The sequence below is a fragment of the Piliocolobus tephrosceles genome, chromosome 1 (genome assembly GCF_002776525.5).
Source record: "Piliocolobus tephrosceles isolate RC106 chromosome 1, ASM277652v3, whole genome shotgun sequence".
Lineage (NCBI taxonomy): Eukaryota > Metazoa > Chordata > Mammalia > Primates > Cercopithecidae > Piliocolobus > Piliocolobus tephrosceles.
The window spans coordinates 80,798,064-80,863,865 of record NC_045434.1 but is presented as its reverse complement, the minus strand read 5'-3'; the positions used below and the strand labels follow the sequence as shown (position 1 = coordinate 80,863,865).

General features: G+C 41.4%; 1 protein-coding gene across 1 annotated transcript; it reads right to left on the bottom strand.

The window, feature by feature from the left end:
* Nucleotides 1-5,725: 5,725 nt before the first annotated feature.
* On the bottom strand, nucleotides 5,726-49,160 carry FBXO28 (F-box protein 28). The gene is made up of 5 exons (XM_023203664.2): nucleotides 48,857-49,160; nucleotides 37,344-37,453; nucleotides 33,127-33,265; nucleotides 14,203-14,398; nucleotides 5,726-10,315 (listed from the first exon to the last, which is right to left on the bottom strand). Exons 1-5 carry the CDS (start codon nucleotides 49,121-49,123, stop codon nucleotides 9,921-9,923), a joined length of 1,107 nt encoding a protein of 368 aa, XP_023059432.1. The 5' UTR covers nucleotides 49,124-49,160; the 3' UTR covers nucleotides 5,726-9,920.
* Between the last annotated feature and the right edge of the window lie 16,642 nt (nucleotides 49,161-65,802).

Here is a 65,802-nt window from a genome sequence, read left to right as displayed (position 1 = left end):
TTCCTTCCTTCCTTCCTTCCTTCCTTCCTTCCTTCCTTCCTTCCTTCCTTCCTTCCTTCTTTCTTTCTTTCTTTTTCTTTCTTTCTTTTTCTTTCTTTCTTTCCTTCTTTCTTTCTTTCTCCTTCCTTCCTTCCTTCCTTCTTTCCTTCCTTCCTTCCTTCCTTCCTTCCTTCCTTCCTTCCTTCCTTCCTTCCTTCTCTCTCTCTCTTTCTGTCTCCTTCCTTCCTTCCTTTTTTTTTTTGAGATGGAGTCTCTCTCTGTCTCCCAGCCTGGAGTGCGTGCAGTGGTGTAATCTCAGCTCACTGCAACCTCCAACTCCCAGATTCAAGTGATTCTCCTGCCTCAGCCTCCTGAGTATCTGGGACTACAGGCGCAGACCACCATGCCTGCCTAATTTTTGTATTTTTAGTAGAGGTGGGATTTCGCCATGTTGGCCAGGCTGGTCTCAAACTCCTGACCTCAAGTGATCCGCCCCCCTCAGCCTCCCAAATTGCTGGGATTACAGGCATGAGCCACCGTGCCGGCCTAGAGTTTCTTTATGCATATGCATGCCACTACTTAGCACTACAGTCATGAACTGCTTAAATATGGGGATGTGCTCTCAGAAATGCATCGTTAAGTCATTTTGTTGTATGAATATCATAGAGTTTACTTACACAAACCTAGATGGTTTAGCCTACTGTACACCTAGGCTATATGGTATAGCTTATTGATCCTAGACTACAAAATTATATGGCACGTTCCTGTTCTGAATACTGTAGGCACTTATAGCACAGTGATATTTGTGTATCTAAACACATGAACATAGAAAAGAAGCAGTAAAAATATGGTAGTATAAGCTGGGCGTGGTGGCTCACGCCTGTAATCCCAGCACTTTGGGAGGCTGAGGCAGGTGGATTACTTGAGGTCGGGTGTTCGAGACCAGCCTGACCAACATGGAGAAACCCCGTCTCTACTAAAAAATATAAAATTAGCCTGGCATGGTGGCACATGCCTCTAATCCCAGCTACTTGGGAAGCTGAGGCAGGAGTATCACTTGAACCTGGGAGGCAGGGGTTGTGGTAAACTGAGATTGCACCATTGCACACTAGCCTGGGCAACAAGAGTGAAACTCCGTCTAAAAATATATATATATATATATTTATATACTTTATAAATACAAAATACAGAATATGCTATTCTGTATTTTGTTATTTCCCTTAGCAGTCTTGGAAATATATATATATTTTTTCTTTTTGAGACAGAGTCTCACTTTGTCTTCCAGACTGGGGTGCAGTGGCACAATCTCAGCTCACCGCAACCTCCACCTCTTGGGTTCAAGTGATTCTCCTGCATAGCTGGGATTACAGACATATGCCACCGTGCCTGGCTACTTTTTGGATTTTTTTTAGTAGAGACAGGGTTTCACCACATTGGCCAGGCTGGTCTCGAACTCCTCATCTCAGGTGATCCACCCACCTTGGCCTCCCAGAGTGCTGGGATTACAGACATGAGGCACCACGCCGGCCTTTTTGTTTTTTCTTTTTCTCTGTTTGAGACGTAGTCTCACTCTGTCTCCCAGGCTGGAGTGCAGTGGCACGATCTCAGCTCACTGCAACCTTTGCCTCCCAGGTTCAAGTGATTCTCCTGCATCAGCCTCCCAAGTAGCTGGAATTACAGGTGCCCACCACCATGCCCAGCTACTTTTTGTATTTTTAGTAGAGATGGGGTTTCACCATGTTGGTCAGGCTGGTCTTGAACTCTTGACCTCAAGTGATCTGCCTATGCTGGCCTCCCAAAGTGCTGGGATTGCAGGCATGAGCCACTGCACCCGGCCAGAAATATTTCTGAGCATATAGATAATTTTCTTATTTTTACAGGTGGCTAGTATTCTATTGTAAGGATATATCCCAATTTATGAAACCTGTCTCCTATTGATGGATATCTTACTATTATTTTTTGAGACAAGGTCTTGCTGTCACTCAGGCTGAGTGCAGTGGCAGCTCACTGCAGACTTGACCTCCTGGGCTCAAGCCATCCTCCTGTCTCAGCCTCCCAAGTAGTTGGGACTACAGGTGTATGCCACCAAGCCTGGCTAATTTTTTTTTTTTTTTAATTTAAAATTTAAAATTTTTGTTTTTGGTAGAGACAAAGTCTTGGTATGTTGCCCAGGCTGGTCATGAACTCCTAGATGCAAGCAATCCTCCCACCCTGGCCTCCCAAAGTGTATTTTTTAAAATAGTTTCTTTATTCTCAAATGGTAGTGACTGGTTTGATATTGGTGGGAATTTTAATATAAATTTCTTTTATGACACCAAAGGTGATGAAACTGTTTTCTGTTTGGGATGGCTGATGGTCATGACCCCTACTGGTTTCAAGAACTGTCCCTGAACAATACTAACTTTCGTATTTTCTTCCTACTTTCTCCTCCCTTTTACTCTTCTTCCTCTCTTCTCTCCCTCCATTTTCTTTGTTACTGCTAAATATGGGGAGCTAAGGGTTGTTTAGCATTTAGATTCAAAATGACAAATGTGCTTTACAGTGGTATTTCTCAAATTTTAATGTGCAAACTAATCACCAGGTGATCTTGTTAAAATGCAGATTTGATTCTGGAGTGGGGCCTGAGATTCTACATTTCACAGAAGCTCCTATGTGATTCAGAGGCTGTTGATCCATGGACCACACTGTAAGAGGTAGTGTCCTCTTACAGTAGGGTTACAGGAACTGTTTATCTAAAGAGCACTTTCTTGTAAGCTTGCTCCAACTCTCCAAAGAAAGAACAAGCAGTTTAGCCCTCTTTTCTCTCTCTCTCTCTTTTTTTTTGAGACGGAGTCTTGCTCTATTGCCAGGCTGGAGTGCAGTGGCGCGATCTCGGCTCACTGCAGCCTCTGCCTCCTGGGTTCGAGCTATTCTCCTGCCTCAGCCTCCCAAGTAGCTGGGACTACAGGCTCACGCCACCATGCCCAGCTAATTTTTGTATATTTAGTAGAGACGGGGTTTCACCATGTTGGCCAGGATGGTCTCAATCTCTTGACCTCGTGATCTGCCTGCCTCGGCATCCCAAAGTGCTGGGATTACAGGCGTGAGCCAACACGCCTGGCCTAGCCCTCTGTTCTCTACCCTAGCTCAAGTAATTCTCTTTGGCTTGGCCTTGAGAAGGGAGGGGTGTACCCCTTGTCTTATCACAGAAAAGTACATCTTAGATATTGCATTCTGGAGTCAGTTTTGCTATTTACATCGCTGCTTCACAGATTCTTAACAAATCAGTTAATTTGAATTCGACTTTTGTTCAAACCAAAGGAGGAAAAAGGTTTAAAAACACAAAAGCTGCGAAAGTTGACTTATTATTGAATTAGGGGAAGTATGTCCTTGATTTGTATTTCCTTTATAATTATCAGTTGTACATTTTGCTCAAACACCCAACTGCTCACATTTCTTGTGCGTATGATTTACTTTAATTTTGCTTTGAAGAAATGATCAATCAGAAAGCAGAGGGATGTAGGCCGGGTGCGGTGGCTCATGCCTGTAATCCCAGCACTTTGGGAGGCCGAGACGGGCATATCACCTGAGGTCGGGAGTTCAAGACCAGCCTGGCCAACATAGTGAAACCCCCCCATCTCTACCAAAAATACAAAAATTAGGTGGCTGTGGTGGTGCACGCCTGTAATACCAGCTACTTAGGAAGCTGAGGCGGGAAAATCCCTTGCACCCAGGAGGCGGAGGTTGCAGTGAGCCGAGATCGCACCACTGCACTCCAGCCTGGGCAACAGAGAATCCATACAAACAAACAAACAAACAAACAAACAAAAAAACAGAGGAATGTATACCAGCGAGTTGAGATACATCTTTTTGGAAAGAACATCATCTTTAATGAATTCTGTAAGAACTGGTTCAGCAATTAACATGGGGAAGTTCATACAGGTGAGATCTTTTAAAAAGTTTTTTAAAGAAAAGCAAAAAAGCAAGAATACTGGTGAAGAGCCTTGGTTTCTAACAATGTCAATCTATTACACAGCAATTGAGCCACCTGGAGAATATGAAAATTCAAATTTCCACCCTCATCTGCCTTCTGAAGACTGGGGATACACAGCGGCCACCTTTATCTTTCTAGGCTATCTGGATGACTAGAATGCAGTAATGGTGCTAGGACAATTGACACCACTGCCGTCACCCTCACCCACAGTATAAAGTTATCTGTTATCTCTTTTCTGAAAATCTAAGCTGTCTACAGGCTGGGGTTAAAGCACTTAGAGAAGTGTTATCTTCTTCAGAGAACTGTTTTCAGCAATTCCCTACCAGTTATACCTTTAAGAAACAGGTTAAACTGATTTATATGATTTTATTTTGTTGAAATTCTGAGCATTTAGTTTTGGAACTGGAAGTAGTCTTGAAAAGAGAACTAGTACTCTGCCCTTGCAGGGCAAAAGAATTGGTAGTTGCTACTTTTCTACTGACCAGCAGCATATATTATAGGAATGTGACATTTTTGGAAACAGAGTCTTGCTCTATTGCCCAGGCTGGAGTGCAGTGGCGTGACCTCGGCTCACTGTAACCTCCACCTCCCCAGCTCAAGCAGTTCTCATGCCTCGGCCTCCCTAGTAGGTGAGACTACAGATGTGTGTCACCATGCCTGGCTAAATTTTGTATTTTTAGTAGAGATGGGGTTTTGCCACATGGGCCAATCTGGTCTCAAACTCCTGGCCTCAGATGACCCACCCGTCTTGGCCTCCCAAAATGCTGGGGTAGCAGGTGTGAGCCACCGCACCGGGCCAGAAGGGGACTTTACACGTCAGTAGCCTCAGAGCACATCTACTGCCAGGACTTCCTCTGAGTTTAGATTACAGGTTCCGGAAGCCTTAAAAACATTCTCTTTCACTTGCACACCTAGGTGCAAGTTTAAGGTTACTTGCATAACCTTAAAAGTTGCCTCCACCAAGCCCAATTTTTTTTTTTTTTTTTGAGATGGAGTTTCGCTCTGTCACCCAGGCTGGAGTACAATGGCATGATCTTGGCTCACAGCAACCTCTGCTTCCTGGGTTCAAGCAATTCTCCTGCCTCAGCCTCCCGAGAAGCTGGGATTAGAGGCACCTGCCACCACGCCTGGCTAATTTTTGTATTTTTAGTAGAGATGAGGTTTCACCATGTTGGCCAGGCTGGTCTCTAACTCCTGACCTCGTGATCTGCCCACCTTGGCCTCCCAAAGTGCTAGGATTATAGGTGTGAGCCACTGTGCCCGGCCTAGCCCAGCTTTTTCTTGATCTCAGTTCTACATACTACTGTTAGCATTAGTGATTTGGGCACTGACTGTTTCTAGTGGATGTGTGGGATGGTCTTGCTTATATTAAGTTCAGAGTCTCACTGTTCTCAGGTTTCTAGGATGTAGTATAGTGTAGTAGGAAGTTTATAAACTTCAGAGCTTATGGGTCAAATCCCACTTATGCCACTTACTTGCATACACTGTGGACACGTTGTTTAGCACGAGTTCAACTTCCCCATGTAGAGTAAGACCTACTTTATAAGGTAGCTGTGAGAACCACTGTAACATATGTAAAACACACAGTACAGTGCTCCAAAAAACAGTAGCTATTAATATGGTATGTTAGCAATAGAGCTCCATATTCTTTTGTGGATGAAATACAAAGAAAACAAGTAGCACTGGTAACAACACATTTATTTATGTACCCTGTTGTGTGACCGGGAGGTGTTTTTCACTTTCCAATAATTGATTCAGTTATAACAATTAAAATTCCAGAAGGTAAACTAGTAATTTATTGTTGCCCATAAGCATAGGTAAACAGACATGGTACCACAGTAAAGGAATCTTAAACACTTCTAACCTTTTGGAATAGGTTTGAATATGGACCAATATACTTTGCCAATGGACCTAACAGATTGCCAATGTACTTCTAAAATGTCATAGTTCTCTTCAGACACAACAGAAGAAATCTGGATCTAATTTTTAAACCTCAGAAATTTAACCAAGATGATTAGGAAGATGTGAAAGGCCGGCAGTACTTAAGCCTGTCATATTTATCACCAATATAACTGTATTGCTATTAAAAGTAAAATCATGGTAGGGAGCAGCCAACTAATTGCTAGTCTCAGTTCATAGATTTAGTATTTTTTGAAAATAATTCACCTCAGATGGCAGGCTATACAAATTTAAAGTAGTCGTAACTTAACCTTTTGTGTACTAGTTAAAGCAATTCAGATAGATCCCAAGTCAAAGAACTGAATGGTGTTATCAAATTGGGTTTCATATCAGAAATCAGCCATTTCCAAACAACTGCATCATATAGGACGTTTTCTTTCAGACTGCCTTTTATTCCTGGCTTCAAATATTACTCACAGTATATGTTTTTAGAGAGTTTGGTAACTGTAACAAATGGGTACTCATTGGTAGAGCAGGATATAAGAATGTGCTGATCACCAAGTAGGAGATTTATATTACATTAAATTAAAATTATATAATGTTGGAAATAGACAATATAGGGAGTTCCCAGATCCTAGAAATTATTATGGCTAAGGAAACAGAGAACTCAAGAAAGGAATCTACCTCCAAGAAACTAATTCAGTATAGTAAAATAGAATTAAGTGCCCTGTCTTAGGAAAAATTTATTAAGAATAAGGAACAACTGGGACATCATACATTGTTTCTTTGGAGATTAAAGTGCAGGCTATGAAATGGCATATAAAATAATGCATAAAATAGTGCAATCTTAAGGTGCCATTATTTTTATTACACATAGCCTAGTTTTATGTCCATTTTCTCTCAAAAATCCAGCTGTAGTGACACCTTTTAGCTTATTAATTTAGGCATTACTTACACTGTTTTACCCACCTTTGGGGCTACATAGAATATTTTAACATTTTTAACACGTAGAATAATTGCGCATACATCTTGAAACTACTAAATAGAGATTAAGGCAAGCCCCTGTAAAGTTCAGTACTCCAAAAAACGTGTTTTACAAAAAAATTGCTTCCCAAATCAGTGGCTTCTGACTGGATGATACCCCAATAGTCTTTAAAACTAAGTATAATGACTCTCAATACATTTGCATTTGCTCCATTATTTCCAGGTTCTGTACAGGAGTTTGAAAAACAACAGGTTCTATAACCTCAGAATCTGTGAAAACCAGGTAAGCCAAGTGCATGTGGGAGATAAGCAGGGGATCCAGCTGGGGTGGGGATAAGGCCAGCCCTTTTCATTTCTTAGGCACGCCTTTTCACATTGTTATCCATGTGTGTAGCGCTGTACCATAACACCTCCCTATGTGGGAATGACCCATTGACATGGAGATGTCTCCTCTGAAAAACAGCCAAGGAAGATGATGGGAATACTTCAAGAAATGTTGCACTAAGACAACGCAGTATTAACAACACACAGCATTTAAATACCTGACTTAAAACGCAGGGCAGAATGGTTCTCTCAGGAGGTTAATTTACAGTTTTTCTGTAACATATGTCAGTTTCAGCTGATCAAAAAAATCTGCAGTTTGTTGAACCTTAAATACCATTATGCTATCCATAAATAAGCATAACGGCTAATAACTGTCCTAATAGCTGGTGAAGGCAACATCCTAACATGTTTTAGCTAAATAGCCTAAGATTTAAGATTTGAACAACCGAATGAACTGTAGTGCTTTATGTTCCTACTGCATGGAACATTCATGCATTAACAAGTACAACGAATGAGCTTTATGAATAGATGATTATAAGTGTATGCAATAGAAATTTGGATTTTGTAATAGAAAATTTACCTTCTAACAGTGTGACTACTTATTACGAAAGCCATATACACATGTTAACTAATGGAAGACTACACAGATGTTTAGGCTATCTAGATGTAGTTTAAAAAGAAATTCAGGAAACTTAGTAGTTCATGAACGACCATTAAAGAAATAGTCTGGGGCTGTATCCCTTTGATGCATACGGATCACACTCTGTAAATCTGTAAACACATACTTTGATACGTAAAAAAAAAGTCTTCCTGTGACCAGAAAAGCAGACTAGTAGAGGCCCAGGGTATTCCACCAGGCCTCCTCTAAAGATATGATAATATGGCTAAATACTCTGATTATAAAAATGAGAAGTGCTGAGAAAATAAGTTCCAGACGGGGACTTTTATGGATGACCTTGGCTGACAAATGTTTTTTGGAAATTGTTTTATTTTAAAATTACCTTCCCAACAAACCATGAAACACTTGGATGTTACTTTATGGTTTTTCATTGAAAACATACTACATTGTAAATGGAATTTCAAAGTCAGACATAGAATTGATGAAAATCTAAGGACAATATTATGTAAGGACAATATTAAAAATGGATAGAAAAAGCTTCATCTGGTGAGGTTAATTTAAAGGACGCACAGCCATGTCACGGTGGACGGATAAAAGGCGATATAGCCTTGTGCTCTTATTCGACTAAGGCGTCTACCAAACCTTAGGGTTATACAGGCGCCAACCCCTGCCTGGAAAGGGACAGTTTTCTATATTACACCCAAATTTACTTTAAATAACTGAAGCCCAAGGCAACAGTTGTTTAACAGAACAGTCAGACAGCTACATAATTTAGTAAATTAAAATACAACTAAGACAGTGATAATTGAATGTCTCAAAAATATACAACTGGGGAAAATCACCACTGTACATAATTTGGAGGTTGTAAAAGTGACCACTTAGGAGGTTGAACAGTGCAAGACATGCTTTTCCAGTTACAAGCTCAAAACAGGAGTGCAAACAAAATTAAAGCTTTTGTTTAAAGTTGTAGAATAAGGAAAGCTTGAAACGAATATTAAAAAGCTTCCCTCAAGGTCATCCCCCAGAAATGAAATAATGAAAATGCTTTTTCATGGTACAATTTTCCTCAATGAACTTTGCTGCAATGGCAAAACTGCATCCCACAAGTCGAGTCCCCTACTCACTCACATCTGATCAACTGAGCACATGGTGGTGAGCAAAGAGGAGTACTAACTCCCAGAGGTCCAATATTGATAGAAAGAGCCTTGGAATTTGGGGTTCTGCCTTAGCCAGTGTACCTGAACCCTACAGAGAACAGATAAAGCAATGGGCTTTAATAGTCTCTTATTCCTATAAAACTGGAGGACAAATGGATGAATAATTCCCCCTCTAGAGGCAAGCTCTTGCGGTGGAAGATGTTAAGCGCTTAAACTAAGACGCCGCTCTAAAAAGTGGAGAAGTATAGAGGTTTAAGATCAATACCAGTGCAAGAGCTTTTTAAGTGAGTTGATTAGGCAATGCATGCATCCATCCATGCAAATGTAGGACATGGCCCCCAAAGAGAACTGAAAACATGTATAACAGCTGGGTAAGTTTCTTGCCAGTAGTTTATAAAAATATATAGTCAATACTGTAGAGCCTCCTTCTACAGTCAATACTATGGAAGTCCATTTTAGTTACCCATTACTTCAATACCAAAAAGCATTAACTACTTTTCAGACATTCCAGATAAAGGTCACTTGTAACAAAAAGACGACTTAAAAAAAAAAAAAAAAAAAACCAAGATAGTGTCCATTTAAAAAGTAGGTCTTTTCTTTCAAGTGAACAGGACATTTTCTGTATTAAACTTAACTTCTGTTTAGTCTGTCAAGACTGGGTTTAAGATCCTTATGTATGTGCATATATGCAGAAACAAATTAACTTACTTTCAACATTATCTGCACAGAAAAAAGTTAACTCCTCAAAACATGATAGAACAGGTCTGGTTAGTACAAATCTATTGCAAAGTAAAAAGATTCTGTGCATCAGTTCAATCAGGAGAAGCGGGAAAAGAATGTCCCAACCATAAGAGTTCAAGTTTAAGTTGTGTTCTGAAAGCCTAGAAGCTTAAGGGACACCGTGTTGCTCACAGTATCCTGATATACGTTAACTGCTTAAGCTACTAAGCTGCGTCTTCCTCTGGAACTAGAACCACATTCCAATTTACTTTCTATTCCGAAGACGTTTAGATTTCCTAAGAGAGTCTATGGCTTCTGTGGCCTTTTTTCGTTTCCGAGGAGACTCCTCATTCTGCCCAGACCCTGAGGAATTTCCTACAGCACTTTCCATTACTTCTCGTAGTTTGCGTTCTAGCTCTGCCAACCGTGCATTTTGTTCACCTATGATCTGGGTCTGCTCTAGCAGTTTCTGGTCCTGGTCTTGAAGCTGTTTTTGCTGTTCTTGCACTTTGGTGCGAAGCTCAGAAATTTCACGCCTGAGAACAGTCACGCCAGCACCATTTGTTTTAACCTGCTGCTGGAGTTTGGTAACCTCTTGTCTTGAAGGGTTTTGCTTGGAGAAGAGCTGCATTGTTGTTAGGGCTGCAGACGGTCCTGGAACTGTGGAGGAATAATTTAAAAGGGTCAGTCACTTAAAATGTTTCTCTACCAGTCTTACACTTATTTAAAAATGGAATACCCTTATTATGTCACTTCTGAGAATTTCTTCTTCTTTGCAATCCAGTTGGTCAATTGGGTTAATCATCATAATTTAACATCTTATTTTAACTACAAATGAGTTTAAATTCTGATTCTCCTGCTCATGTGGCAGTATGTAGACTGCCAGGAAATGAAGAAGGGCATTTAATGGCATAAACTTGAGTTTAAAATATTGTAAAATATTTTCAGAATCTAGTAACAAAATACAAGCAGTAAAATTAGAAAATAATAATTTTTTTTTTTTTTTTTTGAGATGGAGTCTCGCTCTGTCGCCCAGGCTGGAGTGCAGTGGCGCGATCTCGGCTCACTGCAAGCTCCTCCTCCCAGGTACACGCCATTCTCCTGCCTCAGCCTCCCGAGTAGCTGGGACTACAGGCGCCCGCCACCACACCCGGCTAATTTCTTTTTGTATTTTTCATAGAGATGGGGTTTCACTGTGTAAGCCAGGATGGTTTGGATCTCCTGACCTCGTGATCCACCCACCTCAGCCTCCCAAAGTGCTGGGATTACAGATGTATTGAAGCACTGTGCCCGGCCAGAAAATAATTATTTTCTATCTAATTCACATAACAAATACACTTTCAAGTTAGAAGTACAGACCTACAGGTTGCAAGTTTCTAATCCAGAAATCTGAAATCCAAAATCTGAAACTTCTTCAGCACCAACATGATGCTCAAGGAAATGGCTCATTGGAGCATTCTGGATTGTGGGTATGTGGATAACAGACTGTGCAGCCAGTACATGTAATGCAAATATTCCAAAATCTGAAAAAAAGCTGAAATTTGAAACACTTCTGGTCCTAAGAAATTTGGATAAGGGATACTCAACCTGTATCATGTTCTTAAGTTTACTCTGAACTTAAGTTATTTGCAAAGGCTTCAACTTTAGCCAAATGATAGGACTCCATTAAAGAGTGGGTTACATCATACATTACAGTCACAAAGAATTCCTGGCATGGTGTAGGAGGGTCTTGGACCTATTCTTTCCGGAATAATTAGACTATAACACAAGCATAAAAATAACTATTTTAAACAAAGAACCTACTTTAACCTTATCTACTGAAGGTTTTCTAAAAGAACAAGAGGGGTCCATTCATACCCTGAACACATCATGTTAATCTTCTCCTTGCGCATCTAAATAACTGTATTTCCTTTATGGATGCATTCTTCTTTCCCTCTCTGCTTATCCATATCCAACTTCTACTTATTCACCAAGGCTTAAATCAATCCTTACCTCCTGTGATGTTTCCATCAGATCAGCCAGCACTGATCTACCTTAAAATTGTTTCTCTGCTCTCATTTGACATTTAATTGGACATTGCATTATTTGTTTTGCCTATGATAATTTAACTTCAAGACTGAGTGTATCTTACCTTTTGAAATAGTAAGATCCTTGAGAGCAGACACCATGTATTACACTTCCTTTTAGTCTCCACAGGACACAGTACAGTGCTATGCACATAATAGGTACTCAATAAATAACAGATATATTAATGCTGAGATGTGTAGGCTTTATTACTCAATTACAGAGAGCCACTTGGTTGCCTCACTGAGTACTACAGGGAGCTAACTAATCTGAACAAAATAAAAAGTTCTACTAAATTCTTTCCTAATTAAAGTACTTGCCAGAGTTGGGGATATTAAATAATTAAGTCTTTCAGTAGATAAAGGCACAAATCTCTAGGAGCCAATATATTTTTGCAAAAACAGTTATTTAGCGCAGATGAAGTGATACTGTTCAAAATAGCCTTATGAACCCTGTCTTTCAAAGTAGCAGCTGGGCGTGGTGGCTCGTGCTTGTAATCCCAGCACTTTGGGAGGCCAAGGCAGGCGGATCACGAGGTCAGGAGTTCCAGACCAACAACCTAAACAACATGGTGAAATCCCGTTTCTACTAAAAAATACAAAAATTAGCCAGGCGTGGTGGTGTGCACCTGTAATCCCAGCTACTCAGGAGGCTGAGGCAGGAGAACTGCTTGAACCTGGGAGGTGGAGGTTGCAGTGATCAGAGATCACGCCATTGCACTCTAGCCTGGGTGACAGAGTGAGACTCCATCTCAAAATAAATAAATAAATACATACATACATAAATAAATAAATAAAAATAAAGTAGCAGCCAGACACTTTGGGGGCTGAAATAATTCACCAAATATTTCCCTGAAGAGTTTTTGGCATTTTATCTAGTATATTTGTTTTTTAAAAAAATGAATATTAATTCATCAGAAACAAAAAAAAGTCCTCAAATTACAATGGTTCAAGTTAATGTTTTTTTTTTTTTTTTTTTTTTTTGAGACAAGAGTCTCACTCTGTTGCCCAAGCTGGAGTGCAATGCCATGATCTTGGCTCACTACAACCTCCACCTCTTGGGTTCAAGCGATTTGCATGCCCCAGCCTCCCTAGTAGCTGGGACTACAGGTGTGCGCCACCACGCCTGGCTAATTTTTTGGTATTTTTTTAGTAGAGACAGGGTTTTACCATGTTGGCCAGGTTGGTCTCGAACTCCTGACCTCAGGTGATCTGCCCGCCTTGGCCTCCCAAAGTGCTGGGATTACAGGCGTGAGCCACCGCGCCCAGCCAACTTAATGATTTTTTGACTTTACGATGGTATGGAAGTGATAGACATTCAGTAGAAACTGTACTTCAGGTATCCACAGAACCATTCTGCTTTTCACTTTCAGTATAATAGAAAATTAATTCAGTAAATTACGCAAGGATGCTTTATCATAAAATATGCTTTGCTAGATAATTCTGCCCAACTGTAAGCTAATGTTAAGTGTTCTGAGCATGTTTAAGGTAGGTTAGGCTAAGCTATGATGTTTGGTAGGTTCGTATATTAAGTGCATTTTTTGACTTACAATATTTTCTACTTATGACGGGTTTATCAGGATGTAAATCCCATTGTAAATTAAGGAGCATCTGTATGTAACTTTTCACCTGTAATTCTATTACTTTTTTTTTTTTTTTTTGAGACAGGGTCTCAAACCTCAGCCTCCTGAGTAGCTGGGGCCACAGGCATGCGCCACTAACACCCGGCTATTTTTAAAATTCTTTGTAGAGATGGGGGTTTCCCTATGTTTCCCGGGCTGGTCTTGAACTCCTGGGCTGAAGCGATCTTTCCCCCTCAGTCTCCCAAAGTGCTGAGACTACAGGCGTGGGCCACTGCACCTGGTCCAGCAATCCTATTTCTTTCTTTTTTTTTTTTTTGAGATAAGAGTTCTGCTCTTGTTGCCCAGGCTGGAGTGCAATGGTGTGAATCTGGCTCACTACAACCTCTGCCTCCCCGGTTCAACTGATTCTTCTGCCTCAGCTTCCAGAGTAGCTGGGATTACAGGTGTGCGCCACCATGCCCAGCAAACTTTTGTATTTTTAGTAGATATGGGTGTCACCATGTTGGCCAGGGTGGTCTCGAACTACTGACCTCAGTCAGGTGATCCACCCACCTCGGCCTCTCAAAGTGCTGGGATTACAGGTGTGTCCCACTGTGCCTGGCCGGGCCCAGCTATTCTATTTCTAATATGTTTATTGTAAGTCAATATGGATATGTGCAAAGATTTAGTCACAAGACCGCTCAGATTGTTCTTGAGTAAGTACTGAAAAGCTAGAAACAAGAAATGTGCCTAACTAGTGGATCAGTTGTATAAGTTATGGTTGATAATCCAATCTCATTAAAAATGATGCTGCCAATAAACAACTACTAACACAGAAAAGTTCAAGACACTTGATTAAGTGGAAAAAAACCAGAAACAAGTTACAAAATTATGTACAAACATGATTATAAAGTAGAGGTACCTGGAGGAGAGCCCATGAGTCTTCCAGAAACATCTGATCCTGGTAATTTCCTCTTTAAAATTGGAACAATCTTTTCATCAAAGTACTCCATTGCCATAGAGGATATATCCCTTAATTCTTGAAGTACTTCATGAGCTCGCTGAGGGGCTCTGGTAGAATTGACGTATCTCAACACGCGATAAATCTCATCAATCACCTAAAATAATGAATTCTCATTAGCATTTTAGATTTTTCTTTTTTAATACAGAAAATAGCTAAACAGGCAGAGAAGTAACTGCTTGTTCTGCAATTCCGGTAAAGACCTGTAGGGTGATTTAAGTGATGTACTGGCCACTGAAGAATATTGCTATTTGCAACACATGGCTTTTGGGCTTGTTACAGTACTTTTTTTTTTTTTGAGACGGAGTTTCGCTTGTTGCCCAAGCTGGAGTGCAGTGGTGCAATCTCAGCTCATTGCAACCTCTGCCTCTGGGGTTCAAGCAATTCTCTGCCTCAGTCTCCTGAGTAGCTGGGATAATAGGTGCCTGCCATCACATGTGGCTAATTTTTTGTATTTTTAGTAGAGACGGGTTTCATGTTGTCCAGGTTGGTCTCAAACTCCTGACCTCAGAATCCACCCGCCTCGGCCTCCCAAAGTGCAGGGATTAGAGGCGCGAGCCACTGCGCCCGGCCTGTTACAATACTTTATACTTGGCATTTATTAAACACCATTTATGTATCAGGTACTGTGTTGGGGCTGAGGAATCAGGATGAATCAAATAAAGCTCCTAACCCTAAAGGAAATCACAATGTAACTGGGGAGATATGTGTGTACATAAGTGATACAAACAGATATACAAATTGCTATAGACACTAGAGGACTAAACTAAGAAATTAAATCCTGTATGGGAGCTAGGGTAGGGTTGGAGATTGCCCAAACCCATATTTTATTAATCCTCCAAACCTGAATCTGTTCCCCTAAGCTGCAGGGACTCAGCGTGATTTCTCTGCTCTTTTTAATATTGCCCCCATGTGCTCTATCCCTTTAAGTTTTGTTTCTCTGAGGCTTGTTATGGATTGGAATGAAGTCTTGTCACTTCCTGTCATCACCAAAAGGTAGCAGAAGATCCTTTTTTGTTTTAATGATAATTGTAATGGGGAGAACACCTAACTCTCTTGCTGAAATGGTTAAGTGAACCTTCCTCAGGCATTTATGCGTTTAGCTTTCATCCCCGTGAGGTTATAGGTTATCCTTAATTCTTCCCATGGCTTCAGTATAGACCTAAAGATAAAATTCCTTTTTTTTTTTTTTTTTAAGACGAAGTCTCACTGTGTTGTCCAGGCTAGAGTGCAATGGCATGATCCTGGCTCACTGTCACCTCCAATCACAGGGTTCAAGTGATTCTCCTGCCTCAGCCTTTCAAGTAGCTGGGATTACAGGCATGCGCCACCATGCCTGGCTAATTTAATATTTTTAGTAGAGATGGGGTTTCACCATGTTGGCCAGGTTGGTCTTAAACTCCTGACTTCAGGTGATCCATCCTCCTCAGCCTCCCAAAGTGCTGGGATTACAGGTGTGAGCCACCATGCCCGACCTAAAATTCCTATTTCTAAAGACCCCAATCGGGATGACATCTATGGGCCCTTACCTCACAAGAACTGAGGGTTAATCAACCAAACCATTCTGTCACCAAAATCTCAAACAACCTGGCATCCCACATATTCCTCCCACTGCATTTATCTAGCTTGTTCCCAACTCAGATCAATCTTATAATCCACCTTCCCTTCTCCTTTATTTAGGCTGCTGAGCACAGCCAGAGAAACAATCTTGCAGAATAGTATCAGGACAAATTCATAGCCCTTCACATTTTCTAGACTCTCAGCATAATATGATGATCGTTGTTAGTGGAGCATGATGTTTGCTTAATAAATGTCAGCAAAATCTAACCTTAGGATGTGTCCTTATCATAAGCCTGAGAAGACATCACAGAAGAGGTCAGGTTTGTGGGTCTGGAGAACTGAACAGGAAATGGCTTGGGCTGAGGTGGTGTCCATAGGCAGATGCAGTGGGAGGTGAGATGTGCTGATTTTGAATTACATGAGACATGTAGGTGATATTTGCTAGCAGGTGGCTTGAGATACAGGTTGGGAGTTCAGAATTTTGGATGATGGCTGATTGCCAAGGGAGAAAACACATTTATTTCTGACAATATTATATTATGAACTCACTTTAGAAGATAACACTTTTCCCCAATAAAAACTTACTGAACTACTATGTTAAGAACTATTACATACATATATATATATATATATATATAAAGAAATGAAAAATGGAGTACTTTCCCTTGGACTTACAATTTAATTATGTAAGCCTATCATAACGTGAAGGAGTCTTGCTCTGTCACCCAGGCTGGAGTGCAGTGGCCGGATCTCAGCTCACTGCAAGCTCCGCCTCCCAGGTTCACGCCATTCTCCTGCCTCAGCCTCCCAAGTGGCTGGGATTACAGGCACCCGCCACCTCGCCCGGCTAGTTTTTTTGTATTTTTTTAGTAGAGACGGGGTTTCACCGTGTTCGCCAGGATGGTCTCGATCTCCTGACCTCGTGATCCGCCCGTCTCGGCCTCCCAAAGTGCTGGGATTACAGGCTTGAGCCACCGTGCCGGGCCATAACTTGTAAGATAAACATTATTCAAGTATTAATTGAGTTCTTACTATGTACTTGTCACTTTTCAAAGTACTGGAGTAAAAAAACAGTAAATAAAGATGACAAGATTATCATTTTCATTAAGCTAAAGTAAACAAGAAAATAATTTAAAGGAGTGCCATATGGAAAAAGGATAATGTGATAGTTTCTACCAGGAAAGGCAGGAATAACATGAGACAGGTGGTTGGGAAAGGATTCTTTGCCATTTTTAAGGTAAGACTGAATGATGAGGAAGAATTAATCGATTGAAGATATGGGGAGAAAAGTGATTCAGATAGAAAGAGTAATGCCAGTGGCCCCAAGGTCAGTGTCAGCTTGGCTTGTTCAAGGAATTCAAGGACTAGAAATAGACAAATTTTATATATACATGTATATATCCAAAGAGTAAATATTTGTGGAAGCTAGCTGATCAAGCTTTAAAAGTTACATAATATATACATAATTAAGAGAGAATTAATAAAATTAAAAATATAAGCCAAAGCAGAAAACCAGTATTTAAAGGGTCCTTCATACTGACCGCTATTTATATACAGTGCTAGGATACTAACTGACCCACAGCAGTTTTGTGTTTATCAAAGTTTTACATATGGGTTATATATAGGAAAAGCAGCACAGTACTCCATAATTTTTTGAGACGGAGTTTCGCTCTTATTGCCCAGGCTGGAAATGACCCGTTATTGGCTCACTGTAACCTCCGCCTCCTGGGTTCAAGTGATTCTCCTGCCTCAGCCTCCCAAGTAGCTGGGATTACAGGCGCCCGCCACTGCACCCAGCTAATTTTTGTATTTTTAGTAGAGACGGGGTTTCACCATGTTGGCCAGGCTGGTCTCAAACTCCTGACCTCAGGTGATCCGCCTGCTTTGGCCTCCCAAAGGGCTGGGATTACAGGCGTAAGCCACTGCGCCTGGCCTTCCTTAATTTTTAAATGTTGTCCCCAAAGGCTAATACGTTGCATCTATAGATACAAACTGGACATCAGCCCTTTGAACTAAATCAAGTGCCCCATCGTTTTGCCCCAGGGCTTTTGTCCATTTGGATCCCTTTCCTGGAAAGCTGTCCCGGTGTATCTTCCTCACTTCAAATTCCCTTGTTATACATGAGGTCACAGTAACACTGTACTTTCTCAGAAGTCTTTTCTGAACTCTTCTCCAGTTTCAATCATGTTAACATCTTCATTCAACCCTTTATTCCCCTTCAGAATACACATTACAATTTGTAAGTACATCTTTTTGTTAATTTCTGTTTTCCCTATAATGTAGTAACTCTACGACAGAAGAGATCATACCATGTTTCACTGTCAGATCCCCAGAGCCTAGCAATGTCTAGCACATGGCAGACACTCAATAAACAAGGGATAAAGGTAGTTAAGTATATTAATTGTTTAATATTAATTGATACATCTAAACAAAACTGTTTAAGGACAAATGACAGGATTAAATTCAACACAAGAATTTGTTTTTTGGCCAGGCATGGTGGCTCATACCTACAGAGCCAGCACTTTGGGAGGCCGAGGTGGGAAGACTGACTGGGGACAGGAGTTTGAGACCAGCCTGGGCAACACTGCGAGTTGTCTCTACAAAAAAATTAAAAAATTAGCTGTGCACAGTTGCACATGCCTATAGTCCCATGAGCTGTGATTAGCCCAGATGACGGGGCTAGACGATCTCAAAAAAAAAAAAAAAAAATTACATGGTTTTTCAGAAGTCAGATGATTATGTTTTGAACACAAAGGTCATAGTAAACAAGATTTCTATTGAGAGGGACTTGTAAAAATACATAATACTTAAAATGGTATTTATATGTTTAATAAAATACCCACGGCCTTATTAATACACCTCTAGATATTTTACATATATAAATACTGGTAGACAGAAGAATATAGTGTATTTGAGCCAGAATAGGACTGTTGTAATGGTATAGGCATGAATAAGACACAGATCCTATCCGGTGAAAGATGACTCTATGAAAGACCCATAAACAGCAAAGCAAAACTCAGACTGTAGTAAGTTCAATGTATCAGCAAAGTGCTGTATGAAAACAGAGTAGAGATTAAGATCTGCTTGAGAGAGAGAACTGGGTAGGTCTAATGAAGGACACGGTAATGAGGAATAAGTAAAATTTCAACAGGTAAGGGAAGTCAGAGCAGGAGGAAGATACACCTGACGAAACAAAGTGTGGAGTGGAGCACAGGGATGATGTGGATGGCTAGGTGATAGGATAGCAATTCAACAATTTTTTTTTTTTTTGACTTGTTCTGTCACCTAGGCTGGAGTGCAGTGGCGTGATCTTGGCTCACTGCAAGCTCCGCCTCCCAGGTTCACGCCATTCTCCTGCCTCAGCCTCCTGAGTAGCTGGTACTACAGGCGCCCACCACCATGCCCAGCTAATTTTTTGTATTTTTTTTTTAGTAGAGACGGGGTTTCACTGTGTTAGCCAGGATGGTCTGGATCTCCTGCTGGGATTACAGATAGGGGCCACTGCACCCAGCAGCAATTCAACATTTATACAGTAGTTATGCAGTACTATCGTGTACCAAGCACTTATTCTAAGATGTTTCTTAAAAACATGTATTATACAATTAGTCCTTTTCCATGATCCTTATTCTTCAGAATAACTTTCATATCAAAATATCCTTCCGGGTTTGCTAACTGACAGTAAATTATTAGGTTGGTTTCAAAGTAACTGTGGTTTTGCCTATAAAAGTAATGTGAAAATACGTCTATAATTTGTGAAATATTATCTTTACTGTAGTCTTCTAAATATAGTATAAAGCAAGTTAACTCTTTCCATTTGCCCCAGTCTTCCATTAAAAAAGAACATTTAACAATCTTACTGTATAGAGATTATTTTAGTGAAATGGGATAATCTGTATTTTCAATAAAATTTAAAATAGTTTCTTTTCTTTATCCAAAAGCTTTACGTAGAGGATAAGGTGAAGGAAAAAAATAAGGGAAGGAAAGTATGTGTGAGAACCATACTGCTTCTACCATTCAGTTTTAAGGGGCTGCCATGGCTTTAGAGCTATATATTAAGAAAGCATGGTATTTAATAAATTTTCAAAACAGTTCATTTTCTGAGTAGATTTAATCTTTTTTTTTTTTTTGCAAATTACATTAACAAGAATGTAATGGTATGAGTCTTGAGGTCTAGTGGAAAGACCACAGGCCTTAGGAAGGTCACTTAAAACTCTTAATGGTTTTTCTACACCTTTCAAATGATATACTACATGTTTGAACCTTATCCAGGCTGTAGGAAATAAAATAGTCAGTCCCTCCACATCCTCGGGCGTTTGGGTCCAGGACCCATATTGCCAAAATGTGTGTGTGCTCAAGTCCGTTATATAAAATGGCATAGTATTTGCATATAACCTAGATCACTGCTAGATTACCTACCCTAATACCATGTCAAAGCTTTGTAAATAGTTGTTACATTGTATTATTTTAAAATTCATATTTTAAAAATAGCTGTGGTTTTAAAAATTGTTTTTCTTCTTCTTTTTTTTTTTTTTTTTTTAGACAGAGTCTCGCTGTCACCCAGGCTGGAGTGTAGTGGCGTGATCTCAGCTCACTGCAACCTCTGCCTCCTGGGTTCAAGCGATTCTTCTGCCTCAGTCTCCTGAGTAGCTGGGACTACAGGTGCTCGCCACCATGCCCAGGTAATTTTTGTAATTTTAGTAGAGACAGGATTTCACCATATTGGTCAGGCTGGTCTTGAACTCTTGACCCCGTGATCCACCTGTCTCAGCCTCCCAAAGTGCTGGGATTACATGCGTGAGCCACTGCGCCTGGCAATTGTTTTTCTTCTCTAAATATTTTCTTTTCTTTGAGATGGAGTCTTACTAAATATTTTCTATCCATGGTTGGTTGAATCCATGAATGTGGAACCCACGAATACAGAGCTTGACTGAATGTTATAAAAAATATTTTTGGCCAGGCACGGTGGCCTGTAATCCCAGCACTTTGGGAGGCCGAGAAGGGCGGATCATGAGGTCATGAGTTCGAGACCAGCCTGGCCAATGTGGTGAAACCGTCTCTACTAAAAATACAAAAATTAGCCGTGCATGGTGGCATGTGCCTGTAGTCCCAGCTACTTGGGAGGCTGAGGCAGAAGAAGGGCCTGAACCCAGGAGGCAGAGGTTGCAGTGAGCCCAGATCATGCCACTGCACTTCAGCCTAGGCGACATAGCAAGACTCAGTTTCCAAAAAAAAAAAAAAATTTTTTTTTAGTTTTATGAAAGTACAGTACAGGCTGTGGCTGGTGGTTCATGCCTATAATCTCAGCACTTTTTGAGAGGCCAAGGGAGGCAGGAGTTCAAGAGCAACATAGCTAGAAACAGTCTCTACAAAAATTAAAAAGTACACCATCACATTTCTAACACACAGTAGAAGTACCATGGTTATGTCTAAAGTGGTACAACAACAAGTTATATACTATGAATATCATTTAGGCTTTTAGACTAATGTGGGTGAAAAGTAATCTTTTTTATTGTTTGTTTGTTTTTTTTTTTCTTGAAAAGTAATCTTTTTAAATCTACCGTTTAGCAAACAAAGCTCCTGCTAAAATACTGAACCTCATAAATTCTCATTTTTTTCTGATTTTCCATTTTTGTCTTTTTGTTGTACTTGAGTTTTCCTTAATTTTCCCTTCTACCCCTTTTATTTTTTAAAAAAATTTCCTCCAATTTTAAAATCTTCAGTAAATCTAACATTTTCTGAATATTCTTTTTAATTTTCTTTTTTGGTGATAGTCTCACTCTATTGCCCAGGCTGGAGTGTGATGGCCCAATCTCAGCTCACTGCAACTTCCACTTCCCAGGTTCAAGTGATCCTCCTGCCTCAGCCTCCTGAGTAGCTGGGACTACAGGCGTGTGCCGCCACACCCGGATAATTTTTTTTTTTTTTTTTTTGAGACGGAGTTTCGCTATTGTTGCCCAAGCTGGAGTGCAATGGCACGATGTCGGCTCACCGCAACCTCCGCCTCCTGGGTACAAGCAATTCTCCTGCCTCAGCCTCCTGAGTAGCTGGGATTACAGGCTTGTGCTACCACACCCGGCCAATTTTGTATTTTTAGTAGAGATGGGGTTTCTCCATGTTGGTCAGGCTGGTCTCAAACTCCCAACCTCAGGTGATCCACCTGCCTTGGCCTCCCAAAGTGCTGAGATTACAGGTGTGAGCCACTGCACCCGGCCCACGCCCACGCCTGGCCTGAATATTCTTTATATGGCATGTTTGTTTGAATATGGTTATGTGCTGCATCATGAAGTTACAGTCAATGACAAACCACATCTGAGGGTCATCCTGTAAGATTACAATGGAGTTGAAAAATTCCCATCGCCTAGTATTTACTATATTATACATAAGTCCTCATTTTAATGTTGATAGGTTCTTGAAAACTCCGACTTTAAGTTAAATGACATGTAATGAAACCAATTGCATCATAGGCTAATTAATATAAACAAGTGTTAAGTTCCTAAGGCACATTTCTAGTCACAAAAACCACCAAGCCTCTAAATAAAGACCTAAAACACTTCTATTTAATTAATTAACTTTTTTGAGATGTAGTCTTGCTCTGTTGCCCAGGCTGGAGCGCAGTGGTGTGATCTCAGCTCACTGAAACCTCTGCCTCCCCAGTTCAAGAGATTCTCCTGCCTCAGTCTCCCAGTAGCTGGGACTACTGGTACCCGCCATCAAGCCCGGCTAATTTTAGTATTTATTTATTTATTTTTTTAGTAGAGATGGGGTTTCACCATATTTGCCAGGCTGGTCTCGAATGCCTAACCTCAAGTGATCCACCCAACTTAGCCTCCAAAAGTGCTGGGATTATAGGTGTGAGCCACCACGCCCGGCCCCTAAAACACTTCTAATATCAAACACTGAAATAAATGTGAACTATACATACATTTAAGAAAGATTAATAAAAACAAGATAATGTATCCAATTTTTTGTCAATCAGTGAGCTATGGCAATCATATGGTGGTGGGTTACATCAGAGAATACATGTTTGTAAAGCAAAAATTTTAAGGAGCACCTCCTACCAACATGCAGTTCAGAAACAAACAATAACAAATATGGAGGGCGTTTTGTTTTTTTTTTTTGAGATGGAATCTTGCTTTGTCACCAGGCTGGAGTGCAGTGGCATGATCTCGGCTCACTATAACCCCTACCTCCCAGGTTCAAGCGAGTCTCCTGCCTCAGTCTCCCAAGCAGCTGGGACTACAGGCGTGAACTCCCAGGGCAATTTTTGGATTTTTTAGTAGAGATGGGGTCTCACCATGTTGGCCAGGATGGTCCCGATCTCTTGACCTTGTGATCCGCCCACCTTGGCCTCCCAAAGTGCTGAAATTACAGGTGTGAGTTGCTGCGCCCAGCCTTTTTTGTTTTTTTGAGATAGGGTCTTTGCCCTGTTGCCCAGGCTGCAGTGTAGTGGCATGACCACGGCTCACTGCAGCCCTGACCTCTTGCACTCAAACGATCCTCTCACCTCAGCCTCCTGTGTAGCTGGGACCATAGGTGTGCGCACATCATGCCTGCCTAATTTTTTTCTGTAGAGACGAGGTCTCCCTATGTTGCTCGGGCTGGTCTTGAACTCCTGGTCTCAAGCGATCTTCCTATCTTGGCCTCCCAAAGTGCTGGGATTATAAGCATGAATCACCACACCTGGTCCATTCATTCATTCATTCCTTTTTTTCTGAGACAGTTTCATTGCTCCAGGTTGGAGTACAGCAGCACAACCTCAGCTCACTGCAACCTCCATTTCCAGGTTCAAGTGGTTCTTGTGTGTCAACCTCCCAAGTAGCTGGGATTACAGGTGCACGCCACCACGCCCAGCTAAATTTTGTATTTCTAGTAGAGATGGGGTTTCACTGTCTCTACTGGCCAGGCTGGTCTCAAACTCCTTACCTCAAGTGATCCACCTGCCTCAGCCTCCCGAAGTGCTGGGATTACAGTGCAGTGTGAGCCACCACGCCTGGCTATTCATTTCTCAATCTGCTTATTTTAATTCAGGGTTGCAGGTGGCTGGAGCCCATCCTGGCAGCTCAGGGCACCAGGTGGTTATGCACCCTGGCCAGGATGCCATCTCACTGCAGAGTGCCCTCACACCCACACTCACACTGGGGCCACTAAGACATGCTAATGAACCTAACAGGCACAGCTCTTGAGATGTCGGAGGAAATCAGAGTGCCCAGAGAAAACTCATACAGATATATGGAGAATGTACAAATTCAACAGACAGTGGCCCTGGCCAGGAACTGTTTTTTTTCTCTTTTTCCTTTTTTTGAGACAGAGTCTCTGTTGCCCAGGCTGGAGTGCAGTGGCGCGATGTTGGCTCATTGCAACCTCTGTCTCCTGGGTTCCGCACGACCGCACCTGGTTAATATATGTATTTTTTAGTTGGGACTATAGGCCCGCACCACTGCACACTTGCTTGGTTGCTTATTTATTTAAGACAGAGTCTCATTCTGTTATTTACTTACTTATTTATTATTTCAGAGTCTCTGTCCCCCAGGCTGGAATTCAGTGGCACAATTATTTATTTATGACAGAGTCTCTTTCTGTCCCCCAGGCTGGAATTCAGTGGCACAATCTTGGCTCACTGCAACTTCCACCTCCTGGGTTGAAGCAATTCTCGTGCCTCAGCCTCCCGAGTGGCTGGGATTATGGGCGCGCACCACCATGCCCGGCTACTATTTGTATTTCTAGTAGAGACAGGGTTTCACCATGTTGCCCAGGCTGATTTAAACTCTTCAGCACAGGCAATCCACCTGCCTTGGCCTCCCGAAGTGCTAGGATTACAGGCGCAAGCCACTGTGCCTGGCAATTTTTTTTTTTGGAGATGGAGTCTCACTCTGTCACCCAGGCTGGAGTGCAGTGGCCAGATCTCAGCTCACTGCAAGCTCCGCCTCCCAGGTTCACGCCATTCTCCTGCCTCAGCCTCCTGAGTAGCTGGGACTACAGGTGCACACCACCATGCCTGGCTAATTTTTGCATTTTTAGCAGTGACTGGGTTTTGCCATGCTGGCCAGGTTGGTCTCAAATTCCTGACCTCAGGTGATCCGCCTGCCTCAGTCTCCCAAAGTGCTGGGATTACAGGCCTGAACCACAATGCCTGGCCCCCAAAATTAAAAAAAAAAAAAAAAATGTAATGTGTCTGTAGTCCCAGGTACCTGGGAGGTTGAGGTGGGAGGATCATCTTGAGTCTGGGAGGTCACGACTACAGTGAACTGGGGTCATGCCACTGCACTCTAGCCTAGGTGATACAGCAAGACCCAGTACCAAAAAAGAAAAAAAAAACAAAATTAATGTAGCCTCAGTATTCAGTGTTTACAAAGTGTACAGTAACATCCTAGGCTTTCACATTCACTCACCACTCACACACTGACTTACCCAGAGAAACTGAGTTCCATCATAAGTGCCCTATACAGGTATACCATTTTTTTTACCCTACTTTTACTGTACCTTTTCTATGTTTAGATATACAAATATGATTGCGTTACAATTGCCTATAATATTCAGTACAGTAACATGCTGTACAGGTTTGCAGTTCAGGAGCAATAGGCTATACCATATAGCCTATGTGTATAAAAACCATCTAGGTTTGTGTAAATACACTCCATGATGTTCACATGACAAAGTGACCTAACAATGCATTTCTTGGGATGGATCCTCTTTGCTAAATGATGCATGACTGTATCTTTTTTTCCTGCTATGTCTCACCCAGGCTGGAGTGCAATGGATCGATCTCGGCTCACTGCAGCCTCTGCCTCCCAGGTTCAAGCAATTCTCCTATCTCAGCCTCCTGAGTAGGCGGGACTACAGGCATTTGTCACTACATGTGGCTAATTTTGCTTTTTTTTTTTTTTTGAGACGGAGTCTTGCTCTGTCGCCCAGGCTGGAGTGCAGTGACTGGATCTCAGCTCACTGCAAGCTCCGCCTCCCGGGTTCACGCCATTCTCCTGCCTCAGCCTCCCGAGTAGCTGGGACCACAGGCGCCGGCCACCTCGCCCGGCTAATTTTTTGTATTTTTAGTAGAGACGGGGTTTCACCGTGTTAGTCAGGATGGTCTCGATCTCCTGACCTCGTGATCCGCCCGTCTCGGCCTCCCAAAGTGCTGGGATTACAGGCTTGAGCCACCACGCCCGGCCTAATTTTGCATTTTTAGTAGAGAAAGGGTTTCACCATGTTGGCCAGGCTGGCGTATCTTTTCTTATTTTTCAGAATAATTTTTTTTTTTTTTTTTTGAGACAGAGTCTCACTCTGTTGCCCAGGCTGGAGTACAGTGGCATGATCTCGGCTCACTGCAACCTCCACCTCCCAGGTTCAAGCGATTCTCCTGCCTCAGCCTTCTGAGTAGCTGGAATTATAGGCGCATGCCACCATGCCTGGCTAATTTTTTGTATTTTTAGTAGAGATGGGGTTTCACCAAGTTGGCCAGGCTGGTCTAGAACTCTTGACCTTAGGTGATCCACCCGCCTCAGCCTTCCAAAATGTTGGGATTACAGGCGTGAGCAATCCTGCCTGGCCTGTTATATTCTCTTTAATATGAAAACAGACTTTTTTTTTTCCTTTAAAGGCTCATGGCTGTATATATTTATTTTGGGACAAGCATAGTAAAAGGAGAAATGTTCCCAACTACTCTTGATTTTTAAGAATATCTCCACATTGGCCGGGTGCGGTGGCTCATGCCTGTAATCCCAGCACTCTGGGAGGCCGAGGCGGGTGGATCACGAGGTCAGGAGATCAAGACCATCCTGGCTAACACAGTGAAATCTCGTCTCTACTAAAAAAAATACAAAATAACTAGCCGGGCGTGGTGATGGCATCTGTAGTCCCAACTACTCCGGAGGCTGAGGCAGGAGAATGGCGTGAACCCGGGAGGCGGAGCTTGCAGTGAGCAGAGATCGTGCCACTGCACTCCAGCCTGGGCGACAGAGCAAGACCAGTCTCAAAAACAAAAAAAAAGAGTAGCTCCACATTAAAATCAACTTCAAAAGAAACAAAAACAACATTCTGTAAGCATTACACTTAAATGGAAGCATATCCCTCAAAATAACTGACCTATCTTCTTCAAAAATGTGACTATCAAGTGACACAAAGAGAGCTTAGGGAATTGTTCCAGATATAAGAAGATTAGAGTCCATCCATGGTTCTGGATTACATTCTGTATTAACAAAAAAAAAATTGATAGGAAGAGTATTATTGGAATATGTGATGAAACTTGAGTATGAACTGTTAACTACATAACAGTATTACATCAGTGTTACAATTTTCTGATTTTGCTCTCTGTACTATGGTTAAGTAAGAGTATCCTAGCTTTTAGGAAATACAATGAAATATTTAGGAACTAAGGAGCACAGTGTCTCCAACTTATTTTCAAGTGGTTCAGGAAAAAAAGTATTTACATTTTCTTTTCTTTTTTTTTTTTTTGGAGACGGAGTCTCGCTCTGTCGCCCAGGCTGGAGTGGAGTGGCCGGATCTCAGCTAACTGCTAGCTCCGCCTCCCGGGTTCACGCCATTCTCCTGCCTCAGCCTCCCGAGTAGCTGGGACTACAGGCGCTCGCCACATTGCCCGGCTAGTTTTTTGTATTTTTTAGTAGAGACGGGGTTTCACCAGGTTAGCCAGGATGGTCTTGATCTCCTGACCTCGTGATCCGCCCGTCTCGGCCTCCCAAAGTGCTGGGATTACAGGCTTGAGCCACTGCACCCGGCCTACATTTTATTTTCTTGAGACAGGATCTTGCTCTGTCACCCAGGACTGGAGTGCAGTGGAATGATCATAGCTCATTGCAGCCTTGACTGCCCAGGCTCAAGCAATCGTCCCACCTCAGCCGCCCAAGTAGCTGGGACTACAGGTGCATGCCACCACACCCAGCTAATTAATTTTTTTTTGTAGAGACAGGGGTCTTACTTTGCAGCCCAGGTTGGTCTTGAACTTCTAGCGGCTTCAAGCCATCTGCTCGTCTCAGCCTCCCAAAGTATTAGAATTACAGGCATGAGCCACCATGCCTGGCCAAAAAGTATGTATGTATACATGTATGTATGTATTTGAGATGAAGTCTCACTCTATCACCAGGTTGGAGTACAGTGGCGCAATCTCAGCTCACTGCAACCTCCGCCTCCTGGGTTCAAGTGATTCTCCTGCCTCAGTCTCCCAAGTGGCTGGGACTACAGGCACGTGCCACCATGTCCAGCTAATTTTACTTTATTTGATTTTATTTTTTTTTGAGATGGAGTCTTGCTCTGTCACCCAGGCTGGAGTGCAGTGGCACAATCTCGGCTCACTGCGAGCTCGGCCTCCCACGTTCACACCATTCTCCTGCCTCAGCCTCCCAAGTAGCTGGGACTACAGGCGCCTGCTACTACGCCTGGCTAGTTTTTTTGTATTTTTAGTAGAGACGGGGTTTCACCGTGTTAACCAGGATGGTCTCCATCTCCTGACCTCGTGATCCACCTGCCTTGGCCTCCCAAAGGATTACAGGCGTGAGCCACCGCACCTGGCCCATGCCCAGCTAATTTTTGTATTTTTAGTAGAGACGGGGTTTCACAATGTTGGCCAGGCTGGTCTCGATCTCTTGATCTTGTGATCTACTCGCCTCGGCCTCCCAAAGTGCTGGGATCACAGGCGGCAGCCACTGTGCCTGGCCAAAATGTATTTATAAAGAGAAAATAAAAGCAAACAGGATGAAAGGTAAATAACTGCTGGATATGCAAATAAGCTCTATGGGAGTTCCTTGTACTAGTCTTGTAATTTTTGTGTAAACTTGAAATTACAAGAAAACAAAAATTTACACACGAAAAAAGGAATAAAAAAATGTACCACCACCAGTTTTCTTTCCCAGAACAATAAATACAAGCCAATAATGCCTAATATATAGATTTTTATGTCTGTTCAGGGAAATATAGCTTCATGGCCTTACATAGCCAATTATATTCTAAAACCCCTAATTCTTGGGGACCACTGTGTTTCAATAAGAACAGAAGGTTTACCAGGGCTACTAGGGACAATTAAGAGCAGAAACTGGGAAGGGTGCAGTGGCTCACACTTGTACTCCCAGCACTTTGGGTGGCTGAGGCAGGCGGATCATGAGGTCAGGAGATCGAGGCCATCCTGGCTAACAAGGTGAAACCCTGTCTCTATTAAAAATACAAGAAAACTTAGCTGGGCATGGTGGCATGCGCCTGTAGTCCCAGCTACTTGGGAGGCTGAGGCAGGAGAATCGCTTGAACCCAGGAGGCGGAGGTTGCAGTAAGCCAAGACTCCAGCCTGGCTGACAGAGACATACTCCATCTCAAAACAAAACAAAACAAAACAAAAAAGAGCAGAGGCTATGCTGCTCCGTATGGGGGCTCACACCTGTAATCCCAGCACTTTGGGAGGCTGAAGTGGGTGGATTGCTTGAGTCTAGGCGTTTAAGACAGCCTGGGCAACATGGTGAGACCCTGTCTCTAAAAATATTTTAAAAATATATAAATAAAACAGAAGAGCAGAGACTATCCACATCTTTTTTCATTATCTCTGTGAACGGTTGGTTGCTCAATGCTCACATATAGTTGTGCTTCAGTATATGTAAACTGCTGATACTAACATGAGTTTACTGTAAAAAGTGTAACTTCCATGTGTTAAACAGAAGATTTGAGAAATGTATAAGGAGTAAGCCAACATTCTACAACATCTTAGTTCTGAGAGAAGATAAAGAGAATATCAATGTGGTAGTTAGGGTTGGCCAACTATGCCCCTATTTAGCCTATGCCTGGTTTTGTAAATAAAGTTTTACTGGAACGCAGGCACAAGCATTCATTTACCACACATTGCACGCAGCTGTTTCTCAGAATTGCATAGCTGTGACAGAGAGCACAAGGCTCACAAGGCCAAAACTTTTTATGATCTGGCCTTTTACCAAAAAAAAAGTTTGCTGGTCCCTGTCCTAGGTAATAGCAAACTTGTAACCTGTCTAAATTCTTTCTGTGCGTGTGTGGCAGGGTCTCACTCTATAGCCCAGACTGGAGGGCAGTGGCACGACCTCGGCTCACTGCAACCTCCACCTCCCGGGTTCAAGCGATTCTCCTGCCTCAGCCTACTGAGTAACTGGGATAACAGGTTCACAACATCACGGCCAGCTAATTTTTGTATTTTTAGTAGAGATGGGATTTCACCATGTTGGCCAGGATGGTCTCGATCTCTTGACCTCAAGATCCATCCACCTCGGCCTCCCAAAGTGCTGGGATTACAGGTGCGAGCCACCGCGCCCGGCCCCAACTTTTACTTTAAAGGTCCAAAATTCTGGTACATATTTGGCTATCTAATTTAAACTATAATGCTGCTACTACTCAGATTCACTAAAGTGAATAAAATGCTCACTGTAGACCTAAAGTTGGACAAAATGAATGTAGTCCATATAAAATCACAAAAGTTGGTTTTCTTAACAAAGTATACAAGCTTCCGTGGCCAGGCACAGTAGCTCACACCTGTAATCCCAGCACTTTGGGAGGATAAGGCAGGCGGATCACTTGAGGTCAGGAGTTTTGAGGCCAGCCTGGCCAACATGGTGAAACCCCATCTCTACTAAAAATACAAAAATTACCTGGGTGTGGGGTGTGCACATGTAGTCTCAGCAACTCAGGAGGCTGAGGCATAAGAATCGCCTAAACCTAGGTGGGTGGCAGAGGTTGCAGTGAGCTGAGATTGTGCCACTGGACTCCAGCCTGGGCGACAGAGCGAGACTCCATTTCAAAAACAAAAACGCTTCTGAACTTTTTTTTTGGAGACAGAGTCTTGCTCTGTCGCCCAGGTTGGAGTGCAGTGGTGTGATCTCAGCTCACTGCAAGCTCTGCCTCCTAGGTTCATGCCATTCTCCTGCCTCAGCCTCCCGAGTAGCTGGGACTACAGGCGCTTGCCACCAGGCCCAGCTAATTTTGTTTTTGTATTTTTAGTAGAGACAGGGTTTCACCATGTTAGCCAGGATGGTCTCAATCTCCTGACCTCGTGATCCGCTCGCCTCAGCCTCCCAAAGTGCTGGGATTACACGTGTGAGCTACCGCACCCGGCCTAGACTTTTAAGTATATCCGAGAAGCAAGATCTCAGGGAAAACAAGAACAACTTATCATAAACACCATATATTAAATGAAGATTATATGTTAGACTGAAAATTTTGTATAATGTTCTTACTTTATCATGTGGAAACTAAATGCCACATCCTTATTTTTTGCAGACAGGATGTGAAAAGTTTAAGCATGTGAAGTACAAAAAAGGGAACACTCCTGTACCGGGAGGGAGAGGTTGCTGTTAGCTGAGACTGCCCCACTGCACTCCAGCCTGGGTGGTAATGCAGCGAGACTCCGTCTCAAAAAGAAAAAAAAAAAAAAGTCAACAAGTGGTTTCCAAAAAATGACAGGGACTCAAGTGAATTTAACATTCTTTGTTTGTTTTTGAGACGGAGTCTTGCTTTGTTGCCAGGCTGGAGTGCAGTGGCATGATTCGGCTCACTGCAACCTCCAACTCCCTGGTTCAAGCGATTCTCCTGCCTCAGATGCCCGAGTAGCTGGGATTACAGGCGTGTGCCACCATGCTCAGCTAATTTTCGTATTTTTAGTAGAGATGGGGTTTCACCATGTTGGCCAGTATGGTCTCGATCTTCTGACCTTGTGATCTGCCTGCCTCGGCCTCCCAAAGGGTGGGGATTACAGGTGTGAGCCACTGCGCCTGGCAACATTATTTATTTGGACTGTAAAGATCACCATTCCAAACACACGAGCCTGATCAACTAGCACAGAAATTGGTAACTTTTTCTGTACAGGCCAGATACTAAATTTTTCTTTTCTTTTTATTTTTTCTTGGGGCAGAGTCTTGCTCTGTTGCCCAGGCTGGAGTGCAGTGGTGTGATCTTGGCTCATTGCAACCTCCACCTCCCGGGTTCAAGGGATTCTCGTGCCTCAGCCTCATAAGTATCTGGGATTAGAGGTTTGAGTCACTACAACCAGCCTGGATCCTAAATATTTTAATATTTGTAGGCCACATGAACTCTGTCACAAACTATTCAACTCTGTTACTTAACAACTGACTGAACCCTCTTGGAAGTTATGGTAACTGTGAGATGTTTCTTAAACATTCATGTTTCTAACAATGAGATATGCAATAAAAACTATGATGCTATATGAAACAAGCTAAGTTCAAAGAACTTCTCAGGAACACTTAAAAGTTAAGGCCTTTAAGTCAGATTCAGAAAAATCTGGCATAAGAATCACTCTGAAGTATCTAACTGGTCACCCTCTTACAGCACCCTATAAAAAGCATTAGTAGGTAATGTGCTGGTATGCAACAAGATCTTTAAAAGAAAATGTGGATAATGCAAAGACAGCGAGATATACCAAAAATATTTCAAATACAATTATAAGAAATGTGATTCCCCCAAAAATAAATGTCAAAGAAAACTAAAAATGGACAAAGTACATATTAAATATTGCCAATGTAAATTATCTTTGGAAATAAAAAGAGAACATTCAAATTTTACTAGATATTAATTATTTCCAACCATGTTAAGGGAACCTTTTGCTAGCATCAACCAAGTAGCAAAATGACCTTTAATTACATCTCTACCACTTCCATATAAAAAGATACAGACATATCTCAATTTATACTTAATTCAAGGAGCAGGGTACTACTGAAGGTATAAGTAGTGTGTTGAATGTTGGAGTTTTTATTAACTTAGTAATGGTAAATATGCCACAATATATTTATTTCTATGTTAAACAGGACTGCTATATAGTTCTCGGAATATTGGTAAATAGCAATTGTTTATTCTTGTGAAATCTGAAAGTTTATAAAGTTGTCTTTATGAAACATTTATCAAACAAAACAAAAACCAGCTTGTCCCTCCTATTCCACCTCCCCAAAATTTTAACAGTCTTGAAGGCAGGGATAATATGTATGTTGTTCATTGCTGTATCTCTGGCATCATATGAAACAGTAAAACCTCAAATTTTATTCTTAAGTATGAACTCTTAACAAACTTCTCTAAATAATATTAGAGTTTCAACTGTCTATTTCATAATTAGAATTTTAAATATAAAGATCACATAAATGATATATATTTATATTAATAACTGTACAGAAGCCAAATTCATTAGTAGAAACTCATTTAGAGAAGTAGAAACAATTCTAACATTTCTAAAATTAAAAATTCATAACTTTATAATAAGTTTATGTAGGGCAGTCCAGCTGTTCTAGGCAAGCAATTCTATTTTACCTTTCCTGGGATGAAGCAACAGAGATTGGAATCCACATATTTCATGAAAGTCATATTTAATAGTGACAGCCTTGTTTCAACAGCAGCAAGAATGTCTGCATGACGAGCTAATGAATGGTTTCTCCTTTCTGACTCTCTCCTATAATAATAATAATAATAAAAGCAAGGCAACCATTAAAGCAGTATTGTGGACTAAAATATTAAGCAATCAAGATAGTTTAATGAAACACTTTTTTACATGTTAATTTAGAAATCTACAATTGGGTCATAATTTAACTGTAATGATGAATGAATCACTATGCCTAGAAATCCTTATCAAGGACTGGTACTCACTGACAAAATATTTGAAAACAAACAAACAAAAAAAACCCAAATTATATATACATATTTTTAAATTAGGTTTTTTGGGGCCGGGCTTGGAAGTTCACGCCTGTAATCCCAGCACTTTAGGAGGCTGAGGCAGGTGGATCACCTGAGGTCAGGAGTTTGTGACCAGGCTGGGCAACATGGTGAAACCCCGTCTCTACTAAAAATACAAAAATTAGTCAGGCGTGATGGTACACTCCTATAGTCCCAGCTACTCGGGAGGCTGAGGCAGGAGACTCGCTTGAATCTGGGAGGAGGAGGTTGTAGTGAGCCAACACCGCACCACTACATTCCAGCCTGGGCGACAGAGCAAGACACCATCTCAAAAAAAAAAAAAGGTTTTTTGGTTATCAAATCTAATGGCTATTAGAACCATAGAAATTAGATAAATGAATGGATTACACATAGAAATAGAAATATAGGCAGGAGACTATATGCTTTGGACCATAAAATTTAACTCCTTTAAACTTTTTAACAATTTGAGAAATAACTCATCCATAATAAAATTATCTTTTTTTTTTTTTTTTTTTTTGAGGCGGAGTCTCGCTCTGTCGCCCGGACTGGAGTGCAGTGGCCGGATCTCAGCTCACTGCAAGCTCTGCCTCCCGGGTTTATGCCATTCTCCTGCCTCAGCCTCCGGAGTAGCTGGGACTACAGGCGCCCGCCACCTCGCCCGGCTAGTTTTTTTGTATTTTTAGTAGAGACGGGGTTTCACCGTGTTAGCCAGGATGGTCTCGATCTCCTGACCTCGTGATCCGCCCGACTCGGCCTCCCAAAGTGCTGGGATTACAGGCTTGAGCCACCGCGTCCGGCCTAAAATTATCTTAAAGAGGACAATTTAGTGGTGTTTAGTATATTCACAGGATTGTACAACTATCACCACTATCTAATTTCAGAATATTTTCATCACCACAGAATGAACTCCTGGAACCATTATCAGCCACTCTCATTCTCCCAGTCCCTAGCAATACTAATCTACTTTATGTTTCTCTGGATCGACCTATTCTGAGGATTTCAGATAAATGGAATCATAAAGTGGCCTTATGTTTCTGGCTTCTTTCATTCAGCATAGTTTTCAAGGTTCGTTCTTGTTGTAGCATGTACCTTTTTATTGCCCAGTAACATTTCATCATACAGATATATCATCACTTTGTTTACTCATCAGCTGATGGACACTTGGGTTGTCTCCACTTTTTGGCTATTATGAATAATGCTGCTAAAAATGTTCGTGTACAAGTTTTTGTGCAAACATTATGTTTTCATTTATTTTGGGTACTTATGTAGGAATGAAATTGGTGGCTCAGACAGTAACTCTCTGTTTAACTTTTTGAGAACAGCCCAACTGTTTTCTTTCTTTCTTTTTTTTTTTTTTTTGAGACCAAGTCTCACTCTGTTGCCCAGGCTGGAATGCAATGGCACGATCTCGGCTCACTGCAACCTCTGCCTCCCGGGTTCAAGCAATTCTCCTGCCTCAGCCTCCTGAGAAGCTGGAATTATACGCACTGGACATCATGCCTGGCTAATTTTCAAATTTTTGTAGAGACAGGGTTTCACCATGTTGCCCAGGCTGGCTTGAACTCCTGACCTCAGGTGATCCACCTGCCTTGGCTTCCCAAAGTGCTGGGATTACAGGCATGAGCCATCACATCCGGCCTGAGAACAGCCACACTGTTTTCTTTTTTTTTTTTTTTTTGAGACGGAGTCTCGCTCTGTCGCCCAGGCTGGAGTGCAGTGGTACGATCTCCACTCGCTGCAAGCTCCGCCCCCTGGGTTCACGCCATTCTTCTACCTCAGCCTCCCGTGTAGCTGGGACTACAGGTGCCCACCACTGCACCCGGCTAATTTTTGAATTTTTAGTAGAGACGGGTTTCACCGTGTTAGCCAGGATGGTCTCGATCTGCTGACCTCGAGCCACACTGTTTTCTAAAGTGACTGCACCATTTTACATTCCCAACATTGATATATGAAGGTTCCAATTTGTCTACATCCTCCCCAACATTTTTCCATTGTAGCCATCCTAGTGGATATAAAGCACTAGTGGATATAAACCTTGTAGTGGTTTTGATTTGCATTCCCCTGATGACTAATGATGTTGAGCACCTTTCATGTGCTTGTTGGCTATTACTTATCTTCTTTGGAGAAGTGTCTATTCAAATCCTTTGCCCTTTTTCTTGGAGAGAGTCTCGCTCTGTCCCCAAGGCTGGAGTGCAGTGGTGCGACCTTGGCTCACTGCAACCTCCGCCTTCCGGGTTCAAGCGATTCTCCTGCCTCAGCCTCCAAGTAGCTGGGATTACAGGCGCCCAACACCACGCCCAGGTAGTTTTTGTAGTTTTAGTAGAGACAGGGTTTTACCATGCTGGCCAGGCTGGTCTTAACTCCTGATCTCAGGTGATCCACCCATCTCAGTCCCCCAACATGCTGGGATTACAAGTGTGAGCCACTGCACCTGGCCCCTTTACCCTTTTTAAAACTGGTTTGTCTTTTTATTGTTGAGTTGTAAGAGTTCCTCATACAAACTGGATACACGATTTGTGCATGTTTTCTCTCATTTTGCAGCGTGTCTTTTCATTTTCTTAATGGTGTCTTTTGAGCCACAAAAGTTTTAAATTTTAAGTCCAATTCGCCTAATTTTTTCTTTTACTACTTGTGCTTTTGGTGTCACTGCCTAATCCAAGTTCATGAAGACTTACTACTATATTTTCTTCTAAGGGTTATATATAGTGCTGACATTTACACTTAGGTCTATGATCCCTGTTGAGTTAACTTTGATATACAGTATGAGGAAGAAGTCCAGCTTCATTCATTTTCATGAAGAAAACTAGTTGTCCCAGTATCATTTGCTGAAAACACTATTCTCACCGCATTGAATTATCTTGACATTCTTGTTAAAATCAACTGATTAAAAATATAACTTTTATTATCCAGACTCTTGCCTCTATTTCTTTGATCTACAAGTCTATCCTTATGCCAGTGCCATACTGTTTTGATTACTATAGCTTTGTACTAAGTTTTGAAAGTGGGAAGTGTTAGTCCTCCAATACTCCTCTCCTTTTTCAAAATTGCTTTGGTTATTGTCACACTCTTGTATTTCCACAGGAATTTTAGGATCAGTGTATCAAGTTTTGGAAAAAAAAAAAAAAGACAGCTGGAATTTTTGATGGGGTTACAAAAAAAAAAAGAAGTCAAGAAACAAACAAAACATATTGTACCTTATTGTCAACCCCTATCACACTGAATGTGTAGATCAATCTGGAGAGTATTGTTATCTTAACAATATGAAGTCTTCGAATCCATGAACACAGAATGCCTTTCCACTTATTTAAGTCTTCTTTAATTTCTTTCAATGGTATTTGTAGTTTTTAGTATACAAGTCTTGTGTTTTTGTTATATATATTACTAAGTATTCTATTCTTTTTGAAACTATGATGAAATGTGTTGAACTTCCTTTTTGGATTGTTCATTGGTAGTGTATATAAACATAATTGATTTCTGTATATTATTTTTATATCCCATATCCTTGCTGAACTGGTTTACTAGCTTTAACAATCAATTAGTGCACTCCTTATCCACAAGATCATATCATCTGTGAACACAGAGTTCTACTTCTTCTTTTCCCATTTGAATGCCTTATATTTCATTTTCTTGCCTATCTTCTCTGGCTAGAACCTCCAGTAAAATGTTGCTCAGAAACGGTGAGAATGGACAAACCACTGCAGAAATCACATTGTGATCTTTGTGCCCTTTGCTATAAAAACTTGGAAAGCAATATATAAACCACGAGACTGAAAAAAAGAAGTCAAGAAACAAACAAAACCAGCTGTATATCATTGTCATTGCCACCCACAACATACCTTGGGAGTTGTGCTTTAACTTGTTTCTGACATAGATTATGGTACCTCTCCACTTTAAGAAATCCCTGATTCAACATTCTCTGGCAGACCAAGTCCATTCTTTTACAAACCTACAGGGAGAAAAAAGAACAACAAAAATCAATAACCAAATTAATAACAGACAATTAACAGAGACTCATAACTGATGGCTTAAAGCTCTCTGTATCCTACTATTGTTCCTCAGTTTGCTGTATGTACCTTTTTTTTTTTCCGAGAGTCTCACTTTGTTGCTCAGGCTGGAGTGCAGTGGCATGATCTCAGCTCAGTGCAACCTCCGCCTCCCAGGTTCAAGGATTCTGCAGCAACTGAGTCATCAACCTAAGGTTAATTCTCACCATATGGGGTAGATGTTGCAGTACAAGATATGGATAGTTAGGAGCTGTCTTATGCTTCTTTCCATCTCATCCAAGCACAAATGATCAACAAATGTTTGTTGAAACGAAATGCTGATGAAACTCTTGATGTAAGTTGTTTTCTCCTGAGAACACAGGGCTGACAAAAATTCTAGCAAACTGGGTTGAAGCTTGAGAAGGCTTTAATATTCTAATAATAAAACCAGATATTCAAAGCACATAAACTTTAAGTACAAAGTAATTTCTTTTTTTTGAGACAGAGTCTCACTCTGTCGCCCAGGCTTGAGTGCAGTGGCGCAATGTTGGCTCACTGCAAACTCCCCCTTCCGGGTTCACGCCATTCTTCTGTCTCAGCCTCTTGAGCTGGGACTACAGACGCCCGCCACCACGACCGGCTAATTTTTTATATTTTTAGTAGAGACAGGGTTTCACCATGTTAGCCAGGATGGTCTCGATCTCCTGACCTTGTGATTTGCCAGCCTCGGCCTCCCAAAGTGCCCGGATTAAAGGTGTGAGCCACCGCGCGTGGCCAGTAATTTCTATTAAGTAATGTTTGTTTGCTTTTCAGACAGTTTAACTCTGTCACCCAGGTTGAAGTGCAGTGGCGTGATCTTGGTTCACTGCAACCTCCGTCTCCCGGGTTCAAGTGATTCTCTTGCCTCAGCCTCCTGAGTAGCTGGGATTACAGTTACGGGCCACCATGCCCAGCTAATTTTTGCATTCTACGTAGAGATGGGGTTTCACCATGTTGGCCAGGCTGATCTTGAACTCCTGGCCTCAGGTGATCCACCCACCTTGGCCTCCCAAAGTGTGGGGATTACAGGTGTGAGCCACCCTGCCTGGCCAACATGTTAAAATACAGTAGAATCTATTTCTGACTAAACTAAACCAGTTATCAGTATTTGTTCAGTGTCTACTGAAAAAAACAAAGACATAAACCCAGTACATATCCACATATGTAACTGCTTTTAATGAAAAGTAACTTTTTTCCAAAACAAAACATTTAGTGATTAGCCTTATTTTACATTTCTGCAAGGCTTTTTGATATGTGGTTTAATATAACACAGGTCAACTTTCATACCTGTCTCTGCATTCAATCAATTGAGGTATTCTTACCTCAGAAAATTCTGGAAAACACAAGAACACACAAGTGCATGTTTCATTAGCTATCAGTGTGATGCCATCGTGTCATCAAATGTCACGTGGCTACTGGAAAACTCCATGTATAATTGTGGAAAAAATGAGCATGCCAAACATAAATAAAACCTTAGTACTATATAAAAAAAAATACTTTAGAACTTATGGACCCTGTGACAGGATCTTGGAAACCTCTCTGGGGTTTCTGGACAACACTTTATAGAGAGCCAGTGCTCCAATCCTGAATAATCACATGACCACAAACACCAGTACTGAACTTCATGTGGGGAAAAAAAAAACTTATGTTATTGAAGGAAAGAAAAGGGAGTGTCTATGTGTGTGAAATGAGGGCAACAGGGCTAACTTCTCAACTTATTAGGAAGTTAACAGACAATATCAAATAGATGAAAATCAGCCAAAAGACTTGAAAGTGGTGCCTGTGGGGAATAAAAACTGGGGACTATAAAAACTATGTTTTGTTGTTAAAACTATTTGATATTTTATTTTACTTATTTATTTATTTTTAGAGGGACTCTCGCTCTGTTGCCCAGGCTGGAGTGCAGTGGCGTGATCTCGGCTCACTGCCACCTCCATCTCCTGGGTTCAAGCGATTCTCCTGCTTCAGCCTCCCAAGTAGCTGAGATTACAGATGCCTGCCACCACACCTGGCTAATTTTTCTTATTTTTAGTAGAGACAGGGCTTCACCATGTTGGTTAGCCTAGTCTTGAACTCCTGACCTCAAGTGATCTCCCTGCCTTGGCCTCCAGAAGTGCTGGGATCACAGGCGTTGAGCACTGCACCCAGTCTATTTGATACATTAAATCATCAGATGAGTAGATAGTGGATTTAAAAATAAACTGAGGTACCCTGTAACACAACCTTGTAGAAAAACAATTCTTGTCTCTGTAGACTCTACAACCTTGTTGATAATTTCTGAGAGAAATAATTTTTATCAGCAATATATTTACAAAGACAAAAATTAAAGTCAATCACTGCTGTAACAATTTTCAAGGTTCAGTCAAAATTATTTTACTAGTTTTGCTGCACTGGATCTAGCTAACTTCTAGGGTTTAGATATCTTTCAATAACCTATAAACTCAAATGAATATGAGTGCTGACTACATAAGTATTTAAGTACTGACTGGATGATTAGAGTAAGAATAAATAATCAGATAGGCCCAACTAAGGAAGATTTCACATGACAGAAGATTTGAATCAGGCTTTGAAGGAGGAGAGGGCAAAGAATGCTAAGTTAGATGTAATGGTGTATGCAAAGGCACAAAGTCTAGAATGAACAAACCGTTAGTGAGCAAACCACTTCCGAAGACATGTGAGATGTGTGGGCCAAGCTGAGAGGAATAAAATTTCCCATGTTTTGAGTTGAGAAATCAGGTAAGTAACTTTAAAAAGAGAATGAATGGCCAGGAGCAGTGGCTCACGCCTGTAATCCCAGCACTTTGGGAGACCGAGGTGGGCAGATCACTTGAGGTCAGCAGTTCAAGACCAGCCTGTCCAACATGATGAACCCCCATATACAAATTAGCTGGGTGTGGTGGCAGGCGCCTGTAATTCCAGCTACTTGGGAGGCTGAGGCAGGAGAATCGCTTGAACCAGGAAGGTGGAGGTTGCAGTGGGCTGAGATCACACCAATGCACTCCAATCTGGATGACAGAACGAGACTCCGTGTCAGAAAAAAAAAAAAGAAAAGAGAATGACCACCCTTCTGCAGGTTGGACTTAATAAATAAAAAAGAAGAAAAGAAAAGAAAAGAAAGACTACCCATCTTTTTGGTTATTTTCTGCAAGCACTATCTTACCAGGACTAAAAAGATGGTTCTCGAAATTTCACTGAAGATAGTGAAATAAATGTACATGGACCCCAAATGAAGTGAAAGACAAGAAAAAAAAGGCCTATAAACGGAGCCTCAACTGACATTTATAATTAAAAGCTGATAAAAAGATTAGAGAACAGGAGGTCACAAAGACAGACAAATTAGAATAACACTACACAAACCAACATCAAAAATATTTTAAGCATAGCCAGGTGCAGAGGCATGGGCCTTTAGTTCCAGCTTCCCAGCTACTTGGGAAGCTGAGGTGGGAGGATCACTAGGGCCCAAGAGTTTGAGGCTGTAGTGTATGATGATCACACTTGCACTACTCTATTCTGGGCAACATAGCAAGACCTCATCCCAAAAGAAAAAAAAAAGAAAAATTATTTTAAGCATTAGGCAATATTGTAAGGAAAGAACAGTAATTAATGTGGTAGTTTTCCTGTATGTTCAAATGTTCAAGGAGCACTGACTAACCAATAGCACAAAAACACAAAAGATCATATATCTTTCGGCAAGGCGCATCAGCTGAGGTCAGGAGTCGAGACCAGCCTGGTCAAAGTGGTGAAATCTCATCTCTACTAAAAATACAAAAATTAGCCGGGCATGGTGGCAGGTGCCTGTAATCCTAGCTACTTGGGAGGCTGAGGCAGGAGGGTCGCTTGAACCTGAGAGGTGAAGGTTGCAGTGAGCTGAGATCGAGCCACTGCACTCCAGCCTGGGTGACAGAGCGAGACTCTATCTCAAAAATAAAACAAAAAACCAAAAGAGATCACACATCTTTTGTTTAGGGTTCAGAAAGAAGTCACATCTGGAAAAAAGAAATATACTAAATTGCCCCAGGGCAAGCAATTTAATGATAGCTGCTGATAATGTATGCTAACTTATAACTCAAATAATCTCATTTAAAGTGTAGCTCTAAATTTAGGCATATTTTAATAATTTCCCAAAGCTAAAGGGAAGAAATTTTATTTCCTCAGTGACTACAACCAAACAAAAATCCTAGCAATTTGGCAATTTATCCAAGACAGTAACATAAAATCCTGAAGCCTAATATATGGAGCCTAAAGATGATGACTATGTTAAAAACTATCAGGGCATTGAAAGATTAGGAAAAGTATATACCATAAAGACAAAAGGGAATAAACAGAATAAATCACTGAAGAACAAAGATATATAGTTTGGGCTCCTGTTACTTGCTGTTCTACTGTAAGAGAATAAATGTAGTTTTCTTGGTTGTGGTCAGTAATGAAAAATTTTCTTTGTTTTTAGAATTGTTGTGCTACCATGGTCCTTCTTAATAATGCAAGACACACAGGCTATACATTTGTGAAACGTGATTTTCCTGTTTAATCTTTAACATCAAGTCTTTTTTGTTTGAGATGGAGTTTCACTCTCGTTGCCCAGGCTGGAATGCAGTGATCTCCACTCACTGCAACCTTCGCTTCCCGGGTTCAAGTGATTCTCCTGCCTCAGCCTCCCAAGTAGTTGGCATTATAGGCTCCCGCCACCACTCCCGGGTAATTTTTTGTGTTTTTAGTAGAGACGGGGTTTCACCATGTTGGTCAGGCTGGTGTCGAACTCCTGACCTCAGGTGATCTACTCGTCTCAGCCTCCCAAAGTGCTGGGATTACAGGCATGAGCCACCATGCCCAGCCTTGTCTTAACTATTTTTTTTTAATTTTTATTTCTTTAAGTTTTAACTGTTTCTAAGATGCACATTTTTAAACATTTGACAGCAGAATAGACCTACGATACATAATGTCTTAGAATTACAATTGGTGGCATTTTTTTCTTGGATGCCTTGAAATACGGTATGCTCAACTCCTTCAATTTTAAGACGCTGTAGAGACTTAGAGACATGTTACCAACTTAATAACAACTTTTCTGGGGAAAAAAAGGTACCACCACGATAATATACATACAAATTGATGAAGATGCATTGATTTCAAAAAAGTTAAATATGAAACTCTTATATCTTAGAATTAAGGAAATACTGTAATGGAAGCCAATTTTTTTTTTTTTTTTTTTTTTTTTTTTTAAGACAGGCTCTCCCTCTGTTGCCCAGGCTGGAATGCAGTGGCACGATCACGGTTCACTGAGGCTTCCACCTCCCTGGGGCTCAGGCAATCCTCCCACCTCAGCCTCTTGGGCTCAAGTGATCCACCCACCTGGGTCTCCTAAAGTGTTAGGATTACAGGCATGAACCACTGTGCCCAGCTGGAATCCAGTTTTAAAATGTATTCATCATTGTGTAAGGTGAAGACAGAATAAATAAATAAATATTTAGGTTCTCTGTTCATCTTACACAATGATAATTCCAATGTAGTAAGTGCAAAAATGATGCAATGGAAACTTAGAAATATTACCTACATAAACTTCAGAGAAGAATTATAGAAAGAGGTATATGCCAAAGGTACAAATATTTTCTAGGAGAGGGAAAACAGGAAAAAGCATGTGTTTGAAGAGGCCCAAGATATTCAGGAAACTGAAGAGCTTGATGTTTGTTTCAATCAATCTTAAGTACAAGATGCTAGAAATAGGTGTTTAAGGAAAATCTCTATTAAAGGTTATCTTTTGCTCCCAATCTCAAAAATTAGGAAGTTGGATTTATATGCACAGCTCATCCTGTTAACATAGTATCTTCTTCAATCTTGTAAGAATCCATACTACTCAGTTTATCAAGGTATGCAGATATATCTGGTGTCTTTTAAGAAATGATGATGATAAGAGATGGAAATTGTTTTGTTTTTTAAAATGCCCTTATTTGCTCCACCCACCAAAAGCTGTCAACCCTGGAGGTTCTCAAAAACAGTTTCTTAAATCTGACTGGTCTGTGAAATAAAAAAGCTGGGGGGATAGGAGGACGGTTGACCACTAATCTAGAACATTTACAATTTCACATATCCAAATTCAAGCTTATCTGAATCCCTCTAAGTCATTCTTCTCCAATCACTTCATTACTTTACACATCGTTTTTTTCTGCTGGGAATGCTCTTCTTCTACCTTTATTAACTGGATAAAAACTTATTATCTTGAGGAGGTCTTTCCTGATTAAGTCCTAATTAACCTCAACACTCATATTTACCATCTTTGCATTTGTTATCCTGGTGCTGTGTAAGTGTGCTCAAGGAAGGTACGTATATTTTTTCTTGATGACGATCCAGTGGACAGAGTTACTGACTGAACCTCTTTACTTTGTGAGAACAGGAAGAATGAACTGCCCCCAAGAGATTATAATTTCTTACCCGTACTTATGCACTCATTAATAAAATCAATAGCCTGAAGAGACAGTAGGAGAAAAAAACAAAAAATCAGCAATAGAGTGTATTCTCTGGAATATAGCAATACAGAGCAGTGGTCCTTAAAGTGTGGTCTGGGCAGTGGGAGATCCCCAGGGTCCCGGAGACCATTTCAGGAAGTTTGCAAGACCAAACTATTCTCAGATTCTCAGAGTACCAAGAAGTTATTTGCCTTTTCCACTCATTCTCTCACAAGTATCCTGTGGAATTTTCCAGAAGCAATATGACATGTGCTGACATTATTGTTCTGACAGCTAATGGAATATGTTCTGTGTATTCTTGTGTTTTCTAGAATTTTCCAAGGTAAGTTCTCTGGGTCTTCAATAATTTTTAAAAGTGTAAAGGTGTCTTCAGACCAAAAAACCTGAGAACTCTTGCGCAGAGTGAGAGATACAATGAAGACAGCTTGCCTACTTAAAAACAAAAACAAAAAAAGAAGTAATGGTTCTTCATTTTCCTTCATATTTCCTACCAACCAACCCACTCTATAACTAAAATTTTCTAACATATTTGAAGAAAAGATGCGAAAGGAACTATAAATAGGTAACAGATTTAATTAGCTAGAGTGCTCCAGAGAAATATCTTGAGACAAAAGCACGCATTTATGTATTTTGTCGCTGACTGGAAAATTCATTCCAGAAAATAAGCAAGAATTCTCAACTTAACCTTTAGTCAAATTCAATTTCTGAACCACTAAGAGGATTCCAATTAAAATAAGAGCTCCAGTTGAACCGCAGAGGAAAAAAATTGATAGTATCTCTCTAAAACATCTTTTAAAAGCCTCCTGTAGGGCAGGTAAAATTATACAATGCAGTGTTTGAAACAGGATAATTTTTTTCCCTTTTTATATTGTACTTTAAATAAATAGAAAAAAAATTTTCCCCTTTTTATATTGTGCAGGGGCTCACATCTGTAATCCCAGCATTTTGGAAGGCTGAGGTGGGCAGACCACTTGAGCACAGGAGTTTAAACTTAAGACCAGCCTGGGCAACATGGAGAAACCTCATCTCCACCAAAAATACACAAAATCAAGGCTTCAGTGAGCTGTGATCGCGCCGCTGCATTCCAGCCTGGGCGACAGAGGGAGACCCTGTCTCGAAAATTAAAAATAAATAAATAATTTAAAAAGCTCCCTATACTTGTTTTTCAGCAGGTGAGAATATAATGCTCATGAGCCAAAGTTACATAGGTTCAAAGTTAGCTCTGATCTGCTCCCGAAGGTAGGATCTCACTTCTTTTTTCTTTTTTTGAAACTGAATTTCGCTCTGTCACCCAGGCTGGAGTGCAGTGGCACCATCTCAGTTCACTGCAGCCTCTGCCTCCCGGGTTCAAGTGATTCTCCTGCCTCAGCCTCCCGAGTAGCTGGGATTACAGGCGTGTGCCACCACGCCTGGCCAATTTTTTATATTTTTGGTAGAGATGGGGGTTTCACCATGTTGGCCAGGCTGGTATCGATCTCCTGACCTCAAGTGATCCGCCCACTTTGGCCTCCCAAAGTGCTGGGATTAGTGGCGTGAGCTACCGCACTCTCACTTCTTAACCTTTGCCATTTGTTTCAAAGTCTCCCACCCACCTGCCAAGGGGGCCTGGGTGACATACTAACGCTGCATCAGCACAAATTTGTCTGTTTTACTGGAAAAACAACTCAAAGTACATGTTTTGTCATTTCAAGGTTGTGTTTAGCCAAATAATTTTACATTGGAGGAGTCAAATATTTAAGGAGTAATTTCTGTGAAACCACCAGACTCATGATTTATCTTTTGATCAATAGTCAATGGCCAAAAAGTAAAATAAAATGAAATAAAAAAATCCAGGCCTAGGTGGGTGGATTGCCCGAGCTCAGGAGTTCAAGACCAGCTTGGGCAACATGGTGAAACCCCATCTCTACAAAATACAAAAAATTAGCAGGGCATGGTGGCGTGTCCCTGTAATTCCAGCTACTCAGGAGGCTGAGGCAGGAGAATCGCTTCAACCTGGGAGGTGGAGGTTGCAGTGAGCCGAGATGGCACCACTGCACTCCAGCCTGGGTAACACAGCAAGACTCTGTCACCAAAAAAAAAAAAAAAAAAAAAAAAAATCCAATTTATTTTTATTTTTTTTGAGATGGCGAGCTCAGCTCACTGCAACCCCCACCTCCCAGGTTCAAGCGATTCTCCCACATCAGTCTCCCGAGCAGCTGGGATTACAGGTACCCACCATCACACCTGGCTAATTTTTGTATTTTTATAAAGATGGGGTTTCACCATGTTGGCCAGCTGGTCTTGAACTCCTGACCTCAGGTGATCTGCCCACCTCAGCCTCCCAAAGTGCTGGCATTACAGGCATGAGCCACCATGCCCAGCCAAAAATCCAATTTAAAAAGGCATTCACACAGTTCCTTGGAAATCAGTTATTCATGGTAAGAGGAAACAAAGATTATTATCAACTAAACAGTACAAATAACCGAAAAATGTTATTGTAGCAATTTCAGCCTAGAGCAAAACTTTTAAAGAAAATGCAGAGTAATAAGTACATGGATTGTGTACCTGTTGTCTACATTAGGTGCTAAGCATAGTTGTAACTGAGGTCCCAATAAGACAAGTAAACTGAGAAGGAATAAAAAAAGTCCCTGAACAATATATAAACTAGCTCACTAGCTACCTAATAGCTGACATTTAGCTTTATGAAAACTAATTCTGTTCTTAATATTACCCCCTTCAAAGCATATCCAGCCTTAAATTCCACTAAAAAAATAAACTTACAATGAAGAGAACTATGTAACTTATATGTCAGATAGCAGCATATACTAAAGTCCCTTGATTTTTTGCAAACAATTCTTTAGGTATAAATGGCTACTTAAGAAGGCTTGTACAGTACACCTAGGCACTCTCTTGACTGCCAAGTTCAGAAAAGATCATAATTAAATTAATGCTGACACCTAGTGGCAAGAAAGAACATCTTTCTTTTATAACGTTACCTGAATTGTACCTTCCAAGCAAAGACACTTTCAAATCCCCACTAAAGATTATCCATTTAATCTATTCAAGAATTATCCATTAGTCTTAAGAAAAACAGTTCCCCATCACTGAAAAATCATATTTGCAGATGTAGAACGGGGCAGAATCTTTTCCTGGGGGTGGGCAATGGTACTGAAGGGACTCCTTATGAAAAATCTGAGTTTGAAATTATAAATTTATAACCTTAAAAGGCCAGAAAACTGCTTAAAAATTAAGAATGCAGCTGAATATCTCACCTGACAGAGATGTCATTTATTCATAAATTGTGGGATGTTTTAACTCTGGTTAGGACAGGCTGGTTCCCCTACTCCCCCTACAACTTTACATTTTTTTTAATAGTAATATGATCAACAAACAAACAAAACTCCGTTTTTCTCAACACTTACAAAACAGAACTGTGAATATTCCAAGCTTTACCAAGCCATTGTCTAGTTTAATGGTTCAATTCAAACAAATGTTATATGCCCAATTTCCCCAACACCATGAATGTGCAGCACGAATTTTGATTAAACGCCATCATTTGTAAAAATCTGAAGGAATATTTAAGATTCTACATGAAGTTCTAGGAAGAAAATGTTTTGGAAATTCAGAGGCAATCAATTGTGAAATATCCATTTTCAGCTGAAGAAATTTTCCATCCTGCAGACTGGCATGGTTGAACTGCTGTGTTGACTAGAAAAAAAATTGGTCATCAGTTTGAATTAATATTTATAAGCTCTCTTTTACGAATAAGTAATGATTTCTTTTAAAAATGCAATTATAATCCACTTGAAACTGGAGGAGTAAGCCTACAATACAGCATATTGAGTAATAAGAAAATGTTATACACAGCACAGAGATATGCCTTTGTCCTCTTAAAAACAATTCCCAGCACAGATTTAGCTTCTCCATAGAATCGGTTTGCAATCATTTCAAAATGTCCACCTCCTTCAATTTATTTACCACTTAAAGATACATTCACTGAAAAGCAGCAAAATATCTAACTGAACTAACATTCACCACACCTTCAGTCAAACCTCTGGAGTGAAGTAAAAGCCCAATGGCAAATTCATTATTTTTAAAAATCATGGACTGAACTGTTGTGATTTTAAGGTATAAAGAAACCTCTCCTAAAGCAGGTGGGTGGGCGTAAATCACTAGTTAAAAATAAATTGCAAAAGAGAAAAAACCCGTCAAGGGGTAAGTTGCTTCACTACTGTGGGAAGCGTTAGGATGAGGCAAAGCAGGAATGGTCATTTCCCAAGGCTCTACTTTAGTGGTCAACTAAGGCGCTGGGGCTAAGGCTAAGTAAACACGTTTGAATTCTTCGGAACCTCTACCCGGTTTGGGGCAGCTGAGCCACCCTACTCTACTCAATCTTCTCGAACAAGGAAACTTGGGTGGTTGGGGTGGGGAACAATACGTTATTCTTGCAAGATAAACCAAGCCTGGCTGGGGTCATCTGCCTACTTCTGAGTTTTCTCCCCCAACCCAGGCCGGGGGCTGGAAGCGGCATACAAAAGGCAGGCGACGTGACCTCTACCGGGTCCACTCTCAGGCCAGGCGGAAGGTGGAAAGACCAATTCCGCTACCCCTCCCGTAGAGGGCCCGCTTCCGGGCGGGGGGCAAGGAGCCCCCAGGGCGAAGTTCCCTTAAGAAGTAACCCCAGCTCCGCAGCTAAGACGCAACTGGAAACCAGCCCACTCCTGCTGACTGACGCCAAGGGAGAGTTCGGAACCGGAGCGGCGCCCTCCCGGATCTATAGCCGGCTGGGGCTCGCGGGGGTATCCCTCCCCGGGGAACACGCTCTCTTCTCCTCCCCTCCCAGACCTCGGCCGGGGGGAGAGGGAGGCAGGAGTTGTGCGGGGGCCTCACCAGGCGGAGCTGGCTAATTTCGTCGTAGGACATAAAGCTGAGGATGTTCTCGATGGCTACGATGGGCAGCGCCACAAGCGTGTTGTTTTGAGGCAGCTGGTCCGGAGCCAGCGCCGGGGCTGGCAGCGCCTGGGACCCCGGTTGTGGGTGCTGTGGCGGGGGCGGTGGGGGCTGTCGCTGGGTAGAGCCGGAGGCCAAAGAGGAGCCGCCGTCGCCGTGGCTGCCACCTCCTTCCTCTGCCATCCGTTCCTCCGCCGCCGCCGCCATTTTGGGGGTTTGATTCCTTACCCCCACTGCAAGGGGAACAGGGACACTTCCGGTGCGTCACTTCCTCCTCCTGCAGCCGCCGTGGAAGGGGTACCTGGAGGAGTGGGGAGGAGCCTGTGGGATAACAGGCGGAGAGGACTCACAGGGTACCTTTCAAGTGGAAGTCAGGGAAGATCATGTAAACCCCAAGAAAGGTGGTCATCCTAGACCCTTTTGTCTAAGATTAGTAACTACTTGAGAGCAAGGAAACCCTATCTATTAAAATGAACTTCACTGTGCAGTTTTCTTAAAGGGCTTCCTGACAAAGTATAATAAAGATGTTGCCTAATAAGTGTAGACGGAAATAATGTAGTTAGACTAGCACCATTTTTCAGGAATCGTAGAAATGAATGATTTAGGCAAATAAAAAGGTGTAAAATATCAATAAGAACTACAACATGGATGAACCGTGAGAACATATTAAGTGAAAGAAGTTAAACACAAAGGACCACATAGTGTATGATTGCATTTATATAGAATGTCTGAAATAGGCAAATCCATAGAGATAAAAAGTAGATTAGTGGTCTCCAGAGGCTGGGGGAAGTAGGGAAATGACTGCTAACAGGTGAAGGGTTTCATTTTTGGGGTGATAAAAATGCTCTGGAATTAGTGGTGATGATTACACATCCGTATGAATATGCAAAAACCACTGAATTACTATATGCTTTAATGAATTTTATCATATATGAACTATATTCTAATAACTGATTTAGGCAAGAATCATCAAAAGGTACTAAAACTAGGAGGTAAACATGTGATGAGAAACATGATATTTACATTGTCTCAAAATAACTCCCCATAAATTATATATTATTTACAAAGATTAAAAGAAATAGTTTACAAGGCCGGGCGTGGTGACTCATGCCTGTAATCCAGCACTTTGTAAGGCTGAAGCAGGAGAATCACTTTAACCCAGGAGTTGGAGACCAGCCTGGGCAACATGAAGAAACCCCATCTCTATAAAAAATACAAAAAATTCGCCAAATGTAGTGGCAGCACCTGTGGTCCCAGCTATTCGGGAGGCTGAGATGGGACGATTGCTTGAGTCACAGGAGTTCGAGGCTGCAGTGAACTGTCAGCCCACCACTGCACTCCAGCCTGGGCAACAGAGCAAGACTCTGTCTCAAAAAAAAAAAAGAAAGTTTACAATAGAGAAATTTGGTGTACACCATCATAACCAAATCATCGAGGTTAACATCACAGTTATAGGAGAAGCCAATATCATATGCCTATTAATATGATACCCTGACAAGGACACAGCATAATGTAGTATTCATGAAAAAAAACCACTTGAGTTGTGTTTGTAGACATCGCTAGATGACTGGCCCATAAATTATTCAAAAGTATTAACGTTACGAAAGACAAAGACTAAGGGTTTGTGGCAGATTAAAGGAGACTAAAGAGATATGGCAACTAAATCTATGAGTGGTCCTGGATGGGATCCTGGATTAAGGGAGAAATAAGTATGAAGAACATTATTGTAACAACTGGCAAAATTTAAAAATGGACAGTATATTAGATGATATTGTAATCATTCTAAATTTTTCAATTTGGATAATTGTATTATGGTCATATAAGACAATGTCTTTGTCTTTAGGAAATACACGTTGAAGGATAAGCATGCTTTGTATTATTTTCCTTTATTTATGTATTTATTTATTTTTTGAGATGGTGTCTTGCTCTGTCACCCAGGCTAGAGTGCAGTGGTGCAATGCGGCTCAGTGCAAACTCTGCCTCCTGTGTTCAAGCGATTCTCCTGCCTCAGCCTCCCGAGTAGCTAATTTTTGTATTTTTAGTAGAGGCGGGGTTTCACCATCTTAGCCAAGCTAGTCTTGAACTCCTGACCTCGTGATCCACCCACCTCAGCTTCCCAAAGTGCTGGGATTACAGGCGTGAGCCACGGCACCTGGCTGCATGCTTTGTATTATTACACTTTGCTTTCTTGTGCTTCTCAGATATTGCGTTTTTAAAAATGAATTGAAGATTTGTGTCAATCCTTGAGCAAGTCTCTTGGTGCCATTTTTCCAACAGCATGTATTCACCTTGTTTCTTTCTGTCACATTTTGATAATTTCTATGATATTTCAAACTTTTTTATTATTGTTATATCTGTTATGGTGAGCTGTGATCAGTAATTTTTGTTTGTTGAGGCAGCATCTCACTGTGTCACCCAGACTGGAGTGCAATGACAGGATGATGGCTCACTGCAGCCTCCACCGCTGGGTTCAAGCAATCCCCCAACCCTGGCCTCCTGAGTAGCTGGGACTACAGGTGTGTGCCACCACACCTGGCTAATTTTTGTATTTTTTTGTAGAAACTGGATTTTGCCATATTGCCCAGGCTGGTCTTGAACTTCTGTGCTCAGTCAGTCTCCTTGCTTTGGCCTCCCAAAGTGTTGAGATTACAAGAGTGAGCCACCATGCCCGGCAGATAAGTAATCTTTACTTTACTATTGTAATTGTTTTGGGGTGCCACCAATCATGCCCATATAAGATGGCAAATGTAATCAATACATGTAGATAGTTCTGACTGGTTGCTGTTTCCCCATCTCTCTTCCTCTCCTGCAGCTATGGTGGAAATAGCGAGAGAACTGAAATTAGAAGTGAAGCCTGAGGCCGGGCGCGGTGGCTCAAGCCTGTAATCCCAGCACTTTGGGAGGCCGAGACGGGCGGATCACGAGGTCAGGAGATCGAGACCATCCTGGCTAACAAGGTGAAACCCCGTCTCTACTAAAAAATACAAAAAACTAGCCGGGCGAGGTGGCGGGCGCCTGTAGTCCCAGCTACTCAGGAGGCTGAGGCAGGAGAATGGCGTGAACCTGGGAGGCGGAGCTTGCAGTGAGCTGAGATCTGGCCACTGCACTCCAGCCCGGGCGACAGAGCGAGACTCCGTCTCAAAAAAAAAAAGTGAAGCCTGAAAATGTGACTAAATTGTTGCTGCAATCTCATGATAAAACTTGAATAGAGGCTGGGTGCGGTGGCTCATGCCTGTAATCCCAGCACTTTGGGAGGCCAAGGTGGGTGGATCACCTGAGGTCAGGAGTTCGAGACCAACCTGGCCAATGTGGCAAAATCTCGTCTCTACTAAAAATACAAAACTTAGCTGGGCGTGGTGGCATGCGTCTGTAATCCCAGCTACTCAGGAGGCTGAGGCAGGAGAATTGTTGGAACCCAGGAGGCAGAGGTTGCAGTGAGCTGAGATCGTGCCATTGCACTTCAGCCTGGGCAACAAAGCAAGATTCCAGCTCAAAAAAGAAAAAAAGAAGAGAAAAAAAGCCAAACTTGAATGGATTGAATAGATGAGGAGTTGCTTCTTATGAATGAGGAAAGCAATTGATTTCTTGAGGTGGAATCTGCTCCTAGTGAAGATGCTGTGATCATTATTAAAAGACAACAGGGCAGGGTGCGGTGGCTCAAGCCTGTAATCCCAGCACTTTGGGAGGCCGAGACGGGCGGATCACGAGGTCAGGAGATCCAGACCATCCTGGCTAACACTGTGAAACCCCGTCTCTACTAAAAAATACAAAAAACTAACTGGGCGAGGTGGCGGGCGCCTGTAGTCCCAGCTACCTGGGAGGCTGAGACAGGAGAATGGCGTAAACCCGGGAGGCGGAGCTTGCGGTGAGCTGAGATCCGGCCACTGCACTCCAGCCCAGGCGACAGAGCGAGACTCCGTCTCAAAAAAAGTAAAAAATAAAAGACAACAAAGGATTTAGAATATTACATAAACTTAGTTGATAAAGCAATGGTAGAGTTTGAGAAGATTGACTCCATTTTGAAAAAAAGTTCTACTGTGGCAAGATGTTATCAAACAGCATCATATGCCATGGAAAAATCTTTGTGAAAGAGTCGATCAGTGTGTCAAACTTCATTGCTATCTTATTTTAGAAAATTGCCGCAGCCACCCTAACCTTCGGTAACTACCATCCTGTTCGATCAGCAACTGTTAAATTGCGGTAAGACCCTCTACCAGCAAAAAGATTATGACTCGCCGAAGGCTCAGATGATTAGCATTTTTTAGCAATAAAGTATTTTAAAATTAAGGTATATCTTTTTTTAGACATAATGCTATTGCACACTCAACAGACTACAGTTTTATATAAACATAACTTTTATATGCACTGGGAACCAAAACTTTTGTGTCACTGGGTTTATTGCACTACTTTATTGTGGTGGTCTGTGTGGTCTCTCAATATCTCAGAGATATTTCTCTATTTAGGGGTAGAGGGAAATGATGCCTCAAATTACTTTCAAATGGTTCAAGTAAATAGATAATGAGATTAATATAGCAAATACAACAAGTGTTATTAATTGATGGATTTGGTTGAATAGTATACCAGAGTCTTCCTTGTACTATCTTGTAATTTTCTCAGAATAGAAAAATTTAAAGGTTGCCTAAATTTTTCATATCTTTGTATACTTATAATATCCTATGACAAAGATAAAGGTATACAAATCACTGGTTTTTTTGTTTTTGTTTTTGTTTTTTTTTAGACAGGGTCTCACTGTGTTACCCAGGATGTGGTGCAGTGGCATGTTCATAGCTTACTGCAGCCTTGACCTCCTGGGCTCAAATGATGTTCCTACCTCAGCCTACCAAGTAGGGACTACAGGTGTGCACCACCATGCCTGGCTACTTTTTAAATTTTTTGCAGAGATGAGGTCTTACTATATTGTCCAGACTGGTATTGAACCACTGTGCTCAAGCAATCTTCTCACCTCAGCCTCCCAAAGTGCTGGGATACAGGCCTGAGCCACCATGCCTGGCCAAATCATTAAATTTTGAAGCTTTCTGCTCCCTAGTGCTTGGTCTTATTCTTAAAGCTTCCCATATGTCCTTTCTTTTGTAGCTTTCTTTTGGAATCTAATTTTTGCACAGTAGATGTGAAAACTGCAGAAAAAACTAAATATGACTAAAGGTTAAGGGAAGTGGGGGCAACTGAAGCGAAGAAATTAATTGGTGGTGTTGAGCTTGTCAGAATTGACATCCTTTCCCCATTCACTTGGCATGTGAACAATTATCATTTTACCTATGATTGTTGCAAAAGTTTTGAAGTTGTTCCTTTGATTCTCCTACTTCGGGGTTGTTTAGCATTAAACATACGCTTTATGCTTGACTCTTTCTGACATGTTTGCATATTTATAATGTTAGTTTTATCTCCACTAATAGATTGTAATTTTACTTTTCTTCTACAATATTGCTATCTCTTCGTAGAACCTATTACAACTTAGTCTTAATTAAATTCATTTTCTATCTTTTTAATTAAAATTAGATGGCTTCTTGATAGGTAAGATTGAAATATAATTTTTGTAAATAGAATCATGCTTTAAATTCATTATGGAAACTCATGTAAAGGAAACTCGTAGAAAATCCTTTAAAATATGAATCATTGGCCGGGCGTGGTGGCTCAGGCCTGTAATCCCAGCACTTTGGGAGGCCGAGGTGGGTGGATCACGAGTTCAGGAGATCAAGACCACCCTGGCTAACACGGTGAAACCCCATCTCTACTAAAAAATACAAAAAACTAGCTGGGGGAGGTGGCGGGCGCCTGTAGTCCCAGCTACTCAGGAGGCTGAGGCAGGAGAATGGCGTGAACCCGGGAGGCGGAGCTTGCAGTGAGCTGAGATCCCGCCACTGCTCTCCAGCCTGGGCGACAGAGCGAGACTCCTTCTCAAAAAAAAAAAAAAAAAAAAAAAGAATCATCACTCTCTAACTTTATTTTATAAATCCAATCATTACTTGTTCGCTTGAAGTGGACATACTTTCCCACTCCCTTAACTCTCCGCTTGCGGTCAGCCAGTTAACATCCATATTAGGTGACCTAACAATAGAACACATTGAATAGAATCATATTGATCTAACAATAGAATAAATACAATGTAGGGAACAATTTAAACCAGTTCCCGCCAGTAGCTCATTCAAATGGTTCTGTTTATATATATTGGATTTGTGCCCTTGTATCTCCTACATTTTAAAATTTATTTAAGTTCATATTTATTTATTTCTTTGATGCAGGGTCTGACCCTGTCACCTAGGCTAAAATGCACTGGCATGATCTCAGCTCACGGCAAATTCCGTCTCCTGGGCTCAGGCCATTTTTCCACCTCAGCCTCCCAAGTAGCTGGGACTACAGGTGTATACCACCACACCTGGCTAATTTTTGTATTTTTGTAGAGACAGGGTTTCACCATGTTGCCCAGGCTGGTCTTGAACTCTTGAGCTCAAGCGATCTGCCCGCCTCAGCCTCCTAGAGTGCTGGGATTACAGGTGTGAGCCCCTACATATTTTTAATAAAGAGAATTTCAAAGCAAATGATAGATTTGTTTCACTTATTAGAATCAATATTTGTTTTGGATTTGTTTCAATTATGAAAATCAATTCTTGTTTTGGATATGTTTTCCAATCACAACAGTTATTTGTAACTAATACAAATATTTGAACTCAAGAGTAGTTCTAGGTTCTAAATGTAGTTTTATGCCAATAGACTACAATAGGACCTTTGCAAGACAGTGGTCCCAGGTATGAGATGGACACATGCTTCTTAAGATCTGTGTGTTTCTAGTTTCATATTTTTAAAAGGGGAGAATATTACCTCTCTTATATCACACAGTTGAAATGAGGATGAACTGAGACTGCAAATGGGTAGGTTTTTGAATGCCTCTGATTAAAGGTGTTAAAATGAATTTACTACAATGAGGACACTGTTATCCTTCTGCTTCCCTGGTTAGGGGATGTGTTGAGGAGATGGGGGGTGTTGGGTGTGGTGGGGCATGGTGAGGGGTGATATAGCCTATTCAGTGGTACCACCATAGGAAGATAGGCTTTATATATTAACAAAAAAAGCGAAAACTAGATATTATTTTTCTATTTGTCAGCAGATTTGTAATATATTTAGAAAGAATGAAGGAAGAGCCCATATCCCAACTAAAAAGAGATTTGAAGTTTCTATGGATTGCAATTAACTGCGTTTTTAAAGATCCATCTTTTAAAATATTTATTTATTTATTTAAGACAGAGTCTTGCCCTGTCGCCCAAGTTGGAGTGCAGTGGTGCAATCTTGGCTCACTGGAACGTCCACCTCTCAGGTTCAAAAGATTCTTGTACATCAGCCTCCCAAGTAGCTGGGACTACAGGCACACGCCACCATGCCCGGCTAGTTTTTATATTTTTAGTAGAGATGGAGTTTCGCAATGTTGGCCAGGCTGGTCTAGAACTCCTGGCCTCAAGTGATCTGCCTGCCTTGGCCTCCGAAAGTGCTGGGATTACAGGCATGAGCCACTGCACCCAGCCTAAAGATACATCTTTTGACTAGATGAGATGTTTTCTATCATGACTAATATGTGAAATTTCATGATTAGATAAATTTTTTAAAATTTAAAGTGTGACTCCAGAAAAAGGTAGTCCACTAGACTTTCGATTCAGCCAGCGTTCATTGATTGCTACATGGGTAACGCTAGGAAGATACTAAGATATAAACAATATTTCCCACCCTGGGGATGATGTAAATCTGGCTGCAGTACCAGTCACCACATTGATGACCTGAATTGATTCCGCTGACCTAGCAGACTGGACTGGTGTTTCCTTATTTTCTCATGTGCAGTTTTCCTAAAGTTGTATATTCAGGACGAAAAACTTAATTTCCTGGACTATTCTGGACATGTGATTCAGCTGCCTCTGTTCTACCATTAGAAAGGTGTGTAAACAAAAATTATGGGAACACCAGGGAAAACTTCACAGAGAAGGTTCTCTTTCACCTTGACTTAGAAGGACGATAATGTTGGGATACTTGCAGTGGTTTTGTTAATTGAAAGGTGAAGAAGGGTGTGAGGACATTTCAAACAAAGGTAACAGTAAAAACAAATAGCATGAATTATGCAAACATCCGAAAGATAAGTGTAGGTGTGCACAGGATTTGGGACTTTAATTCTATAGACCAGTGGTGATTGTTTTTGCTTTTAATTACTTAAAACATGTTGTGTCAATTATCAATTAATTGCCTCTGAGCTCTAAATTCACCCTTTTTTGCCTGCTTTGTGAAAATACATATGGGCCCATTAAATGTTTTCTTCTTTATCAGCTCGCGCAGTGTGAAGCTATGTCAGTAGAGGGCTCCGGGGAGACATTGCAAGAGCAGAGTTTTGCTTCCTGGTTTTGGTGTGCTTGCTTGGCAGCTCCTGTAGCACACAGGTGGATTCTCCAGCACCATGTCCTGCCTGGCAGGGTAGTCAGTAGCACCTATTGACCAGCAGCTTCCCTTGGCATCACCTTCTCCCTTGAATTGCTTTGTAGTAAAGTGTCTCTGGTGCAACACCTCTCCATGAACTGCTTTCCCTGACATCTCAGAGGACAGATTTCTGGTAAATTCCAAAGGGCAGATTTCCAGCAAGTTCTGCCAGCACAGAACCATAGCGACTTATCTGCTGCCTAGTGAGTCACACCTGTGACCTCCAAGATCTGGGTCCTGGGCCTGGGGAGCCCTTTCCTTGGATATTCTATCCCAGCTCAAAGAACATGGCTACTACTTATATTTGCTATTCTTTTATTCTTTAGAGTTTTCTTTATTTCTTACTAGCCAATCCCTCATTGTTCCAATTCCCTGCTACAGTTACTCTTTCTTTTCTTTCTTTCTTTTCCTTTTTTTTTTTTTTTTTTTTTTTTGATGGAGTCTCACTCACTCTGTTGCCCAGGCTGGAGTGTAGTGGGGCGATATCAGCTCACTGCAACCTCCCGTCTCCCGGGTTCAAGTAATTCTCCTGCCTCAGCCTCCCAAGTAGCTGGGACTACAGGCATACACCGCCACACCTGACTAATTTTTGTGTTTTTAGTAGAGAGGGGGTTTCACCATGTTGAACTCCTGACCTCAGGTGATCCGCCTGCCTCAGCCTCCCAAAGTGCTGGGATTACAGGTGTGAGCCATCATGCCCGGCCAGGTTAGAATATTGTTAAATCCAATTCTCTACTTACTCCTTCCTGCATTAGAGAACTGAGAGTGGCTACCAAAATATATGCAACCTTGCTGACTGTTTTCACTTTAACTTTGTAATTGTGACCCTCCAGTGGATTCTACTGCTGCCCTGCAGTCACTGCATATTTTCCAAGTTGACTTCCTCTACTCTTTTTCTAAATGGTTATTTTACATCTTCTCCTCTCTTCTCACTCCTTCAATCCCCCATCCAAGTATTGACCTGACTTTTTATTTCAATGTCCAAATAGTAGGTAAAGAGAGAAATTTTAGTGGGAGACAAGGAAACTTTAGTGGGAGAGAAGGAATTGCTGATTTCTTGAGTAGAGGAGAGAGGACAGGATCTGTTACGCCAGTGGAAATGCGGGTATCAGCTGGGAACTGAAAAAGTTCATCCAAATTAACAGAAGAGGAGGCAGAGCACATGGGTAGGTGCAGACTGATGGGTAAATATAAGAGCCTGTGGATGTTTCTTCTGATTGCTTCTATTTCTCTTCCACATACACACATGCCATTAGTTCTCCCATCTTAGGAGAACATCTCTTCACTTCATCTACTCTTCCAGCTACTACCCCATCTCTGTCCTTCTCTTCACAGTCAAATGTCATAAAAGGGTTGGCCACTTTTGCTGCTGCCTCCAATTTCTCTTCTCATATTCTCTCTTGATCCCACTTCAGTCAGGCTTTTACTCTGACCATATCATCAAAATGGCTCTTATTAAGTTCTCTGGGGACCTCCACATTGCTAAATCCAAGGGTCAATTCTTAGTACTCACCTTACTTGACTTGTCAGGAGCGTTTGACAGTTGATGATTCTACCCTCTTTAAAACACTTCCTGTACTTGGCTTTCAGGTCAGTATGCCATCCTGATTTTCCTTCTGTTCCACTGGCCTTTCCTCTACCTCTCTTCATCTCCCTCATTCTTTTTTCTTTTTGTTTTTAGATCTGATTGCATTTGTTGATATGGTAACACTTCCTAGAGAGTCTTTATTCCGTGTACTAGCTCTAGCAGCTTTACACAAGACTGAAATTATTGTAACAAATTAAGTTTTCAAGACAATCTTACACCTTATCAATCAATTGCATCTTTTAAAATTATTACTATGTAATTTCCATAGCTTTAGGGTAAAGTGGTTTTTGCTTACATGAATGAATTACATAGTGGTGAAGTCTGGGCTTTTAGTGTACTCATCACCTAAATAGTGTATATTGTACCCAGCAGGTAATTTTTCATCTCTCACCTCCCTCCCTGCTTCTAAGTCTCCAATGTCCATTACACCACTGTGTACCCATAGCTTAGCTCCCACTTAAAAGTGAAAACATGCAGTATTTGGTTTTCCATTCCTGAGTTACTTCACTTAGGATAATGGCCTCTAGTTCCATCTAAGTTGCTGCAAAATATATTACTTCATTTTCTTGTGACTGAGTAGTATTCCATGGGATAGAAATGTAGTATATACTTATCCACACATTGGTTGACGGATGCTTAGATTGATTCTATATCTATGTAGTTGTGAATCATGCTGCAATAAATGTATGGGTTTAGGTGTCTTTTTGATATAATGACTTCTCATACTTTGAGTAGACACCCAGTAGTGGGATTGCTGGATTGAATGGTAGATCTACTTTTAGTTCTTTGAGAAATCTCCACACTATTTTCCACAGAGGTTGTACTAATTTACATTCCCACCAACAGTGTATAAATGTTCGCTTTTCAATGCATTCACACCAACATCTATCATTTTTGGATTTATTTATTTATTTATTGAGACAGGGTCTTGCTCTGTCGCCCAGGCTGGAGTGTGGTGGCACAATCTCAGCTCACTACAACCTCTGCCTCTTGGGTTCAAGTGATTGTCCTGCCTCAGCCTCCTGAGTAACTGGGACCACAGGCGCTTACCACACACCTGGCTAATTTTTGTATTTTTAATAGAGACGGGGTATCACCATGTTGGCCATGCTGGTCTCGAATTCCTGACCTCAAGTGATACACCCGCCTTGGCCTCTGAAAGTGCTGGGATTACAGGTGTAAGCCACCTTGCCTGGCCATGAATTTTTTAATGATGACCATTCTGACTGAGGTCAGGTAGTATCTCATTGTGGTTTTAATTTGCATTTCCCTGATGGGTAGTGATGCTGTACATTTTTTCATATGTTTCTTGGCCATTTGTTTGTTTGGTTGTTTTTGAGATGGAGTCTTGCTTTGTCGCCAAGGCTAGAGTGCCATGGCACGATCTTGGCTCACTGCAACCTCTGCCTCTTGGGTCCAAACGATCCACCCGCCTCAGTCTCCCAGGTAGCTGGGATGACAAGTGTGCATGAGCACGCTGGCTAATTTTTGTGTTTTTAGTAGAAATGGGGTTTCACCATGTTGGCTGGGCTGGTCTCAAACTTTTAACCTCAAGAGATCTGCCTGCCTTGGCCTCCCAAAGTGCTGGGATTACAGGTGAGAGCCACCGCGCCCAACCTCTTGGCCATTTGTTTATCTTCTTTTGAAAAATGTCTCTTCATGTCATTTGCCTGCTTTTCAATGGGATTGTTTTTTTCTTGATTTTTTTTTTTTCAGTTCTTTGTGGATTCTTGATAGTAGTCCTTTGTCAGATGTATAGTTTGTGAATATTTTCTCCCATTCTGTAGGTTATTTACTTTGTTAATTATTTCTTTTGTTGTGCAGACAGTTTTTTATTTTAATTAAGTCTCATTTATTTATTTTTGGTTTTCTTGCTTTTGCTTTTGTTGTCTTAGTCATAAATTATTTGCTTAGGCCAATGTCCAGAAGAAGTTTTCCTATGTTTTTATGAATTTTCCTATGAATTTTAATGGTTTCAGGTCTTACATGTACATCTGTAATCTATTTTGAGTTAATTTTTGTATGTGGGGAGAGATACGGATCCAGTTTCATTCTTCTGCATGCGGCTATCCAATTATCCCAGCACCATATATTGAATAGGGTGTCCTTTCTCCAGTGTGTGTTTTTGTCTGCTTTGTTGAAGATCCGTTGGTTACAGGCATTTGGCTTTATTTCTGGGTTCTCTGTTTTGTTCCATTGGTCTGTGTTTCTACTTTTATAACAGTACTATATCATTTTTCACAGAATTAGAAAAAGCAACCCTAAAATTCATATGGAATCAAAAAAGAGCCTGAAAAGCCAAAGCAATCCTAAGCAAAAAGAACAAATCTGGAGGCATCACATTATCTGAGTTCAAATCACTACAAGGCTATAGCAACCAAAACATCTCCCTCGTAATTAACATTGCTGTGTCCCAGGGCCCAGTCCTTGGGCCTCTTCTCTCTCTCTCTGTCTCGCTCTTTTTTTTTTTTTTTTTTTTTGAGACGGAGTCTCACTCTGTCGCCCAGGCTGGAGTTCAGTTGCATAATTTGGGCTCACTGCAACTTCCGCCTCCTGGGTTCCAGGGATTCTTCTGCCTCAGCCTCCTGAGTAGCTGGGATTACAGGCATCCGCCACCATGCCTGGCTAATTTTTGCATTTTTAGTAGATACAGGGTTTCATCATGTTGGTCAGACTGGTCTGGAACTCCTGACTTCATGATCCACCTGCCTCAGGCTCCCAAAGTGCTGGGATTACAGGCATGAGCCACCACGCCCAGATGGACCTCTTCTCTTTATTGCCTTCATTAACTCTCTAGGTGATCTCATCTAGTCCTTTTAATTTTTATTTATTACAATTAAAAATTTTCTATTTATTTATTTTTGAGACAGGGTCTTGCCCTGTCACCCAGGCTGGAGAACAGCGGCTTGATCATAGCTCACTGCAGCCTTTATGCCCTAGGTTGCAGTGATCCTCACCTCAGCCTCCCAGGTAACTGAGACTGTGAGACTACAGGCATATACCACCAAGTTTTTAAGTAGAGATGAGGTCTTGCTATGTTCCTCAGGCTGGTCTCAAACTCCTGAGGTCAAGCAGTCCTCCCACCTTGGTCTCCCAAAGTGCTAGGATTACAAGTGGGAGCCACTGTCCTTGGCTTTTAAAACAAACATATCTCCAGCCCAGACCATTCTTGTGAATTTGAGATTCAAATATCCAACTGCCTAAGGAGTTTCTCTATTTAGATATTTAATAGGCATCTCAAATTTAGCATCTCCCAACTTACTGTATCCCCAACTGAGCTCCGTTAAACTGGTTCTTCTCAAAGTGTTCCTTATTTCATTAGAGGGGTGACTTCACTCTTCCTGTTGCTCAGACCAAAAATCTTGAAATCATTCTTTTTTAAAAAAAAAAACAATTTTATTGAGATATTATATGTATCAAACAGTTTATCCACCTAAAGTATACAATTCACTGGTTTTTAGTATATTCACAGTGATGTAACCATTACCACAATCCATTTTAGAATATTTTTATTACCCCACAAGGAAACCCCATCCTCCTTAGATGAAATCATTCTTGACTCCTCTCTTTCACATCCCACATCCAATCCATCAGCAAATCCCATAGGCTCCACTTTTGGAACACGTTGGAAATCTTACCACTTCTTACCATCTCTGATGCTTGACCAAGTTGCCATCATCTCTTGTCTGGGTTATTGTAACAGCCTCTTAACTGATGTCCCTGCATCCCCCCAACCCCCTTTCAGTCTGTTCTCACTCCAGCAGCTAGAATGATGTTATTGTAATATAAGTCTGATCATATCTCTTTGCTCAATGGTTCCCATTCCACTCAATAAAAGCCCAACATCCTCACAAAGACACATAAGACTTGATAAAGTCTGTCTTCCGGGTTTGCTCTGACCTCATGGTTTATGCCTCTTCTCTCTTTTGCTTCAGTCTCACTGTCTTTCTTTCCTTCTCACACCAAACTTTCTCCCTCCTCAGCTTCATTCTTTTGGCCTGGAAAGTCCTTTACCCAAATATTTTTGTGGCTCACTTCTTTGCAGAATTGGATTTTCCATAAAGCAAATGAATCTTTTTTTTTTTTTGAGACAGGGTCTTGCTCTATTGCCCAGGTTAGAGAGCAGTGGTGCGATCTTGGCTCACTGCAATCTCCCCCTCCCAGGCTCAAGCCATCCTCCCACCTCAGCCTCCTGCATAGCTGGGACTACAGGTCCATGCCACATGCCTGACTAATTTTTGTATTTTTTTGTAGATACTGGATTTCGCCCTGTTTCCCAGGCTGGTCTTGAACACCTGAGCTCAAGCAGTCCACCTGCCGTAGCCTCCCAAAGTGCTGGGATTACAGGGCATGAGTCACCATGCCCAGCTTCATAAAGCAAATGCATCTTAAGCGTTGGCATCTTTCACTTGCTGCAGGACCCTTCTCTCACTTTCAGAGAACATTTTATTTTATTAAAAAAATTAATTAACTTTTTTTAAAAATAGATTTAGGGGGTACAAGTGCAGATTTCTTTTGCATATATTATATAGTAGTGAACTCTGGCTTTTTGTGTACCCATCGCCCAAATAGAGAACATTGTATGCAATAAGTAATTTTTCAACCCTCATCCCCTCTCCACCTTGCCACCTTGTGGAGTCTCCAGTGTCCATTCTTCTACTCTGTATGCCCATGTGTACCCATTGTTTAGCTGCTACTTAGAAGTAAGAACATGTAGTATTTGACTTTCTGTTTCAGATTTATTTCTCTTAGGGTAATGACCTTTAGTCAGAGAACATTTTAATGGAGGATAATGAGGGCTGAGGAGTCGGTAGACAGCAAGGCATTTGGATATTTGAATCTCAATATCCCAATTTAGTCTTGAGCCAGCTAGGCATTATCTGTCTATCTCTTGTTGCTGAAGGTCAGTATTTCTCAAAATTCTGGTGAGAAACTTGGATCAGAAACATCTGAAGCATTTGTTAAAAATCAAGGTTCTAGGCTGGGTGTGGTGGCTCATGCCTGTAATCTCAGCACTTTGGGAGGGTGAAGTGGGCAATCACTTGAGGACAGGAGTTGAAGACCAGTCTGGCCAACATGGTGAAACCCCGTCTCTACAGAAAATGCAAATGATGATAATAATAATAATAATAAGTAAGGTTCTAGCCGGGTGCAGTGACACACACCTGTGGTCCTAGCTACTCAGGAGGTTGAGGAGGGAGGATCCCTTGAGCCCAGGAGTTTGAGGCAAGCCTGAGCAACACAGCAAGATCTTGTTTAAAAAAAAAAATTAAGGTTTTTGCACCGTACCCAAGATCTACCAAATCAGAAACACTGAGAATCTCATGGTAAATAAGCTCCACACCTGTTTCTCAGGCATACTGTAGTCTCTGTCTGTATTTATGTTTTACCCCCAAATCTGTAAAAAAAGCTGCAGTAATTGTGTAACTGTGTACTGAAATTCACAGTACCATTGTAATTCGATTTTCTGAGCAGTAACTATTTCAGAATTCTTTTTACTTTTTTTTTGTTGTTGTTGTTGCCATTTGCCTCTTAGTTTCAGACACTGGCCTCTACTTAAGTAATTTTCATAAAGTTTGTGGGAGATAGGTCATCATTTGACTTTTTCTAATAAATAAATATATTTGATTTTTAAAATATAGGTTTGGATTTATAATTCTTCTCAAGACAGAACTTGTCTCTTTTTTTTTTTTTTTTTTTTGAGGCGGAGTCTGCCCAGGTTGGAGTGCAGTGGCACGATCTCGGCTCACTGCAATGTCTGCCTCCCAGGTTCAAGTGATTCTCCTGTCTCTGCCTCCTGAGTAGCTGGGATTACAGGCGTCCAACCACCACACCTGGCTAATTTTTGTATTTTTAGTAGAGATGGGGTTTCACCATGTTATGTGGCCAGGCTGGTCTCAAACTCCTGACCTCAAGTGATCCGCCTGCCTTGGCCTCCCAAAGGGCTGGGATTACAGGTATGAGCCACTGCGTCCAGCTGAGAACTTGTCTCATTTATCTTTGTATGTCTCAAGTACCTGACATGGTACATTGGCATAGTAGAAGCTTGCAAATATCTAATGAATTAGACAAAACTATAATGATGCACAATGGGCAGTGTTCAAAGTTAATTAGCCATTGGTCTGGAATAGGGGTGAAGTGTTTGTTCAGCTGTTCAACAATGAGGGTTCAGCATCACTGCCTGCCATCTTCAGGGATTGGGCATTTGTGGATAGAGCAGCTGTCAGCTGTGTGAGCCACAGTCCGTATGCACTGTGAAGGATCCTCTTCCCCAAGTGAAATCCTAATCTATGCAGCTTCAGGATCAAGTGTTTCTGATTTAAGACTAACTGGAGACTCCTGTCTATGGAGTCTTTGACAGAAATTACAGTCCTGGAGATGACAACTCTCATTAATAACTGCTTCATATCTTTTCTAGGTTTCATTTAAATGTGACACCATGGTTTGGAGTCCTAAGCCATAAACAATAAGCCAGAATGATTCTGCAGCTTTCAAAAGAAGAAACGTCTGCAAATTTTGGGTAGAAATACACCACACAGCATTTCTGATGTCTTTAGTGTCCCCTGGTCATTGTCTTGCACCCACTGGAGGAAGCATGTTTTAGGGTATCAGTAGTGGAAGCAGGTGCAGCAGAAGTACATCAGAACCAGAATAGGAAGTGAGGACAGAGTTAAGGGGCAAAGGCAACTTGTCGCATGTCAGAACAGAAGACACCAAGAACTGAGAAGGGTGGATTGCAGATTTGGAGGCATGAAATGGGAGGACTAATATTATAGGAGAAAACTGGATGGCAAGGGCTGAAGATTTGGGGGTGTCAGGAATATTTCTG

Excerpts from the sequence above, each read along its gene's own strand:
- FBXO28 (XM_023203664.2), bottom strand. The coding sequence starts at position 49,123 with ATGGCGGCGGCGGCGGAGGAACGGATGGCAGAGGAAGGAGGTGGCAGC. Across the intron at positions 37,454-48,856 it reads AAATTAGCCAGCTCCGCCTG|GTTTGTAAAAGAATGGACTT; the intron begins GTGAGGCCCCCG and ends TTCTCCCTGTAG. Across the intron at positions 14,399-33,126 it reads GTTGCTTCATCCCAGGAAAG|GTGATTGATGAGATTTATCG; the intron begins GTAAAATAGAAT and ends TCATTATTTTAG.